We start from the raw sequence: 69,660 nt of genomic DNA on the forward strand, positions 1-69,660 counted from the left end.
GGGATCTGCGGTATGGAAAGTCGCGGCTGAAAAGTGAGCGTTAGACCCTTTCCTGACTGACTCCAAATACCGGCGGTAGCCTAAAACCAGCGTTAGGAGCCTCTAACGCTGGTTTTCACGGCTACCGCCAAACTCCAAATCTAGCCATTAGTCTCTTGTTTAGTCTCTTGTTTTGAGATAATTAGCATATAACTTTTTTCTTGTATTATATGCAGTTACAGACAGCTGCAAACTGAAACGCACCTAAAGATGTAATATAGGAGATAAAACATAAGCATTGTGACCCCGATAATAAAGTAGAGCTATGTGAGGGATAAAGGGTAAGCCAAGCTGTAACACAACATACAGTATATGGGCTGTTAGCACGGGTGTGATAATTCACAGTAGACAACTGACAAAATGAAAAGCAGGATTCAGACCGTGAAAGACTGCCTAAAAAAATCGCAAAAGAAAACTCAAGGCACCAGACAAAACCACATCCCCACCAAAACAAAGTAATTCTGCAGAGGTTACGTATGATGATAACTCTCAGATAGGGGATATCCCAAATAATGAGCTATTAAATCAAATCAAAACTTTCTTCCATGAAGAATTTAAAACAGCTTTACACAATCTTAAACAAGATATCAGAGAAATAGGTGGGAGAACAACAGAGCTCGAAAATAAATTGGATGATATCACGGAAGAAATTTCACAAATCTAACATACCCTGCTCGATCATTCCATTTATATCAAAAAGCTGGAAGACTTAGAAAATCGATCTCGATGGTCAAATCTTTGAATAAGAAACCTACCGGAAGATTATAAAAATCTTCAAGCAGATGTGACGGAGATATTCCAACAGCTATTACCTGACAAAGAGCCCAACATGTTACTGTTTGACAGAATTCAGAGAGCCCTCACTAAGCCCTCTCAATCTAAAATAAGGGACATAATAGTCAAGTTACATCACTTTCATATTAAAGAGCTGATTTTTCAATCAGCAAGACAAGCACCTACTGTAACATACGAGGGTCACAATATCCAAATATACACAGATCTATCTCCTATAACATTACGGAGAAGGCGAGAGATGAGACCAATAGTGACAGCATTAATAAGGGAAAAGCTGAAGTACAGATGGAACTTCCCATTCAAATTGATCTTCACTCACCAAAATACAAATTATGCCTGTTCAACAGTGGAAGAAGGACAACTAATACTCTCCAAACTAGAGATATTGATGGATGGCATAGAACCGCAGGCTTCCCAGAAGACAACGAGGAATTTGCCACAAAAAGACTGGACTCTTGTATCCAAGAATGGAAAATCAAAGAGTGCAAAGCCAAACTCATCAGCCGGCATAGAGAGCAACACCCTAGGTAGAGATGATCCACCAGTGCCATGAACCCGATGTCATCAGGACTTTTTCTCTGTCAAAGAGTCGTGTGTGGACTGATTACCTCATTCTGAGGCAAACAGATTGTATGATCCAATGACCATGGTCGCATTTCCTGTTGTTAAACTAAATAATGTTTTACAATGTTGTACCCCCCTTCCTAGTTCCCCCCTCTCCTACACCCCCTCCCATCATCCCCCCTTTTTCCCATCCCCCTCTTGCCCCCCCTCTCTCTCTCAGACCTCACCCAATCATCCTGGTGCTTGTCTCCTATGTTTTATACTTTCAGTTGACCGAGAATAGAAGAGGAAAGATAAAGCTCCAGAGCTCCTCAAGTTTTAAGGTTATATTGATTTTTTGTATGCTATGTTACTAAGTATTGAATGTTAACTTACAAATGCTGAACAGAGTATCCTCAGGTATTATCAACAAGTTGCTGATAGCAAGCAATACCACAGACCCACAACCCACATGGGATAGAGCCTTGTAGTGAAACTATTTACGCTATTCACAAGCATATTAGAATACAAACCCCAGAATGCCCAGATAGTGATGTTTCAAGAAACCAATCTTACGTCAGCCACGACTCCCAAATATTGGGACAAACTATTCCATGCAATTAATAATAAAAATAAATGTGGGGTATCCCTACTTATACATGCCTCCCTCAACTTCAAAGAGGAAGAGGTAATTAGAGACAAGGAGGGGAGATTCATCATAGTGAGAGGACTAATTCATAATACTCCTATCATGCTAGTAAACGTTTATGCTCCAAATGACCACCAAGGCCCCTTTTTGACTAAATTGAGCACAGAACTTTTAATTTGGAAACAATATAAATTGATAATTGGAGGAGATTTTAATTTGACACTGAATGATAAGTTAGACAGGACCTCTTCTAACACACACAAAAATAAAAGACTGGCCCCAGCTCAACAGATTCTAAGGGACTTCTTTTTAGATTTCAATCTGTTAGACAGCTGGAGAGCAATAAATAAAAGCTCTCGAGAATATACCTTCTACTCCAAGGTACATGGCACCAGATCCAGAATCAACTTAATCCTTATCAGTCAAATCCTTCTCCCCTTAGTGAGAGCAGCTAATTTATATAATTGCGCATGGTCTGACCATGATATGATGATGATAGACTTAAAAGGGGTGATCAATCCGAAAAGAGTCAAGTCGTGGTCCTTACACCTTAGCATACTCCACAATGATATCTTCGTGCAGACAATACAACAACACAGTAGAGAATTTATAACATTTAATGAAGGTACCACATCTAACCCAAATTTCATTTGGTGCGCACTCAAAGCCTCCATAAGCCTCCATTTGGTGCACACTCAGAGCCTCCATAAGAGGATTAATAATAGCCTAATCAAATAGAATTAAAAAACAAAACAGTATTAAAGTAAATAACAGACATTGCTTCCTTACATAATTGATAGGGAACTCCCAACACAAACTAGTGCAATTGCTCACAAATAAAAATGAGGAACTGAACCAGCTCTTAGACAAAAAAGCGATCTACTCAATAAAAGCACTAGATACCAGATATTAAATATACGGAAACAAGCCAGATAAGATGCTAGCAAACAAACTTAAGGCATTAACCAGAGCAACCACTATTCCACAAATCCAGCAATCTAATGGAAAAGTGACCAATGACCCCCTACAAATAGCTAATGAATTTTTCAACTATTATAATAATCTATATAATTTACCAAATACTAGACAAGAGGCCAATAAAATGGCAGAGTAAGACAAATAGATAACAGCACTCTAAAGATGGTATCAAAAGAGGAACTGAATTTGTTAAATGCCCCATAACACTACAAGAAGTCTCCTTGGCCATTAAGGAGCTAAAACGTAACAAAGCCCCAGGTCCTGATGGCTTTCTGGGATCCTTTTATAAGGATTTCACTAGCACCCAAATCGGTTATATTATTTAACAATATATTGCAAGGGACTGATATTCCCCCAGACCTCTTGACTGCGAGGGTGACAGTCATTTCTAAACCAGGCAAGAGTAAACAGTATTGTCAAAATTATAGGCCGATTTCCCTAATTAATCGAGACCTTAAACTGTTATATGTAGTAATGAATCTAAAAGGTGGAGCACCTACATGGTGTGCTCCTTGGTTGTTTTCAGATTAGAATAAATCATACTTTCTCTGTCTTTCTTGAACACTCTGTCCTTCACCTCAACTAGTGAGGCGAAGGACAGAGCGTTCAAGAAAGATTAGATTCATTACTACATATATCGATACCTATATATCTATAGAAATAGATAGCTAGATAGAGGTGTATATATATATATATATATATACTGTATATATATAAGTATTTAAAATAAAAAGAACATTTTCTTGTATCTGAAGAACATTGGAATTTGAAATACTAATAATTCCTGCCGGGTAAGGCTTTTTCCTCTGCACTCTCCTTTGAAGTCTAGGTCAAGAATAATTTAACACAGTTGTGATATCTGAAGTCCTTTGGTTAGTGCACATCGGGTTTCGCTCCCATGCAAAACTTTTACTTTTAACATTTAATACATGTGCTAACCAAAGCATGCAAAAATATTACTTCTGGTGGTGTTAGCACTTGAGCTAAAGCGCTTAAAAGCGCCACTTGTAATCTAATCAAAATATTTTATGCTTCTGGCAACTAGTAATTCTATCTCCACCGCTAACTTAGGGCCAGATTACAAGTGGGATGTTATTTAATGCTCCCACTCGATCGTTAACTGTGCTAGAAGTAAGCTTTTTGCACGCATCAGGTTGCACTCCTATAACAAGTTGAAAGTAAAAATATTTTTGCTCGTATGCTAACCCGACGAGCATAAAAAGCCGAACTTGGAATATTGTGTGTGTGATAACCTATTCAAGTCAATGGAGCGAAAAAAGTTGAAAAGAACCTAACACCCTACTTGCGCGCAAACCAACCTGATCACATATTCTCAAGTGCACTAACCCGACATGAAAATATGAATATTCCACATTCCAATGTTCTTCAATTAGCAGAATATGTTCTATGTATTCATAAATACATATGTTTACATATATCTGATGGTATTTTGGTACAATATATATCTATACCTATATTTCTATATGATTATATATAGGTATCTAAACAGATATCTGTTTAAAAATACTTAGAACATATTCTGCTATGTGCAGAACATTGGAATGTCAAATATTTACATTAAATACACAGTATAACACTTAATTAAATATGAATATTGCATACATATGCTTTAACATTTTTTAATCTACTTGACTGCAAAGGGCTCCAATACACTTTTACATATGTCTATATATGTGTACATATGTATTTATGTTTATATGTGTATATATGTCTTTAAATACATATATACACATATAAATACATAAATACATATGTACACACATTTATACATATACAAATTTAGACATGTATATGTATGGTATATCTATGTTAAAGCCCTTTGCGTGTCTTTTTTTCTAACACCTGAGACCTCATATCTTTGAGCCCTTATAACTTTTTTGTGCAATTTTTTTAAAATAATTTTTATTAGATGCTGGTATTATGAGTGTGTGTACTTTGTAATGTAGTTAACTACAGCTCAAGCAATTGCGTTTACTTTCAACTTGTAATACGAGCAATAAACCTGAAGCGAGCAAACATCTGCGATTAAACCCCTTTTCGCTTGCACATAACTGTTAGCGTTCCACTCGTAATCTAGCCTTTAATACATACTTACAAGGACATGCATATTAAAGAATAGCAGTTATTGGTTTTTCATTATTTGCTTGTTGTTTAATTATTGTTTAAAATGTAGTGTTAGAACGTTATACAAATCCTACATGAATTTATATTTGAACTCACATAAAATGAATGTGATCACACCTACAGTATAAATATCACTTTTGACAGATATTACAAATATATTCTTAACTACTGCACTTCCCCTTAAAAACCCCAATGAGCAATGATGTATTTTTGGCATCCAAGGGGTTAACTTTAGTTCGTAACCCCATCACTTATTATAGCCCTAACCACAGTCCCTAACCCTACTTTGACCTTAGATTGAGATCCTCAACCATAACATTCTCACACTGTTATGGTTGGCGAGTTCTCTGCTTGTAGTGTGCCAGCAGTTAGGCTGTTGCAATACTGCATCTAAATAACACGCTCAACTGCTTGCTGATCCAACATCAACCTAGTACTAGTTCTGAATGCACAGTAAGATTCTTGCTAAATAATGTATAATAAATTGTTTTCACTCTGCCTCGGTCTTAACTTCCCCCTGATCATCTTAACTCAACAATGCTTTGGTTACAAGACTGATAGTGAGTCTGTTTTGTTACTCTAGAGCTGACTTTAAAGGGACAGCCTACTCCAGAATGTTTATTGTTTAAAAAGATAGATAATCCCTTTATTACATATCCCCCAGTTTTGCACAGCCAACATGGTTATATTAATATACTTTTAACCTCTGTGATTAGCTTGTATCTAAGCTTCTTCTGACAGCCCCCGATCACATGGCTATTTATTTATTTATTTATTTATTATCTATTGACTTGCATTTTAGCCAATTAGTGCTGTGTCCTGCACAACTCCGTGGGAGAGAGCAGAATGTTATCTATATGGCCCACATGGATAAGCAGTCTCTTGTTGTGAAAAGCTAATAAAAAAGCATGTGATAAGAGGCTGTCTGTAGTGGCTTAGAAAGAGGCAGAGATTTAGAGGTTTAAATGTTATAAAGTGTATTAATATAACAATGTTGGTTGTGCAAAGCTGGGTAATGGGTAGTAAATGCGTAATCTATCTTATTAAACAATAACAATTTTGGTGTTGACTGTCCCTTTAACTTTATTTTTAACCCCAATGTAGGGGTGAAACACGTAATTATAAGCAATCACCAGGGCAATAAAAAAAAGCGCTAAAATATTACCGTGTTTTATTATTGCTCTTTCATGTTAAAATTGATGGGTTTGCCACATTTCTGATTTGCCAAATCTCCCTATTCATATCCCACTCTCTGCTTCTATTGCTCCACCAAGGAAGGAAATTATGCAAAATAATGATCCTGTCAAAGCTCGTTTAACCTAAACAAGCAAAATGGCAAGATGTATATCTAAACCATCACCTTCTTAGGTGCCTAAGAAATACCCAAAGCAATGAACATGTATCATTGTCTGGAAACCACAAGCTGTTAATAATTTTATTCAACCAGTTAGTATTCTGGAAGGAACATGAAATCCAAAATTGTTTTATTCATGATTCATAAAGACCATACATTATAAACAACTTTCCATTTTTCTTTTGTTGTCATTTTTACTTCTTTCTTTTGGTATTCTTTGTTGAAGAAGCAGCAATGTACTACTGAGAGCTAGCTGAATACATCAGTAAGGCAATGACAAGAGGCCATATGTGCAGCCACCAATCAACAGCTAGCTCCCACCTCCTGAGACTACTTAGTTAAACTTTTGAACAAAGGATACCCAGAAAACGAAACAAATTAGATAACAGAAGTAAATTGGAAAGTTGTTTAAAATTGGATGTTCTATCTGAATCATGAAGGAAAATATTTGATTTTCATGTCCCTTTAAGAGCTTCTGAGATCACTGCTGTAAATGGTGGTAGATAATTCAAGTAATTTATGAAATACATTTTGAGAATTAACCAGTGGGAGCCTTACCAGCTCAAACAATGAAAATAAAATGGCTGACATACAGAATACAATAAATCAACCAGGCAGCCCTTTTTGTGCAAACTATTCATTGTTTAAAAATGTCCTCTTTTAACCAGATCCATAAATATATTTAAAAACACACACACATCACCCAAATTAGTTGTGCTTTTTTTCACTGTGGAATCTGTAAAAATGAGAGACATAAAGTAATATTGACTCAATACACGCGCTTAGTGGAGTGACAAAAGTTTATTACTGCTTAATGTAGCGCACAAACTTCATGTTATATGTTGTCCTGGCTGATGAACGCACTCACCTTTCTTACCTTTTTTGGTATTCTTATCTTTCTTTTACTTCATTTATTTGTAATTACTTTTTTATCTTTCTTTTTAGTTCCCCCCCCCCCCAACAGTTCTTCCCGTCACCCTCCACTTGATCATGTCTCTCCTCACTGCTAATCTCGTTTCATTCATGCCACTGGGTTACAAGGGCACTTTAAGAAGAGATTGCTTACCAGTCACAGCTAGTTATTAATTTGTGCTTGCTACATACACAATTACTGTTCACATCTATACACAAAGGCCTAGATTATGAGTGGTATGCTAACTGGTGCGACGAGCGATAAGGGGTTCATTGCGGCTCTGTATACGCGTTGGAAATAGCACACGTATTGCACGTTTGCTTGAGCACAATTGACTTTAGTGAGTCAGGATAGCGCAACTTCAGAGCTCTGGTTAACTGTTACTCTTGACTAAAATTTGCACAAAACGCATCAAAATTCATAATAAAACTATCTAATAAAAATTATTTTTTTAAAATTGCATTAAAAAGTTATAAGGGCTAAAAGATATGAGCTCTCAGTTGTTATAAAAAGGCTGCAAAGGTCTTTAACATAGAGATCATAGAGATAGATACATACATACATATGTCTAAATATGAGTATGTATATGTCATGAGATGCAGGAGACAGCATTGAAGGTACAACACAATTTTATTGCAGAGCATAGAAGTTTACAGACTGTACAACACATCTCACTTAGTAACTGCAACATAGACTATAACGGCTATAGGCCACACCACCATCCGGTGATGTCACACTTCCACTTTCATAACATATTCCCCTTTTTCAAAGAATAAAGCATACATTTTTTTTAGAGTACAAAAAATAACAAGGTGTACAAGAAGCATACCAATTTTTTTTTCCAGTGTACAACAAATAACAAGGTATAAGAGAAGTCATATGAACAACAAGAAATACAATCCTGTCTTGGACATTGGGGTAGACTACCCTAGTCTACAGTGACCATGGGATTATTCTGCCCATTCTTCTGGTCACTGCTTTAACTACAGTGCTAATTCCGGTAGCGGACTGGAAGTTTCACCACTTGACGTCATTTGACATGAACTATCCTCTGATACAGAAGAAGGTGATTGAGAGTCTGCTGGAAGCACAGAAGTGTCCCCGCTGTGGTCTTGCTGTGGGGAAGTCACCCCTCTTAAAACAGGGGATCGCACTGGCTGTGGCTCTGAAGCATCCAGTCCCAAACTCTTAGGTACTGGCTGAAGATGTCTGCTATTTCAACGTGTGACTGCCCCTCCTCCAGTAAGGACTACATAAGAGCTTGGTTCTGGAGAGCTTCCTATTACAGTGGCTGGCATCTTCAATTTCTTCTCATCATCCAGTTAAACTCTAACATTCTGGCCCACATTCAGCTCCTGCAAGGGCCTCACATAGTGTTTTCTGTTGTAGAAGAATCGGTAGCCCCTTTTCGCCTCTTTATCCTTCCTAAGGACATCCTCCTGAAGAACAGGGGGAGCTGGCTGAAAGACACCCACAGAGGGGAGAGTGGTGCGGATCTGGTGTCCTAACATCAACTGTGCCTGGCTAAAATCCGTGGCTAGCATATAAGTCATCCTATAGGACAAGAGAGCTAGGTACGGCTCAAATTGCTTCAAAATGAACTCGGTTGTTTGGGGGTAATGCAGACTTGTCATAGAATGAATAAAACCATATTCACTGCTGAAAGAACTGAACTCCATGGAAGCAAACTGCATTTCGTTATCACTCACTAGCTCCATCGGTATGCCCTACTGGGTGAACCAGCTTTTGAGACTAGTAATGATGGTCAGACTGGTGGTTTCATTCAGGGGTGCAATCTCCAAATACCTGGAATAATAGTCAATCACAACCAGGTACTTCTTCCCATGGAGTTTGCACAAATCTGCAGCTATCTTCTGCCACGGGTCTGCAGGCAGTGTGGTAGAAATTAAGGGCTCTCTTCTCTGAGTAGGCCTGCATTTCTGGCAAAAGGCACATTTTGACACGTGGCTTGCAATGTCGGTACTGATCCCAGGCCACCATACTGCTGTAGCTGCCCTTTCTCTGCACTTTATAATGCCCAAGTGGCCATTGTGAATCCTGCTTAACATCTCCTGCCGCATGCTACCAGGAATAACAATGCAGTCTTGGAACAGAACTAAACCGTCCAGCTCCATGAGCTGTGACCTCTCAGACTGGTAAGAGCTCAGAGACATCAAGGCTGCCTGGCTCTCGGGCCAACCTTGCTTTATATACTTGATAACTTCTTGAAGATCTGTATCCAAACGTGTCTCTTTTCTTATTTGGATGCCAGAACTGAATCCATGTACACTTTCACATCTGTTTCAGTTGAAGATCCTTTAGCAGCAATCAGTGGAAGCCTGAAAAGTGTATCTGCCACTACCAGTTGTTTCCTCGGCACATGCACTGCCTGAACGTTGATCCTGAGTAGCCTCATCAGAAGTTTCTGGTATCTTAAGAGTGTCTTGTCAATATCATAGGAATTGTTTAGAGGAACTATTGGTTTATGGTCAGTTTCAATACTAAATTTCTCCAAACCGACAAGGTAATGCTGAAAGCGCTCACAGGCCCAAACTGCAGCCAGGCTCTTTTTCTCAATTTGGTCGTATTTCGATTCTGCAGCCGTCTGTACGGGAACAGTAGGCGATGGGCTGTAGTTTGTTCTCATTCAGCTGCAAGAGAGCGCCCCCTAACCCATAACTGCTTGCATCAGCACTAACCACAGTCTTTTTAAAAGGGTCGTAGAACTCCAACACTGGGGCAGCCCCCAGCAGGGACTTGACCTGCATAAAGCTTTTTCTTGTGGATGTCCCCAGACCCAGGCAACATCTTTCTTCAACAACCCAGTGATAGGGTGTAATACTGTGGATAAATCTGGTAGAAACCTGCCCACATAATTCACAAGACCCAATATTTGTCTCAGCTCGTGTACATCAGAACGACTTTTCATCTGTTCAATAGCAAGGATTTTATCAGGGTCCAGCTTGATGCCATCTTTATTGATGATATGCCCAAAATAACATAACTCAGATTTTCTAAAATGGCATTCTGCTTTATTTAATTTCAGCCTGGACTCTCTAATGGTCTGCAGCACAAAGCTCAATCGCTGATCATGTTCTTCCAGTGTAGACCCATACACTAAAATGTCATCCATGACGACTCCTGTGCCCTCATTGTCCCTTAGGAGGGAAGTCATCTCTCTTTGAAAGATTTCAGGAGCAGAGGATATCTCGAAGGGGAGTCTGCAGAAGCAAAACTGACCAACCAGTGTAATGAAGGTAGTCAGTTTGCTGCACTTTGGGTCTAAAGGAATCTGCCAAAAGCCACTGGAAGCACCCAGTGTAGAGAAGAACTTCGCCCCAGCCAGTTTTGGAGCTATGTCTTCAAGCGTCGGCAGCATGTATCTCTATCTTTTCACCACCTCATTCAGCCATTTCAAGTCTACGCAGATGCGTACCTTCCCGTTCTTCTTCGCAATGGGCACAATGGGGGCACAGTTGCTTCAACAACCTCTTCAATAACTCCCATATTCTTCCTACGCAGAAGTTCCTTCTCCACTTGAGGCATGAGCGGGAATGGAATTCTACGAGGAGTAGTAATGCTGTTACATGTACCCACATGGTGAATTTCCTCTGTTTGTACTCGCAGCTAGCAAGACATTTCCTCGCACAATCGATGGGGCCCTCTAGGACTATGAACGTTCGCTGTAACTTTCACCAACTGAGGCTGTCGAGGCAGTTTTATGAATGTTGCAAGGGACATAACAGTGATGTGTGCTCCTGTGTCAATCTTGAAGGCAACCTTGGCTCCCATTACAGTAAGGGTAACCCGTCAATCTTCGTTTGAACCAGACTGTTCAATAACAGACCCTACAAAGGACACTTCCTAAGCCTCCTGGTCACTATCTGCATCTCTTTAATCGACTCAGTTTTACACACCACTTTAAAATTGCCCATTTGTTGCACTTTCTACATCTTTTATCTTTAGCTGGGCATATGACATTCTGATCATGTGTACGGTTATACTGCGTGCAGCGAGCCTGCTGCACCCATCCACTTCTAGGCCTATCTGCTGCCCTTGCTCTACCGTTTACACTCTGCCTATCACCTGCAGCTCTCCTGAACTGCTGCACTTCATCCACAATACTCTCAAACCTTGTGTCACCAGTTCACTCTGGCGGGCCATCCTAATAGCCCCATCTAAAGTCAATTCATCCTTCAACTGTAGCTTCAGTGAGACCTCAGCATCTGCAATTCCTATAACTATTTTGTCTCTGATTTGCTCTTCTTTAGCAACACCAAACTCACAGAATTCAGCTAGTTCATACAGGCTGCGCACAAATGACTCCACAGATTCTCCCACACGCTGGGCGCGTTTATGGAAACAGGCCCTCTCATGAATCACATTATGTTTGGTTACAAAGTGAGCCCTGAGTTTGTTCATGACTATTTCAAAGTCAAACTCTTCCCCTTCTTGAATGTAAAGGCATTAAACACTGGCTCCACATCCTTCCGCATAGAGTATAAAAGATAATTAACTTCAACACTCTCCTTGTCCAGCTTGAAAGCAATCCTGAAGCATTGAAACCACTAACGCAATATGGGCCTAGCTGCAGGCTAAGAGAAATCAAAAGGCTCAGGTGGAGTAAATTTCTACATTGTCAATCATCAGGAAACAGAAGCGCAGGCAAGTACTTCTGAAACCATGTCATGAGATGCAGGACACAGCATAGAAGGTACAACACAATTTTATTGCAGAGCATAGAAGTTTACAGACTGCACAACACATCTCACTTAGTAACTGCGACATAGACTATAATGGCTATAGGCCATGCCCCCATCTGGTGACATCACATTCCCACTCTCATCGTGTATATATATATATATATATATATATATATATATATATAAATTTGAATGTATGTATTGGGAACTTGTAAAGCGCGGCTAATCACCCGTAAGGGTCTCAAGGCGCTGCTCATTTTATCGACCTCGCCGGGGATCGAACCTGCAACCCTTGGGTTGCTACAGTGCTCAGCCACAGTGCCTTAGCATGCTGAGCTATCTGTCCGATGTCTGATGTCATATTGAAGCCACACCCCAAGCCATGCCCTGTGACACACCCTCTCCACCACCATTTTAAAAAGTGTCCAGGAATCTTCTGGGCAAAAGGTGGCAACCCTAATTGGAGCCCTTGTTTCTTACATATATGGATTTGGCTGTGTTAACACTTTTCTGGTTAACGTGCTTTACCATGGACTTGTACAATCAATATTGCTTGCTAATGGTAGTGCGGTCAAGCAAAACTTGCTATTGCGTTTGCTATCATTAGCGTGCCACTTGTAATCTAGACCTTTGTCATCCAAAAAGCAAATGCACAGAGTTTAGGGCATTTTTTGTGTTAAGTGTTTACATCGTAGGTTGAAGGCCCTTGACTGATCCCTTTACAAGGTGTGTATTGATACTAATATGTGACCTTTGCAATCAACCTGTGTGTTCAAAACCACAGAGATATGTGTATATGTCTCTCTAAGGGACAGGGGCATTATCAGTATCATCAGTATAGTGGGCATGGGTGCTTGTTTGGTTACTGATTTTGCTATTTTTTATTAGTGTAATTTAACTGTAATTGATTGAACAAGTAGCATTTTTATCTGTCTGATGACATGTCTTCCTAATATATGCCAGTATGGCAGTGGTTAATTTCATGGTGTTTTGCATATGACCAAAACCAATATTAACATTTATGTTTAAATTCAATTATATCCAATTAGCTGTTGCCCTTTTTTTTGCCTTTCCTATTTATGCCACCAAGCACATGAGAGGATGTGGTCAATGCCCTTCACCAACTTAGCTGGTGCTTCCATTAAGCTGATAGAAACAAAATTTAATATAAAATAAAGGGCTAAAATGGAAATGGAGTGCAAAAATATTAGGGCTCTTTTTTAATTAACATCTCTTGAGCGCATCATGACTGATTCTAAGGGCTCCATTTATTAAGCAGCGGATAATTCGGAGGCCCATCGTTTTAGGCTCGCCTTAAATGGAAGTTAAAGGGACAGTCAACACCAGAATTATTATTGTTTTAAAAGATAGATAATCCCTTTATTACCCATTCCCCAGTTTTGCACAACCAACACAGTTATATTAATATACTTTTACCTCTGTGATTACCTTGTATCTAAGCCTCTGCAGACTGCCCCCTTATCTCAGTGCTTTTGACAGACATGCAGTTTAGCCAATCAGTACAGACTCCTAAATAACTCCACGGGAGTGAGCACAATGTTATCTATATGACACACATGATCTAGTACTGTCTAAGTGTAAAAAACTTTCAAAATACTCTGAGCTAAGAGGCGGTTTTCAACGGTTTATAAATCAGTTTGAGCCTACCTAGGTTTAGCTTTTCAAAACTACCACCAAGGTAACAAAGCAAATTTAATGATAAAAGTCAATTGGAAAGTGGTTTAAAATTGCAGGTCCTATCTGAATCATGAAAGTTTAATAAGACCGCTGCTTCTTAAACTGTCCGCCACCAATTTGGTGGCGGATTAAAATCATCCCAATCCGATCCGGATGAGTCACAGCCCCTGCTAGCGGCCAATTGGCCGCCAGTGAGCAGGGGGCGGCATTAAACAATCGTTTCACCAGAAATGCTTGTGCAATGATAAATGAAGACAGCGTATGCTGTCTGCATTTAGCGATATTGAGCAGACATGATTTGCTAAAGCGAATCATGTCCCCTCAACACTTAATGGCTTCTAGTTATCAAGCCGTCAACCGCAAATACGCTGGAATTCCGCAGCGTATTTGTGGCAAGGCTGATTCGCCGTAGTTATCAAGCCCTACAGCCCGGCAAAAGTAGAATTTAGTGACGTAACATACGATCCGCCGGACTCAGTCCGACACAGATCGATGGTTACGTCACTACAGATGTTCCGAACGCAAGTTCGGCACAATCTGACTACTTTTGGAAGTTATCAAAGAAGAACCAGGTACGCTCGCCACTATTCCGGGCCAGCGTACCTGGTTTTCAATCAATGCGAGTCTGACAGCAGCGAAAGCTCATGTTCGCTGCTGTCCGATACCCCATTGATTTCTATGGGAAGTGTCTGCACCTAACACCCTAACTTCAATCCGATTGGCTGATTACAATAGGATTTTATCCTACCCTAATTCCGATTCGCTGATAGAATCCTATCATCTTGGATGACGTCATTTAAAGGAACCGTCATTCGTCGTTAGTCCGTCGTGCTGGAAGGAGGCTCCGCGCCGGAGGTCTTCAAGATGGAGCCGATCATCGCCGGAAGGATGAAGATAGAAGATTCCGCTTGGATGAAGACTTCTGCTGGATGGAGGACCTCTTCTGCCCCGATCGGTTCAAGACTTCTGCCAGGCTGGAGGACCACTTGTGCCCGGATCGGATGAAGAGTTCGGCCCGGCTGGGTGAAGACGGCTCAAGGTAGGGAGATCTTCAAGGGGGTAGTGTTAGGTTTATTTAAGGGGGGATCGGGTGGGTTTTAGAGTAGGGGTGTGTGGGTGGTGGGTTGTAATGTTGGGGGGTATTGTATTTCTTTTTTTACAGGTAAAAGAGCTGATTACTTTGGGGCAATGCCCCGCAAAAAGCACTTTTAAGGGCTGGTAAAAGAGCTGATTACTTTGTAATTTAGTTTAGGATAGGGAATTTTATTATTTTGGGGGGCTTTTTTATTTTATTAGGGGGCTTAGATTAGGTGTAATTAGATTAAACTTCTTGTAATATTTTTTTATTTTTTGTAATTTAGTTTTTGTTTTTGTAATATAGTTTAGTTTATTTAATTGTATTTTAATTTAGATCATTGTAGTTAATTGATTTAATTAATTTATTGATAGTGTAGTGTTGGGTGTATTTGTAACTTAGGTTAGGATTTATTTTACAGGTAAATTTGTAGTTATTTTAACTAGGTAGCTATTAAATAGTTATTAACTATTTAATAGCTATTGTACCTAGTTAAAATAAATACAAAATTGCCTGTAAAATAAAAATAAACCCTAAAGTAGCTACAATGTAATTATTAATTATATTGTAGCTATCTTATGGTTTATTTTATAGGTAAGTATTTCGTTTTAAATAGGATTAATTTATTTAATTATAGGAATATTTATTTAGATTAATTTAAATAATATTTAAGTTAGGGGGGTGTTAGGGTTAGGGTTAGACTTAGTTTTTGGGGTTAATTCATTTAATAGAGTGGCGGCGGTGTAGGGGGGATATATTGGGGGGGTTAATCAATGTACTTTAGGTGGCGGCGGTGTAGGGGGGCAGGATAGGGGTTAATAAATGTAATGTAGGTGGTGGAGGACTCCGGGTGCGGCGGTTTAGGGGTTAAACTATTAATTTATTTGCGGCGGGGTCCGGGATCGGCAGGATAGGGGTTAATAACTTTATGTAGGTGGTGGCAGTATAGGGGGCGGCAGATTAAGGGTTAATAGGTATAATGTAGGTGGCGGCGGGGTCCGGGAGCGGCTGTTTAGGGGTTCATATATTTATTATAGTGGCGGCGGGGTCCGGGAGCAGCGGTTTAGGGGTTAATATATTTATTATAGTTGCGGCGGAGTCTTGGAGCGGCGGTTTTGGGGGTAATAAGTTTATTTAGGTGCGGGGGGCTCCGGGAGCGGCGGTTTATGGGGTATATTACATAAAACTATATTAAATTAATAATTAATCTAACATAACTTTTATACTAAAATTACATAAAACTACAAATTAAAATAACTATATTATATATTTAAACACCTAACCCTACTCAAATTATTTAAATCTACACTAAAATATTACAAAGTTATAAAAAAATAACAAACACTAAGTTACACAAAAAAATTAAACACTGTTTCAAAAAATAAAAAACAAATTAGATATTAAACTAATTACACCTAATCTAAGGGCCCTATGAAAATAAAAAAACTCACCCAAAATAAAAAAAACCTAGCCTACAATAAACTACAAATAGCCTTTAAAAGAGCCTTTTGCGGGGGAATTGCCCCAAAGTAATCTGCTCTTTTACCTGTAAAAAAAAATACAAATACCCCCCCAGCAGTAAAACCCACCACCCACACAACCAACCCCCCAAATAAAAAGCTGGCTAAAAAACCTAAGCTCCCCATTGCCCTGAAAAGGGCATTTGGATGGGAATTGCCCTTAAACGGGCATTTAGCTCTATTGCAGCCCAAGTCCTAATTTAAAACTAAAACTCACCCAATAAACCCTTAAAAATTCCTAACACTAACCCCAAAAGATTCACTTACAGTTTTGAAGATCCAACATCCATCCTCCAAGAAGCTGGGAGAAGTCCTCAAAGAAAGGGCTGAAGTCTTCATCCAAGCCCGCAGAAGTCTTCATCCAGACGGCATCTTCTATCTTCATCCATCCGGTGCAGAACAGCTCCATCTTCAAGACATCCGACGCGGAGCATCATCTGACAACGACGACTACCAACGAATTAAGGTTCCTTTAAATGACGTCATCCAAGATGGAGTCCCTTAGATTCCGATTGGCTGATAGAATTCTATCAGCCAATCGGAATTAAGGTTGAAAAAATCCTATTGGCTGTTGAAATCAGCCAATAGGATTGAGCTTTCATCCTATTGGCTGATCCAATCAGCCAATAGAATGCGAGCTCAATCCTATTGGCTGATTGGATCAGCCAATAGGATGAAAGCTCAATCCTATTGGATGAAAGCTCAATCCTATTGGCTGATTTCAACAGCCAATAGGATTTTTTGAACCTTAATTCCGATTCTATCAGCCAATCGGAATTAAGGTTGAAAAAATCCTATTGGCTGTTGAAATTACCCAATAGGATTGAGCTTTCATCCTATTGGCTGATCCAATCAGCCAATAGAATGCGAGCTCAATCCTATTGGCTGATTGGATCAGCCAATAGGATGAAAGCTCAATCCTATTGGATGAAAGCTCAATCCTATTGGCTGATTTCAACAGCCAATAGGATTTTTTCAACCTTAATTCCGATTGGCTGATAAAATCGGAATTAAGGTTGAAAAAATCCTATTGGCTGTTGAAATCAGCCAATAGGAATCTAAGGGACGCCATCTTGGATGACGTCATTTAAAGGAACCTTCATTCGTCGGAAGTCGTCGTCAGAAGAGGATGTTCCACGTCGGATGTCTTGAAGATGGAGCAGCTCCGCGCCGGATGGATGAAGATAGAAGATGCCGTCTGGATCAAGACTTCTGCGGGCTTGGATGAAGACTACGGCCCTTTCTTTGAGGACTTCTCCCGGCTTCTTGGAGGATAAATGTCGGATCTTCAGAACTGTAAGTGAATCTTTTGGGGTTAGTATTAGGATTTTTTTAAGGGTTTATTGGGTGGGTTTTAGTTTTAGATTAGGACTTGGGCTGCAATAGAGCTAAATGCCCTTTTAAGGGCAATGCCCATCCAAATGCCCTTTTCAGGGCAATGGGGAGCTTAGGTTTTTTAGTTAGCTTTTTATTTGGGGGGTTGGTTGTGTGGGTGGTGGGTTTTACTGTTGGGGGGTATTTGTATTTTTTTTTACAGGTAAAAGAGCTGATTACTTTGGGGCAATGCCCCGCAAAAGGCCCTTTTTTTATTTTCATAGGGCCCTTAGATTAGGTGTAATTAGTTTAAATATCTAATAATTTGTTTTTTATTTTTTGTAATTTATTGTTTTTGTGTAACTTAGTGTATGTTATTTTTTGTAACTTAGTTAGTTTTTTGTAACTTTGTAATTTTTTAGTGTAGATTTAAATAATTTGAGTAGGGTTAGGTGTTTAAATATATAATATAGTTATTTTAATTTGTAGTTTTATGTAATTTTAGTATAAAAGTTAGGTTAGATTAATTTTTATTTTAATATAGTTTTATGTAATTTTAGTATAAAAGTTAGGTTAGATTAATTATTAATTTAATATAGTTTAATGTAATTTTATTATAATAGGGTAGGTTAATTATTAGTTTAATATAGTTTAATGTAATTTTATTATAATAGTTAGGGTAGGTTAATTATTAGTTTAAAATAGTTTAATTTAAGTCTAAAGGTAAGTTTAAATTTATTATAAGATAGGGATGAGTTAATATTTAATATAAAGATAGCGGTCACCCAGAATCTTCAGAAACTCTCCCCTCTAGATATAAGTTGGAACAAGGGTGTAATGGAATCTCCCCTTGAGATTTGATGAAATTTGAAAGTCCAACTAATAAGCGTCCATCACGACAGCTAGAGACCTAACCTCCAAATTTATCTCCCCCACAGCTCTCTGTAAAGCCCCCAGAAATTTGGGATATCCACTAAATTACAGTGTTGCAGCACAGGACCAAACCAATCTACCTATAGGTGAAAGCCTACATACTGAATACTCCTAGTAGCCTATCCAGAGAACACCTGCTACATTTTTATCTTCACTTTAATTTTAAAAAGCACCCATAAGGAGACGAGAAAGCAAGCATAGATAACGCAAACGCTGTACAATTCAAAGATAGACAATCTGAAATATGACGATCATCTATAAATAAATAAGAAATGGAGGGATTCACCCTTCCCAGTAATGTTAAGATCAATAGTAGAAGTATCCATACAGCCCGAATATAGATATTAAAAAATCCATCCTATTTTGAGGAAAAGAAAAGAAGTAAGCTCATCTTCATATAAGCACAGGATTCTTGATCACACTTTATCCAGATAAAGATAAAGATGTCAGATTAAAAAGCCAGAATCTGGCTGACTGTCTCTTAAAATAGAACATGATCAGCACTTAGAATGACCACCCCTCCCCCGGCACCCACCCTAATAGTAATGGAAAAGATGACAAAACCACTGTCAACCTATAGTTGAGAAAATAAGAAATTTTATACTATGAAGGAAAACAATTAGAAACTTTTGGAAAACTACTCATTGTATACAGTAAGGGATAAGTGTATATATATTCTTTAATAATATTTTTAATAATATTTTTATCCTAAGCAAATATAACATGAAATGCCCACCCTCTGTTATAAGTCATCAACACTTTTATATTTTCAACAGCACAAAAAGATTTTGAAAAGTAACAAAAATCAAATAGCTTTATTTAAATGTTGTAAGATTCATAAAGTCATCAACACTTTTATATTTTCAACAGCACAAAAAGATTTTGAAAAGTAACAAAAATCAAATATCTTTATTTAAATATTCCTCAAAAATATAAAGTTTCTAAAAAAACTTTGTATTTTTTCCAAACTATATAGATATAGATTGAGCGAATATAAAAGCAACTAACATTCCCCCTTCAACAACAATAGGAACATATACAAATCAATGTAAAATATAATAACTCTCCCGCAAACAGCGATGGAGTTATAAGAAGACTTAGCACTATATACACAAATAGACACCCAATCAGAGCATAGGGTACTGACACACCCTTACTATTCACAAATGAAATAGTGTTAAAAATTGGACACCGCCAACCAATACCGCCAACCAATGACGTCATGACCAATCAGAGCATAGGGTCCTGACACACCCTTACTATTCACAAATGAAATCATGTTAAGAATCGGACACCGCCAACCAATACCGCCAACCAATGACGTCATGACCAATGGGATCCTTAGAAAACCGGAACACAGTAAATCGTGTATTCCTATCATTAAAAATACGCCTTACCAAATTCCAACACAATAAAATAACACTCCCGGTAACTAACAAGAGGGCAATCCATAGTAGTGGAACTAATAGCCAAATTGTTAAAACAAAGTAAATTACGGACCCAAACCGGAAGTGACGTCATTTGGTGCACGGAGGCTAAGGATTAAAAGTAAGATTACAAGTAAGAAGCAAGAGTTAATGTTAACGAATATCTTGCAAGAGGATATTATACCATATAGAATAAGACCCATTAACAATATAAATGTGAAATAGAATTTATAATGACAACGAAAACCGGAAGTTACCAACTAGTTCCATTTCCGGTTACAAAACTAAAGGCCCTATAAAAGGCCAACATCAACAGCTTACCATTCAGTCTTGATAAAGGCCTAGGAGAGGCCGAAACGCGTAGACCTGGTAAGCTCTATTTCATTAGGAGGATATTTCTGTAAAGTTTTTACACATTGTGTCTCATTTTCCTCGCAGGTTTTTTTCTGTTTAATTTTATTTTTGTTATTATTATTTTTTGCTATTTTTTTGCTATATTTTTTTGCTATTTTTGTTATATTCTTGTGCACTGAACGACATTTCACACCGGACAAGCACAGAGCAAATTGACTTTTATTTTACTTTGGACACTCATAGGACCTCTGCAAATCATTTAGGACATATTTAAGACACTTCACAGAATTGTTTTGGATTTCTTGGTATTTTTTGGAATTTTTTTTTGGAATTTTTTTGGAATTTTTTTGGAACTTTTTAGACTTTCAGCACCCCTTTTTTCAAGGACACCGCACACACAGTCACATTTTTTAACAACATTTTTTCACATTTGGATTGTTTAAAATAATTTAACACAATGTTTCAAATAATTTAACACATTATTTTTACAAGGTCACTCACCAATCACTATGTAACTACCACTGTTTTTATTTAGTCCTTTTAGTAACTCTTAGGGACATATTGTACCGCATTGGGACACACCTAACAGTTTGTTCCTCACTTCTAAGATTGATTGATTTTAGATTTATATTTTTAGACCAGCATTTTTAGACCAATTTTTAGACCAATTTTAGCGTGGATCCATGCAGTTGTATATGTATATGTATATTATGTGAGTAAATTATATGTAATAAATCCTCATTTTAACCTTAGCCTCAGTATTGTTGGCGCCTGAGTACACTTTTCACACATCTAATTTAGTTTATGGCGATGTGGGGGGCTGGCGGTTTAGGGGTTAATACATTTATTTAGTTGCGGTGGGCTCCGGAAGCGGCAGGATAGGGGTTAATAACTTTATGTAGGTGGCGGGGGTATAGGGGGCGGCAAATTAGGGGTTAATAAGTATAATGTAGGTGGCGGCAGAGTAGGGGGTGACAGATTAGGGGTTGATAAGTATAATGTAGGTGGCATGGGCTCCGGGAGCGGAGAAATAGGGGTTAATAAGTTTATTAGAGTGGCGGTGGACTCCGAGAGCAGCGGTTTAGGGGTTAATAACTTTATTTAGTTGCGGCAGGGTCTGGGAGCGGCGGGATAGGGGTTAAACAGTTTAGTATAGTGTGGGTGTTTAGTGACAGTATACAAATAATGCTGGGAAAAAGCCGAAGAGCAGCGAGATCGATGACTGTTAGTTAACAACAGTCCGCTGCTCATCGCCCCATACTTGGTGCGCGGCTTTTTGACAGCTTTTTTGTTAAATATGGAGAGCGTATTCAGGTCCGCGGCAGCGATGTTAGACGATGTTAGGCGAGCGTATTGGTGCCGGCGAATGCAAGAAAGTTGAGGCTTTGATAAATAGGCCCCAATATCTTAATAAGAACTAATTTTATGTCAGTATTTTGGATTGTAAAACATGCACATTGCTCATGCTTATAGCGCACTCTGTACTATCTGGTAAAATGATAGGGCATAGTAAAAAAAACATTTTGGTTGCATTAAGATGCTTTGGTTAAAATATTTAACCATCCACTTGTAATACCAGAGATACAAGATAAAGCACTATTGATTGTAATCCCTTTTTCATCTAGACCAAAGTCTTTAAAATGCAATAATCCATTACATTTAGAATTGTATTTTGTATAAATGGCAAATGCCAAAATAAATGGTATAATAGAAAGATATTTAGATAAATATTTTTGACCTACAATTTTACTATTCCTATAGCATGATATACATTCCTATTGTAAATAAGGTAAGATTTGGTTCCAAAGTTCTTTGCTATTTGTATGTAGACAATTTGTATATAAGGAAGATTTTTTTCTTTGGTTTCCCAGCAATAATCTTAAAATAGTCATCAGTAGCTATAGTCCAAGGATAAAAAATATGCAAACATATTCCAAAAAACAAATGTGTTTGTCTAGAGTGTAACACCAGGCTAATCATTGACAGCATCTGATCAATATTTGGCAAATATGTGTGTTTGCTGTCTAAAAGGTAGAGTTCAAATAAAAACCACCAATAAAGTGACATATTTCATGTTTCTTTTAATCATTGTCTGTTGTGAGACAGGTTTTGAAATGCTATATAAGAAGCTGATAGATAAAGAGAGTTTAGATTATCATAAGAACTCATCACAACTTTTTAAACCAGTGTTAGAGAAGACCTTGTTTAATGGAGCTGGCCATGGATACCCTCCATGCAACTGAAATCAATATAATTAAATATCTTCAAGATAATTTCATGAGCTTCCAAGACTGGTTTGTCTTTGTCTCTTTTGCTGCTGACCTCAGAAACACTTTCTTTTTCTTCTTTCCCATCTGGTTCCACCTGTGTGAATCAGTGGGTATCAAACTTATCTGGGTAGCTGTGATCGGGGATTGGCTTAATCTGGTCTTCAAGTGGTGAGTAGTAATTAATCATTTCATGATTTATCATCTATTTTCACCACTTTCTATAAAATATGTAAAAAAACAAAAAACAATATTTAATTTTGCTTGTTGTTAAGTTTCCAGTTCATATTAATTCAAAAAGACATTTTAAAGAGAACAGTAAGGTGACCCAAATGTGTGAGTTTGGTAGACTGACAAAACGTTTTGTCCGGGGCAGAAGGGCATTACAGCCATTTATTTAAATGATATGTGACTTAGTTACTTGAGGAAAGATATATAGCTCACACTGCTTTAAAGGACCACTCAATGCAGTAGAATTGCATAATTAACAAGTGAATAATAAAAATACAATTATTTAACACCTACTCTGAATTTCCAAAAACCAGTAGATTTGTTTCTGACAAATTTATTTTTTCCTCCCATATTCCGGCCCCTGGTATCATATGACAGACATCAGCCAACCACAGTCTAGTATACATATACCCTGTGAGAATGTGCATATGCTCAGTAGGATCTTGTTCCCCGGAAAGTGTGAATATAAAAAGACTGTGCAAAATTTCATAATGGAAGTAAATTGGAAAGTGTCTTAAAACTGCATGCTCTTTCTGAATCATAAAAGTTTATTTTGACTTGAGTGTCCCTTTAATAGCTAATGAGCTCCACTGTGGTTTATACTTTGAATTATTAACTATGGGGTTGATCACAATCCTTTAATAAAAGTTTATCTAATGATTTTTCTACGAAAGTCCCCATGAAGCTCTATAGGACTTTTTTGTACATAATTCTTTTGATAAGCTTTATATATGTGATTTGGAGAGACAAAAAAAAAATTACATTTGGTGGGCGGGGCTTAAAAAATCATAAGACCAAAGTAATATAAATAAAATTCTAAATAAAGTCATATATTTTAATATACTTAGGCAGCAAATCAAACACAAGCTAAAACCACTGGTATTGCTATGTGAGCTATATATTTAATTAGCCTTTGCAAAGACATTGCTAAATATTTTTATCTTAATTGGACATTTAATAATAAATTCTTTAAAACTGCATTCACCATTAATATTCTATATTCTGTCCTTTAAAGTCAGCAAAAATGCACAGTAGCACACTACATAGCATATACTTACACATGCAGATACACACACAGTACATAGCATACACTTATACAGGCAGATACACAGACACTACATAGTATACACTTATACATGCAGATACACACACACTACATAGCATACACCTATACATGCAGATACACACACACTACATAGCATACACTTATACATGCAGATACACACACACACTACATAGCATACACTTATACATGCAGATACACAGACACTACATTGCATACACTTATACATGCAGATACACACACACACTACATAGCATACACTTATACATGCAGATACACACACACACTACATAGCATACACTTATACATGCAGATACACAGACACTACATTGCATACACTTATACATGCAGATACACACACACTACATAGCATGCACGTATACATGCAGATACATACACACTACATAGCATACACTTATACATGCAGATACACACACACACTACATAGCATACACTTATACATGCAGATACACAGACACACTACATAGCACACACTTATACATGCAGATACACACACACTACATAGCATACACTTACACATGCAGATACACACACACTACATAGCATACACTTATACAGGCAGATATACAGACACTACATAGTATACACTTATACATGCAGATACACACACACATTACATAGCATACACTTATACATGCAGATACATAGACACTACATAGTATACACTTATACATGCAGACACACACACACTACATAGCATACACTTATACATGCAGATACACACTTATACATACAGATACACACACAGTTATGGATACAGATAGACACACACACTACATCATATATGGGTATCTGTAATTCATTGTATGGGGTCCTGGGGTTGGCAAGCACATTAGCTGGCAGTCTGCTGTTCGTTACCCTGGTATTAGCACTGCTAATTGTATAAAACTGAAGGCATGCTAGTATTATCACCAGGGGTTAGACATCATCACTACCAGAGGTAGGTTAGAGAGGTCACCATTACCCGTGGTCAGAGTGTATACAGCATTCTTACTCCTGCTTAACCCACACACCATTCCTTTTCCACAGGGAATCTAACAGGTATCTAACCCTGTGAGAGCAAAGCCAGCTGCTTCTGAGTATGGGCCCAATAGAATTAAAAAAAAAAAATAATAATAATTTTTTAATGCCTGGGGCAAATCGGGACAGATGGCTAGCAACCCGGGACAGGGGGATAGACCCCTAAAATCGGGACTGTCCCGCGAAAATCGGAGCAGTTGGGGGGTATGCTTTAAGACTTTATTGAATTGTTTAGAATAAAACAGGCCAACAGGCTGTTTGTGCAAGTCGTATTATAAGTTGAAAGTAAATGTGAACTCATGAGCGCAATCAATATTTACGCTAGAATGATTAACACAACCTCAGAGCTCTGGTTAACTGTTAGATAAAAAAACGTTTTACAAAATACATCAAAAATACATTGAAAAGTACAGTTACACGTAATATGTTTATATGTGTGTGTATATGTATGTATTTATCTATTTATGTGTGTATATATATTTATTTACAGACATATATATACATAAATATATATGTATGCATATATAGACATATATACATATAAGTGCATTGCCCTTTGCAATCAAGTAGACGAAAACATGTTACAGCATATTTATAAAATATTCATTTTCAATACTATTATACTGTGTATTTACTGTAAAATCAATATTCCTATATATATCTATAACTATATATAATCAACTATATATAAATAGGTATATATCACTGGGTTTTAAACCTGTCCTCAAGCCTCCCAAATAGGCCAGGTTTTCAGGATTACCTTGGATGAGAGCAGGTAAAATAACGATATTTACTAATTAGCTGATTTTACCTGTGCTCCAGTTCAGATATCCTCAAAATGTGGCCTATTAGGGAGGCCCGAGTACAGGTTTGAAAACCAGAGGTCTATATAAATATAAGATTTATATAGAAATGTGTATTTATAAACAAATAGAACATATTTTTCTTTGTGAAGAACATTGCAATGTAAAATATATTCATATTGTCATGTCGGGTTAGTGCACTTGAGAAAATGCGACCAGGTTTGTGCAAGAGTAGTATGGTATTAGGTTTTTTTCACTTTTCTTGCTCCATTGCCCTCTATTGGGGAAAACATTAACGAGGTTTCGATACTATTCTAACTTCGCCTTTTTGCATATGTGGGGTTAGTGCTCGTGCAAAAAATGTTTACTTTAATTTTGTAATACGCGCGCTACCCGCAGCATAGAAAAAAAATTACTTCTAGCGCAGTTAACGCACGAGCGGGAGCGATAAATACTACTCCACTCATAAACCCTTAGGCAACATACAAACTTCTCTATCAATATTGTTAATTGTATTTATTATTCTGTCTTTTTATTGCAGAGAGAAATAGAATAGAATACAAAGTAAGCCTGCATAGGGAATCAAACAACAAATTTCACAAAATCTTATTGTTTATACAAAGTGTCAGTCTTCAACTAAAACCTGAACTGGAATTACTTAATTGTAAGTAAATAAAAGTTAACAGGCATAAGCTAGTTGTTTGTTTGGCCCATGCCTGCTTAGCAGAGTTCCAAGCCTGGATTGAGAAGATTTCGAAGCCTTAACAGCTTTTGAATATTTTTTCACTGATTTAAATTTGTTCCCCCTAGTACTTTGCACTCTAATTTAAGGTTGGCACCAAAAAGGAGCCAAGCACTGTAAATAAGGGAAAACATTATACACAAATTGACCGCAAGATGAATTTCTGCCTCTCCTTGGCACTCCAGATGTTTCAGAACTACATTTCCCAGGATCCTTAAGCACTCTTAAGTCCAGTCAAGTATCTTGGGAAATGTAGTTCTGAAAAAAAAAAAAGGCCTGCAATTGCGGAAACAAAAGCTCTGTAACACAAAAAAAAACTAATGTTGAAACCTAACACCCTAACATAAACCTCACGTCTAAACAACCCTAATCTGCTGCCCCTGACATCGCCTGACACCTGCCTACAGTTATTAACCGCTAATCTGCCCCTCCCGATCTTACCACCACCTAAATAAAACTATTAACCCCTAATCTGCCGCCACTGTACTAAAGTTATTAACCCCTATTCCGCCGCACCCCAACATCGCCACAACTTTATTAAAGCTATAAACCCCTAAATCTCTGGCCTCCCACATCACTACCACTAAATAAACCTATTAACCCCTAAACCGCCAGCCCCCCACATCGCAACAACCTAAATTAAACTATTAACCCCTAACCCTATGGTAACCCTAATCCTAACACCCCCTAACTTTAAGATAATTAAACTAGATCCTAATTAAACTTACAATTATTAACTAAATAAACCTATTAACCCCTAAACCTCCAGCCACCCAGATCGCAACAACCTAAATTAAACTATTAACCCCTAACCCTAAACCTAACCCTTACCCTAACACCCCCTAAAATAATTAAAATAGATCTAAATTAAATTTACAATTATTAACTAAATAATAACTAGTTAAAACTAAATACTTACCTGTGAAATAAAACCTAAGCTAGCTACAATATATTTAATAGTTATATTGTAGCTAGCTTAGCTTTTATTTTTATTTCACAGGTAAATTTGTATTTATTTTAACTAGGTAGACTAGTTAATAAATAGTTAAAATAAATACAAACGTACCTGTCAAATAAAACCTAACCTGGGGGCGGAGCCAACAGCCGAGGTAGGCAGATGTACATCTGCTGAGCTCCTAGGCCTAAACTGGAAAAAAAGTATATATTCTAAGTAAAGATGGAGCTAATTCTACATACAGACAGCTACTAATCAGTCCTTGACCGAAGGATATTCTGCCGGAGTCAGTATATGTGCCCAATTCGGTGATTTACAATTTTTGCCTGGGGAAGCTATCTGGGCCTACTTTCCCTACTACCGACTCTAGTCGTAACCTGAGGCTTCTTGCAAAATGGAGGATAATCGTGAGCTTTTGTACATCCTGCTGCAAGACCTAGATAGGCAGATGACACACTGCTTTTTTGATATATCAGCAACGCTGTGATCATTGATGAGGGGACCATCCAGAAACGTCCTACCTAACAAGAGACCTGAAGGCGCACAGACAGTGATACTGCGGGAGTGTCCGACTGCGATGCCTCACCCATCTCCTCAGTTGAGCATCTGCGCCACAGATATGAGAGGCATACCGCTAACCTGCTGTGACCCGTTCCTATCTGACCACACTACAGTAGCAGTGAACATCCCTACTGCGACGGATTGGTCCTTGCCTGAACAGCGCAGCTCAACTAGAGGCACCCCAGCTGCAGAGAAAAGGAATGGTCTGGACAAGCTACCTGAAAACCGCAGCCCACACTCTCATTAACAAGGTGGAGTATGTTTTACTCAGCGGCCCTCTCTCAATCCCGAAGGCCCCGTCTATTGAGACACTGGAAGTCGAGATCCGGTTATGGATACGCCCTAAGCAGCAGTCCCTACCGCTACACTCTGGGAGCCACTCATACTTCACCAGACAGGGACGTGCTGATATCCGATCCGGAATTGGATAAGGTCTCTAACGCTGCAGGACAGATCCAAGGGCTTAACTGGACGTTTTTTCGGCAAGCCCCAAATGTGTTTATGACATGAACTGCCTTCGATACTTTTAATACATGCTTTGCTTTTCTTGGGGCAACCTGTAGATTCCCAGTTATTCAGCTACAGATCATTCCTGTATATCCCTTATGAGACCTACAATGCATAAGGCTAACTTATACCTAGCGTTAGCTTATTGTATAAAGACTGATGTTCATACTCTCTACTCAGCTAAAATCTGGGTATGCCTTGTTTGGGATATGTTCACTGCCGTTTAATACTGTAATCTGGGTGTTGTCTGTTTGAGGGCTTCTAGATAGCCTATGAAGGTCCTGTATCATGTGCCATTCACGGTATACCTCAGTGATATATGTGTAATTTTATATTTATATCTTTCAGCATTTTGGAAATCAGAGTTATCTAGATGATAGCAGATATCTACATTTACATTTATGCTACATGTATACTCATATCATGGCCCGCACACAGGCGCAGTTATTCAGTTACAGATCACTCCCTAAATGTGCTGCAAGAGTCATATCCCATAAGGCTATCCTATATCTTTTACTAGTTTACACTCTATAGACCAGCGTTTGCCAACCAGTGGTCCATGGACCACTGGTGGTCCACGAGAAGATGTTGGTGGTCCTTGACACCAAGCAGGAATATCCTCTGATGGTGTCACCCCTGTTGCACCGCAACTCCCTACAGTGCCTGGCTGGACATCAGTGAAAACTGATGAAGGAGTTAAATTATAATCTCTTTATGCACGTTGCATAGTACTGCGAAACTTGCATAGCTAGATTGTATTTTTAACTCCTCCTGTCCGGCGTGCTGCTCAGAGGAAGATGCTTCCATTCTAAAGCCAGCAGAGGTTGGTATTGTCTTGGCTTGAAATAGTGGAATTAAAGTATATAAAAAAGAAAATATTAAAAAAACAATTTCTCTCTTATATTTCATTTATTTTCTCCCCTTTACCTGTCTCTTTATAGTAGTTTTCCTAATTCCTTCAGATGGACTTACATTACTATTTGTCTTCCTTCCCTCTACTTTTTTTTTTATTAAATATTTTTCATTCTAATAATTTTCCCACTCACAAAGCCATTCCACCTGAATTCCAGTAATTGTGAAAGGTTTGTACCTTTTTAAAAAAAATCATGTTAGTGGTCCACGGGATTCAAAATTGTGAGTTTAGTGGTGACCCCTGCTATAGACTATAGGTTATGCTTGATTAGCCATCTGGAGTTTGGATTATGTTTTTTTCTAACATAATATGTTCATGGTCAATTAATGCAGTACTCTGGATACTAGACTGAGAGCCTTCAGATAACCTATAAATGCCCTACATTGCATGCCACTCATTATATGGCACATGCCTCACACTTTAGATCTGGCTTCTAAATGTATGCTAAGTGTCTAGCCTGTCCTTCCTATACCCATTCTTAGTCAGCCTAGATCCACATTTTAGCAAAGCTTTTCTATAGTTTCAAACTCTTGCTCAAAAACATTAGAAAGCAGATATTAGAATCAGACTTGACTACACCTAAATAAAAGTAGCGCACCCATAGCTCCCATGCTCCACCTCTCAGGTTAAATGATCTAGTTTTTGGCTGTCACCACTTTGTGTGAGGCTTATGTTTGTGTCCCAGTAAGCCTATTTGCATCTACTGCTCCAAATACTATTGATTATCAAATGGATGTCCTATGAGACTCACTTCATCTAGCATGAGATTCTGTTTATCAAATATGTGAGAACCTTTACTTATAGCATAGATGTTTGTAATAGCCCTTTAGATGCCCTTGGCACTAGATCTACATACATATGCTTTTTTAAGGGCCATCCTCAGCTTTTGTTACAAACTACTACTCACTATGCTCTTTATTCCCAGTGGAGTTACTGTCCTGTTATTAAGTAGTTGTCATGCAGTAATTCTCTTCTCTTTATGTCAATTAGCTAATCCTATATGTTACTCACTATCATTATTAGTGACTGTAGGACTGTCATCACTAGTTTCTTTATAGTTTTGTCCACATTATCAACATATATTATTTGTCCATGTTAAACCTCTCTCCTCCCTTTCCCGCCGGTGCTTACTGCCTGCGGGTCATATCCCTACTCCTTTTTCCAGCATCGCCTATAGATGGCACTCCCCTAGGAGAGGGGCTCACCCAGAGATTCCTTATGCTCCAAACATTCTAATGTCCCCCTGTCCACATAATACTGTAGAGTGACTATTGAGGCCCATTATGCTCTTTATGACAATGTGGAGAATATACTCTATCTTCCCCCTCCCCCTACCCCCATAAAACCAACCCCCCCTTGTCGCTATATTTCTTAAATACATTTTTTATGGTGTATTTATCTATCACAAGGTGGGGTCACTTCTAGTCTACATATCATATAAAATATAAAATTGAGGTCTTAATCTTGATAGTCCAAACTCTTTGCTAATGCCTTTAATAAATGGGATTTATATGCCCCTTCTATTTAGCTCTACTGCCTAGTAAACTTCCAAGCTTTTTCATAACACTAACCAACTATAGCTTCTCCATCCTTTTACTATTCATCATCGAGTATCACTCTTTAAACTCACGCATGTATATTATGTTGGCATAACCTGTGTTGTTTACTTGGCAAGTTCATGGTACTAGCACTGTACTTTTCTTCTCTGTTACTATTGTTGGATGTGTCATTATTGTTACATTTGTTTATGACTTCAATAAAAAAACTATTTAAAAAAATAAATAAAAATAAATAAAATAAAACCTAACCTGCCTTACACTAAAAACATTGCAAAAAATAAAAAAAAACTACTATTACAAAAAAGAAAAAAAACTACCATTACAAAAAAACAAACGAAATTATTCAAAAAAATAAAGATTATTCCTATTCTAATACCCTTAAAAAAAAGCCTAATCTAGAATAAACTACCAAGGGCCCTTAAAAGGGCCTTTTGTAGGGCATTGCCCTAAGTTAAACAGCTCTTTTGCTACAAAAAATAAAACACACCCTAAAAATATAAATTACACAAAAAAAAAAACGAAATCATCCAAAACAAAAAAGAATTACACGTAATCTAACAGCCCAATCAAAATAAAAAAGCCCACCCAAAATAAATAAAAAACCCTAGCCTATAATAAACTACCAATGGCCATTAAAAGATATCAGCTCTTTTACCTGTAAAGAAAACACAAAGACCCCCAACAGTAAAACCCACCACCCAACCGACCCTCCAAAATAAAGAAACCTAATTCTATAAAAACCTAAGCTACCCATTGCCCTAAAAAAGGACATTTGTATGGGCATTACCCTTGAAAGGGCATTTAGCTCTTTTACTGCCCAGATCCTAAACTAAAAAAAATAAAACCCACCCAATAAACCCTTAAAAAAGCCTAACACTTACCCCCTGACAATCCACTTACAGTTTTTGAAGTCCCGATTAAACGATCTTCATCCCGGAGTTGAAGTTCTAATCCATGCGGCGAGAAGTCTTTATCCAGACGGCCTCTTCAATCATCATCCCGGCGGTGACGTCCTGATCCAAACGGAGAGAAGTCTTTATCCAGGCGGCCTCTTCAATCTTCATCCAGGCAGCATCTTCTATCTTGATCCCGGAGGCACGGAGCGGGTCCATCCTGAAGACATGCGGTGCAGAGCATCCTCTTCATATGGTTGCTGCCGTACACTGAATCTTCAATGCAAGGGACACAATCCAAGATGGCATCCCTTGCATTACTATTGGCTGAAAAATTTGAATCAGACAATAGGAATTAGAGCTACTAAAATCCTATTGGCTGTTCAAATCAGCCAATAGGATTTAAGCAGCTCCAATTCTATTGGATGATGAATCAGCCAATTGAATGAGAGCTGCTTAAATCCTATTGGCTGTTACTGACTTTAGATGGCGGTACAGATCTTGTAATTTTAGGATGTAACGCAAGCTTTTTAGCCTCACGGCAAAACTCGTAATACCGGCGCTATGGGAATCCCATAAAAAACGTAATTTTTAGGAGTACGGGACTGACGTTGTGGTACAGGCTAAAAGGCTTGCGGTACACCTATACCGACAAGACTTGTAATGAAAATGATGCGTTATGGGCCACAACGCTGCTATTTGACTCATAACGCAAAACTCGTAATCTAGGTGAAAGTCAATAAAAGATGTTTTTCTAAGAGAAAAGTCAGCTTTACTCATTAGATAACCTAGGAAAATAATTGTAAATGAAAAACATGAAAAATAGAATTCCATAATTTTTTTTTAGTAAAGAGTTTTATTTACAATTCCACATACACACTCAATTACATTACTATTGGCAAGCATCAATAGAAATATAGTTATGTAAATTTATAAATGGTAAATTGAGTAGTAACATATATCATTTGTACTTATTGGTTGTTGTGGTGCTGTGTATCAATTTTAATCTGAACTTAGGGTAAAAGAGTTTTCCACAGGATACATATGGCACTCTATGGAATAAAAATATATGGTGTTTGCCTGAAACTTTGGGGGTAGATTGCAGCATTCGCTGCTTGTTAAATCTCCCCATAATCTCTATACACATTTTAAAACTGTGTAAATAATGTTATACATGTGGTGATTTCTCCTCAGCGGTAACCCAATTCACACTGCGCTGATACTCAGGTAATATATTTGTCTGTATTGATCCATGTACTGTAAGTAAAAGCAATGCTTCCTTCTAAAACTGACAATTTACTGTCCCTTTAACAGGTTCAGATTGTGGACTAGATTACAAGTGGATTGATAATTTATCGCACGCCTGTAAACGGGCAAATTTGCCAGTTTATGGGCGTGTGATAAATAGCCAGCCATTACAAGAAGCTTATTATTGCTACCGCATGCTCGCGGTGGCAATTAATGCTCTGGAAATTAACTAGAGATCAGATCTCTGGTTAATTTTCTAAATGTCCCCCAATTGCCCCCAAATTTCAGTGTAGTGTGCTTTATTAAAAAAATAAAAATAGTAGCATCTTTATTTATTAATAAAGTAACTGCATAAAGCAGTCATAAGGGACTAAAGTTAGCGGGTAAAGTGCCTTTACATTGAGGTCTATGAAAAACTGTGTGTTCCCTGTAAATATATATGTATATGCTTATTTACATATATATTTATGTGTTAATATGTGTATATACACATGTAAACATAAATATACACTCATATGGATATTTTCTCCTTTTCAGGTCATTCTCTGTAAACCATAGAGATGGTTGTGCATGAAAATCCCAGTAGATCAGCATTTTTTTTAATATTCAGACCAGCCCGCCTGGCACCAACAACCATGCCACATTCAAAGTCATTTAAATCCCCTTTCTTCCCCATTCTGATGCTTGGTTTGAACTTCAGCAAGTCGTCCTCACCACGTCTAGATGCCTAAACAGTGGCGTAGCGTGGGGGGGGGCACAGGCTCGGTTGCACCAGGCGCATAATTCTTAGGGGCGCATGAGGTGCGCTCGGCTGCTCCACCACCGCTCTCAGTTTGTCTCATATCCATGACAGCGGCGCTTCGGCGAAGGCTAAGAAATCTGATAGGCTGCTCAGCTGTTAAATCGGATTCTACGTCCCGGCATCACGTGGTGTGTGCTCATGAATGTGGTGATGTCACGGTCGCACATTCCAATCGCCGATCAGCTCAGCATCATGTCTCATCGAGAGGAGGAAGTGATCATCCTGGTGGTACGTCACTTTGTCTCAGCGCGCAGGTCAGGAGGGAAGAAGAGCGCTAGAGCAGAGCACCGACAATAATAAGGTAAGGGGTGTGGGAAGAGCCAAAGGGGAGTCCCGATTCAAAGCAGTGGTAACAAGAATTTGGGGAGAGCTTTACATTGATTCCAATGGCCCAGGCATTGATCTCCACAAGCTGAAAGAAGGCAAAGTTAAAATATCTACTCTTTAAAATGTATACATTATGAAGTACTGCTGCAAGGCCTGAAAGAAATTACACTGTAATGTATGAATCACATCTATATCTCTTTAAAGGGACACTGAACTCAATTTTTTTCTTTTGTGATTCAGATAGAGCATTACATTTTAAGCAACTTTCTAATTTACTCCTATTATCAAATTTTCTTCATTCTCTTGGTATCTTTATTTGAAAAGCAAAAATGTAAGTTTAGATGCCAGCCCATTTTTGGTGAACAACCTGGGTTGTCCTTGCTGATTGGACAGCACCAATAAACAAGTGTTGTCCATGGTACTGAACCAAAAATTTGCTTGCTCCTTAGCTTAGATGGCTTATTTTTTAAATAAAGATAGCAAGAGAATGAAGAAAAATTGATAATAGAAGTAAGTTAGAAAGTTGCTTAAAATTGCATGTTCTATCTGAATCATGAAAGAAAAAAATTGGGTTCAGTATCCCTTTAACCCTTTGAGTGCTAATAACGGCTCTGAGCCGTCACAGAGTTTCCCACTCTGGTGCTAATGACGGCTCAGAGCCATCACTAGCATTCTCCCACCTTGAGGGCTCCTACCCCGGCGAACGTGCCTGTAGAGTGACAGGCATCGCCGGGGCATCCCGTTTTGTTTGGTGACATCACTGAACTCAATTTTTTTCTTTTGTGATTCAGATAGAGCATTACATTTTAAGCAACTTTCTAATTTACTCCTATTATCAAATTTTCTTCATTCTCTTGGTATCTTTATTTGAAAAGCAAAAATGTAAGTTTAGATGCCAGCCCATTTTTGGTGAACAACCTGGGTTGTCCTTGCTGATTGGACAGCACCAATAAACAAGTGTTGTCCATGGTACTGAACCAAAAATTTGCTTGCTCCTTAGCTTAGATGGCTTATTTTTTAAATAAAGATAGCAAGAGAATGAAGAAAAATTGATAATAGAAGTAAGTTAGAAAGTTGCTTAAAATTGCATGTTCTATCTGAATCATGAAAGAAAAAAATTGGGTTCAGTATCCCTTTAACCCTTTGAGTGCTAATAACGGCTCTGAGCCGTCACAGAGTTTCCCACTCTGGTGCTAATGACGGCTCAGAGCCATCACTAGCATTCTCCCACCTTGAGGGCTCCTACCCCGGCGAACGTGCCTGTAGAGTGACAGGCATCGCCGGGGCATCCCGTTTTGTTTGGTGACATCACGCGCAATAACGTGATGATGTCACCACGCAACTTTATTTATACTTAACAATGTTAAGTATAGGAGCAGGGGTCATACTGCTTAGAAGCCTGTATCTCAGGTATCTGAGCAGCTACAGACCCCCAAGACCCACCTTTGGAAAGGTAATCGCCTAACCTTTCCCACAGTGTAAATCTTGGGGGTCTGAAGAAAAAAGAAAAAAGTAAAAACTAAAATTGTTAAAAAAATAAAAAAACATTAAAAAATCTTAGCACCCAGGTGGGAAAGGGCTAAAAATGTATTAGCAGATAATTAACATGATGGAGACTGGATAAAAAGCACAGCTGGCAAGGAATGTTCTCTATGAATTTCAGAATATTAGAAACTTTTTCCCTCCTGACATGCCCCATTTTATTTTAACAGGTTTATATTATACAATAAAAAACACAGTTAATGTTAACTTCAAATCAAAATGTAATTGAGCATAAAATGTATCACTCTAAATCTAAATTAGTAATTAGACTTTTATGATTCAGTGTGCAAAAAAAAAAAAAATATGAGCTGAGCACTAGGGGCCCAATCCGATATGCAAATATTGCTCTGGTTGGTATCCTATATACGGCGTAACATAGAAGTTACGCTCGTATATTTCTGCCTTCGGCCGTAGTTTTTTGGCCCATAGACAGGTATACCAAACCCGCGCAGTTTGGTATCCAATATACAGCGTAAGGACTTATGTGGTGAAAATGGAGAAATCTTACTCCATTTTCACCTCGCCACAAATTGCAGGCGTAGTAAGCCTTACGCTGAGTATTGGAGCCCCGTAACTCCCTAAATTGCCTGCAAAATAAAACCTAACACCTAACGCATGCGCAATGTCTATCTACCTGTCAACCGCAATCCCCCACCGCAATCCCTAATAAAGTGTTTAACCCCTAAACCACCGCTCCCGGACCCCGCCGCCACCTACATTAAATGTCTAACCCCCTAATGTGATCCCCCTACACCGCCGCCACCTACATTAAAATTATTACCCCCTAATGTAATCCCCCTACACCGCCGCCCTCTATATTAAAATTATTACCCCCTAATGTGAGCCCCCTACCCCGCCGCCACCTATATTAAAATGATTAACACCTAATCTAATGATCTAAATGATTAACCCCTAATCTAATCCCCCTACCCCGCTGCCACTTTTTTAAAATGATTAACCCCTAATCTAATCCCCCTACACCGTCGCCACCTATAATAAATGTATTACCCCCTAAAATACTAAAATGTCCCTACCATAAACTAAATTACAAATAGCCCTGAAAAGGGCCTTTTGCGTGGCATTGCCCCAAAGTAACCAGCTCTATTACAACCCTTAAAAGGGCCTTTTGCGGGGCATTGTCACAAAGTAATCAGCTCTTTTACCTGTAATCTAACCCCCCTACATCGCCGCCACCTATATTAAATATATTAACCCCTAATCTAATCCCCCTGCACCGTCGCCACCTATATTAAATATATTAACCCCTAATCTTGTAATCTGACCCCCCTACACCGTCGCCACCTATATTAACTATATTAACCCTAATTATATTAGGGTTAATATAGTTAATATAGTTATTATATTATAAATATTAACTATATTAACCCTATCTAACCCTAACACCCCTAACTTAATTATTATTGCAATAAATATAAATAAAATAAATTTTATTAACTAAAATATTCCTATTTAAAACTAAATACTTACCTATAAAATAAACCTTAAGATAGCTACAATATAATTAATAATTACATTGTAGCTATTTTAGGGTTTATATTTATTTTACAGGTAACTTGGTATTTATTTTAACTAGGTACAATAGCTATTAAATAGTTAATAACTATTTAATAGCTACCTAGTTAAAATAATTACCAATTTACCTGTAAAATAAATCCTAACCTAAGTTACAAATACACCTACACTATCAATAAATTAATTAAACAAACTACAATTATCTAAACTAAAATTTAATTAAATACACTAAACTAAATTACAAAACAAAACAAAACACTAAATTACAAAAAATAAAAAAGAGTACAAGAATTTTAAGCTAATTACACCTAATCTAAGCCCCCTATTAAAATAACAAAGCCCCCAAAATAAAAAAATGTCCCTACCCTAAACTAAATTACAAAAAGTAATCAGCTATATTACCAGCCCTTAAAAGGGCCTTTTGTGGGGCATTGAACCAAAGTAATCAGCTCTTTTACCTGTGAAAAAAAGAACAACCCACACACCCCTACTCTAAAACCCACCCTATCCCCCCTTAAAAAAAACTAAGTCTAACCCCCAAGTGCTCCTTACCTGTCCTGAAGACCGGTGGAGAAGGTCCTGTTCCAGGCAGAGAAGTCTTCTTCCAGGCGGCAACCTCTTCTTCTTCCAGGAACCAGCCGGCGCGGAGCGGAGGAGTTGAAGACCGATGACCGCGGAGCTGAAGAACGTCCTCCCTGGAACTGAAGACCGGCGATGCAGGAACTGAAGATCGGCGACGCTGGAACTGAAGACCAGAGCCATGGAGCGTGGAGATCCTCTTCATACGATCACCGCCGTACACTGAATCTGAATTCAAGGTACGCGATTAAAAATGGCGTCCCTTGAATTCCTATTGGCTGATTTGAGCCTTCAAATTCAAATCAGCCAATCGGATGAAAGCTACTTTAATTCTATTGGCTGATTTGAATAGCCAATAGAATAAGAGCTACTGTAATTGTATTGGCTGATTCGAATAGCCAATAGAATTGGTAATTATTTTAACTAGGTAGCTATTAAATAGTTATTAACTATTTAATAGCTATTGTACCTAGTTAAAATAAATACCAAGTTACCTGTAAAATAAATATAAACCCTAAAATAGGAATATTTTAGTTAATAAGATTAATATTATTTAGATTTATTGCAATAATAAAGTTAGGGGTGTTAGGGTTAGATAGGGTTAATATAGTTAATATATATAATATAATAACTATATTAACTATATTAACCCTAATATAATTAGAGTTAATATAGTTAATATAGGTGGCGGCGGTGTAGGGCGTCAGATTACAAGATTAGGGGTTAATATATTTAATATAGGTGGCGGCGGTGTAGGGGGATTAGATTAGGGGTTAATATATTTAATATAGGTGGCGGCGGTGTAGGGGGGTCAGATTACAAGATTAGGGGTTAATATATATAATATAGGTGGCGGCGGCCTCTGATGAAGCGCATGTGCGCATGCGCAAAACGCGTCAGGTGTTTTTGCTATGGCTTCACCTTTTGTACCTGCACTCTGCCAATAAACTGGTTTTGAACTGACTTTGGATGTAGCTTCGGTCTCAATCCTTCCCGTCTTTGGGGATTTCTTGCCTGTTTAATATATTTAATATAGGTGGCGGCGGTGTAGGGGGGTCAGATTACAGGTAAAAGAGCTGATTACTTTGTGACAATGCCCCGCAAAAGGCTCTTTTAAGGGCTGGTAATAGAGCTGGTTACTTTGGGGCAATGCCCCGCAAAAGGCCCTTTTAAGGGCTGGTAATAGAGCTGGTTACTTTGGGGCAATGCCACGCAAAAGGCCCTTTTCAGGGCTATTTGTAATTTAGTTTAGGGTAGGGACATTTTAGTATTTTAGGGAGTAATACATTTATTATAGGTGTCGGCAGTGTAGGGGGATTAGATTAGGGGTTAATCATTTTAAAATAGGTGGCGGCGGGGTAGGGGGCTCACATTAGGGGGTAATAATTTTAATATAGATGGCGGCGGTGTAGGGGGATTACATTAGGGGTTAATAATTTTAATGTAGGTGGCGGCGGTGTAGGGGGCTCACATTAGGGGGTTAGACATTTGATATAGGTGGTGGCGGTGTAGGGGGATTAGATTAGGGGCTAATAATTTTAATATAGGTGGCAGCGGTGTAAGGGGGTCAGATTTGGGGGTAGTACATATAATGTAGGTGGCAGCGGGGTAGGGGGCTCACATTAGGGGGTAATATAGTTAAAATAGGTGGCGGAGGTGTAGGGGGATCATATTAGGGGGTAATATAGTTAATGTAGCGGCGGTTTAGGGGTTAATACATTTATTGTTAGGAGTGAGAGGGGGTATTGCGGATAGAGGGGTATACGTGTCGGGCTATGTTTGGGAGGCGTGTTAGACAGTTACGGTTGATTTTATAATTTAGTCAGTTTTTGTAGGCGGCGGCAGTTTGTAAAGTGCCGTAAGTCACTGGCGACTCCAGAAATTTGTACTTACGCAGATTTCTGGACATCGCTAGTTTGTCAGACTTACGGCACTTTAGCAATTGCCGGTGCCGTATATGAGATAGCTCGCTGTGCAAGCTGAAACTACGGGCGGCGCAGGTTTCCATGTTTGCGACAAAACCTGCGCCGTATATCGGATCGCGCCCCAGATGCATAACATTATTACAAACTCACTGTGTAGATACCTTTGAGATCAGGTTCCTAATGCTTAAATGACAGGCATTCAAAGAATGCTGTAATTGCAAAGTGAAAAGCTAATTTTCCTACTGGTAAGCTGTAGTTAAAGAGGTGCCAGGTAATCCAGTTTTCTAGCAACTGTATTTTATGTAGAGGAAGAGCTACAATACATTCAAGTTGAATGTAGCTCTTCCTCCACATAAAATACAGTTAGGAAAATTAGCTTTTTAACTTCGCAATTAAAGCATTCTTTGAATGTCTGTCATTTAAGCAATAGGAACCTGATATTGGCAAATTTGCTTTGAATCTAGGAGCTAGCTAAACATCTTAGGAGACAGGTGAGTCACAATTATTCCAATTTAAAGATTAATTTTATTTTTGTACTGTATTTATTCAGGTTATATTATTTGTTGAATGATTCAACAAATATTATAACCTGAATAAAAACAGTACAAAAATAAAATTAATCTTTAAATTGGAATAATTGTGACTCACCTGTCTCCCAAGTTGTTTAGCTAGCTCCTAGATTCAAAGCAAATTTGCCAATCCCTACTGTACTGGTGGAAGAGACACAGTCAGTGCTGACAACCCACGGTACGCCACTGTGCCTAAATGCATTGAATTGCTGCCATGTGATTGGCTGATTAGCAATTTGTGTTACCAAGCAATTGAACAGGTGTACCTAATAAAGGGGCCGGTGAGTGTATATGTATATAAGTATATACTGTACATGTATATTTAAAATCTGCTGCCCATCGCTGCACAACTTACTCCCTTTACTGTGCTAGTTTGAGGCTCCCATTACATACATCATAACCCTTTCCATTCAAATACTTTGTCATATACCATATACCTTTTAACATTTATAAAAAAAAAATAATCAGAAAAAGTATATATATGTATATATATATATATATATATATATATATATTGGTGTAACATTTTATTTTAATGTATTTATGTTGTGTTTGTTACACTTTTTCTAAGCTGTACCCTTCGGTCGCACTAACCCAAAGAGCGCAAATTCCATTTGCGTTTGAGCGAATTAGTCTATTTAGAACTTATAAAACATGCACAGGTTGCTTAGACCTGCGCTAACTTTAGTGCACCACTTGCTATCTAGCCCATAATGTTTCCTCTATCACAAAGCCTTCTAATTAATCAACATTATAGGATCACTTCCAATCTTTCCAGTTTGTTTAGATGCTGGAAAAACTTGAAAGATCCTTTTTTTTGTTTGCAAAGTGATCACAATCTTTCAGAGTCAAACACAGCTAAGATTGTTAACTCACATGAGATCTGAACTCCATTTCCCCACAATTGTACTTGCAACTGCCAATAATGGATGGAGATCACTAAAATAAAAAATGGGTTAAAGGGGTTAATGGAGTCTATGGCCTCTAGTTATTTAGGTCTGTCGGACCTGATCCGACAGTGCGGATCAGGTCCGACAGACCTCGCTGAATACGGCGAGCAATACGCTTGCCGTATTCAGCATTGCACCAGCAGCTCACAAGAGCTGCTGGTGCAACGCCGCCCCCTGCAGACTCGCAGCCAATAGGCCGCCAGCAGGCGGACAGGTTATGGAGCAGCGGTCTTTGTGACCGCTGCTTCATAACTGCTGTTTCTGGCGAGTCTGAAGAAACAGGGGCCATCAAGCTCCATCCGGAGCTTGATAACTAGAGGCCTATGTATGTTTAGCAGTTTGATAGAGTGGTAGTTATGATAAGTGTTAAACAATCTAAATGGCATTTAATATGTTGAAAATATATATATATATATATATATATATATATATATATATATATATATATATTTATTTTTTATTTATTTTTTTAAATAAATTTTAAAATCCGTGTTTTTGGTTTTGCTGAGATTTTCATCCAACATTAAAAAGAATACTGCGGGATATAAATGTCCATAAAAAGAAAGTGGCCACAACTTATCTCATCTTCTAAAATGAAATAGTACAGTTCTCACACGGTAAATCATGTAACTGCTAAGTTTTAATGATACAGAGCTGTAGAACTCACTGTACAGACCATATTTTCAAAAAACCCACTGTACAGTTTCTCTTTGCCAAGTTTCTATAACTGTAAGACAATAGCTGTTTTAAACAAACAAGACTGAATGGCAAAACACTTCAGGTTTAGTGCAGTTGATCTAACGTGGTGTCGGGTTAGCACGTGAGCGATAACTGTTAGGTTTTTTTACAGCGCACCCTACTGGGAGAAAAAGTTAGGACAGTCATGTTATCTAAAGTCCTGAAGTTAGCGTGCTATGTTCTTTCGCTTGCACTATAACTTTTTACTTTTAACTTTTAATGCACACAATAACCTGGACACGATAAATATATATGGGCAGTGAGCGCACAAGCAAAAAAGTAATTTAGGGGGCGTGTCCGGGCTGTGGCCATGTTAGGTTGCATTCTCTGTGGCTCCTAACGTGATCTCCACTAATCTCCTGATTACTGAAATAACTCTGCAGCATAAGCTGAAATACAACCTAATTTCAGACAGATGAAGTAGCGCTGAATCGACATATATCCATATTGCAGAATTTATGATCATCAGGTCCACACCAGGACCACTGAAATCCTAGGCGGAGGCCTAGTGCCGAGATCTCTAGCACCCCTCCCCGTGAATCGAGTACAACAGTTTCTACTAGACTACTTACTTACACATGTCAGTAAACATCTAATATGGAGGAGCCTTATAAGCTTATAAAGGCTTTATTGCTACAGCTTGAAGCGAAGCTGGATGGATGTGTTGATCTCATCACAACAGTGAGGAGCGCAGATAGGGAAGCGGAGACTGATCAAGGGGCAGATCCAGATACAGAGACTACGCCACCGCAAAGGCTTGTGGGGCCCTACCCTGAGATACCTCTCACATTTGAATCAGACGACCGCAAAGCCTTGGATATATCATTGGTGTCATACGATACTGAAACTTTTCCAACCGACAATACAGAAGCCTGGGACCTCAATTATTCAGAGTCTGACATGAAAATACCTATGGAGCCACCCTCAAGCCTACAAAACATAACGCTGCATCTTATACCCAGCTCCAACTCCTATCATGAGGGAAATATGAGCACACATCACACATGTAAGAGTGTGTAAGAGCGGCCGGCTTCCGCAATAGGGTGCAGGAATCCATAGAGTACAGATTTCCCCACAAGGATTAGGAGGCTGTACAGCTACCTAACCTGGCTTCTTACTTTGCTTTACACCGGATACAGAAGAATAAATCCACTACCAGAGATATCACATGGACTCGAATTATAACGGCACCTTCCCTCAGAAAGGGCATTGGGTGAGTCTTGGTGTCATACCGGATCATGAACTGCGGAATGGTCTCTCTATACCTCTAGCCAGACGTATTGTCCTGGAGAGCTACTAAGACAACCTAAGTTTCAATATCCCCAGCTCCTACATGAGCTGCTTGCAAGACACGCTTAATACAGACACTTAAATGGAGCCCTCTATATACACTACATGGAGTCTGTAATGTTATGCTTAAATATATGTTAGTACGAAGCTAGAGACTTTTTTCATTATGAGTTTATCATTAATGTCATAACACTTTTAATAGTTAACATGCCAAAATATATCTGTACAAATACCCATAGTGGCCCTCTCCTACAGTCCTATATCTCATTACATCACAATTATATAGACAGATAAGGGCTCTTATATTTGTGTCGATAAGCTCTGAGACCCTCTTACTTTCTTTCCTTTTTATTGTGCTTTTATTTTACTCTTGCTAGGTAACTTATTTGCTAAACATAGATTATAGGACTATCACTGGAGTAATTTATGCCCTTATAGGTACCTAACCTCTCGTATTACTTGCTTCTCCATAAATCATATTGCCTGCTTTAATACTATATACTACTATGACAGCCACTAGTTTCCTCTGACGCTCGCCAAAGCTTCAGCAACTGCAGCTTGCATTATCTGCCACCAAAGCTTTAGAATGCCTATATTTGTTATAGCAAGATATCCCAATCACAAACCCTCTACTAAGTTTCATAGATTCTAGGAGCGATCGTCTACATTATAACATAAGTAATAGGCGAGAGCATCACCTCACACGTTATTTAGTTGTATGCTATTTTAACAGCTACTAGTTTCACTTCATTATACAATAGGACAAAAGCGACAATTGACTACGCCTTCCATACTCTGATGCAATACAAGACCCAGATTGACAATGCACCTAAAAAGCCTTATGTTATTGCTATTCCATTGGACAACTATACGCATACTATTGTAGTGTCTTCTCATTAAGCCTGTTACATTCACTCTGGGTTTTTGTCTATCAGTAGGATATACATTAGCGTCCCTAGCTCTAAGTTGCATTTATTTATTTAGCTATATTTCTCATTAGCAACAGTAGTCTACAGTATATGACATTAAAATATTTTTTTACAACTATATTACATTACTACAAGCGGTTGAATATGGAACTATGATTTCATACCTATATGCTCATTACATCTATTATTAGGTGTACGTGCCATTGTACTGGTAACCTGCCATTTGTATTATTTAATGTATGCCTATTCCTCTTGATGGCTTGGTTAAAACCTGCACATTTGTATCGTATTTTTTATTGTGCATGAATATATATACTATGTTGTTACTCCTAAAAATCTCAATAAAAAAATTATTTAAAAAAAAAAAAAAGTAATTTAGCACCACTTGTAAACTGCCCCTGATAGTGTATCACACATGCACTTTATCAAATGTTGCTATCGATTGGATTATGATCATTCAGAATTTGAAAAACAAGGATTGTGAGCTGAAAAAATGCAGATAAATGGGATAAGAAAGATTGGAGACACCCTTATATCTTTGTGGGAGAATTATTCTTCATTTAAAGATTATTTTCCAAATCCTGCATGGTTAAGCATTGAACCAAACACTGTTAAAAGATGCCAAGCTGACTTGCAACACTGAGGCCTCCTCCTTTGAATGACCTTTTAGCCATCAGGTGATGATAAAGCATGATAATTATTTTGCGTTTACAAAAACAAAAGATTGCTATAGGGTTGTTTCATAGCCTAAAACTAAGGGATACATTTATTAAGCAGAGGATGCTGCTTATTCTGCGCAAGCCTTTCGGCTCGCAGGAAAAAGACCACTGCTCCTAAACTCGTACACCACTCTGAGGTGGCGGACTACAATCTCCAGTTAATTTTTTTTAAAAGTACCCCAAATACTCTCAAAATAGGGCATTATATTTTTTTATTTAAATAAAATTGCATTTTTTTAAATTAAAAAAAAAAACTGCAATAGGCAGTTTTAGGGCTCTAAAGTTGGTGGGAGTGGCGTGAAAAATAACGGCACTGAAAAGTGCCTTTACATTGCGGTCTATGGGCATAGACCACAATGTAAATATATATGTACTGTATATGACTACATGCATATATATTTAAGTGTTAATATGTGTATATATACATATTAACACATATATTTGTATATAGTCATATACACATATATTTACTAAGTGCTGCCCATCGCTGCGCTACTTACCTCTTCGCTGCATGAACAGCAGAATGAGGCTCCCATTGGAGCCTATGGAAGCATGCTCTCATAGGAGCAATGCTTTCCAGCTATGCGAACGTGAGCTCACGATTGCATTGTTGTAAACTTGTAATACCAGCGCACATTAGCGTGCGCTGGTATTACAAATTGAAGCGCAAATATTGCTTAAACTAAAGCGATATTTTGCGCTCCACTTGTAATCTACCCCTAAGATGGGCAAAATTAGACTAGAATGCAAAACCTATTCCAAATAGAATTGTATTTTAAAAATAGAATCTTCACCAGTCTTCACCTGGCCTTCATTCCCAGTCTGTATGCCTTAGCTAGTGGTCTATCATCCAGGGTAAACTCTTGGGTTTGTGCTTTCCTTTTAAGTATAGGAACAGAAATACAAGGAGTTAGAGCTGCCGATAATGTTATACAAGGAAACCTAGTAGTTGTGCCTAAACACTTTCACTATATCCATTTATATATCCTCAACTATATAAAAACAAAATACGCTGCTATTTGGAGCATAGCCCAATGTTCCCAAACTATATTAAAAGTCAGTCTTCAGCTAAAACCTACATTTTCTTGCATGGAGTAGAAGGCTGAATCCATTTTCATACCAAGTAATCCGCTTTTCCTATTCTCTGAGTTTTTGTGACATCAGAAGATTAATTTTGGTTCCATTAGGGCCTTGATCCATTTGTCTAGCAGGTGATCATGCTTGATTGCTACTCTGTTGTTATAATTGTTAGTTATTTTAAAGTTAAAGTTATATGATCATCATCTATATTAAAAATGTATAGCAATAAAATATTTAAAACATTAGGATAGCAATATATTATATTACCTTAGGTGCAATAGTACCTTTGCAACATTTTATTTACCATTAATCAATAAAAGGCATATGAAAGCAAAGAATTTATTTTGTGATTTAGACAGAGCATATCATTTTAAAAAAAACTTTCCAATTTACTTCTATTATAAAATTTGTTTAGTTCCCATGATATTCTGTGTTGAAGTGATACCTAGGTAGGCCTCTGGAGAACTACATGACAGGAAATAGTGCTGCCATTTAGTGCTCTTGCAAATGGATAAAATGGATACAAATTTTGCAAAAACTGTTGCCATATAGTGCTCCAAAAATGGGCTGGCTCTTAAGCATATGCCCTTGCTTTTCAACAAAAGTTACCAAGAGAACAAATATTATATAAATATATTAGAAAGATGCTTACAATTGCATACTCCAGCTAAATCGTGAAAGATATATTTTGGGTTTCACATCCCTTTAATTTCAAATCTCATGACTCCATTAAAATCAAATGTCCATAGTAAATGATCCAGATGACAGACCCCAGATGATATAAATAGACTGACAGATAAGGATATGAGCTTCTAGTCCATTGCACTCTGCTAATGACGCATAAAGAATATTGCTGGGCATTCTCAGAAATAGACTGGGACACTTAGCATGAGTCTGTGCTTTCCACAATGTCATCAAAGTTCCACATATTCTGCTTATCTAGACCTCGGAAACACAGAAAAATGCTAAAAATAAAAGAGATTAGTTATGTTTTTTTATAAATACTTTCTGGCTTTAAACAATACGATTCATTTTCATTTTTAACTCAAATCTAGAAGGCAATGTGTATATTTTAAAGGGAAAATGTGTTGTAATTAAGACATTATTAAACAAACTTTCTTGAAATGTTTAATGAACAATGCTTGATTTGAAGATAAGCTCATACATTTTTATTTATGAAATGTAACATATAAATTCAATTATATATAAATTAAATTCAACAAACACAGGCGTTTTCTAGTTTTCTAAGTCTAGAAGGAACAACAGAAGCACATAATTTGCCACTATGCAGAGCTAACAAATTTGCACGATTCACAAAAGATCAGAACAGCTTAAAGTAACACTAAAGTGAAAATTCAACTTTAATGATTCAGATAGAGCACACAATTTTAACCAAATTTCCAGTTAATTTTCATTATCTAAATGTGCATAATCTTTCTATATGTTTTTTTATGCACACTTACTGAGGCACCAGTTCCTACTGAGCATGTGCAAGGACTAAATATATGTATATGCATTTTCTGATTGGCTGATGGCTGTCAGAGGGGGGAAGGAAAATTACTAACTTTGAAATCTGTCAGAAAAAAATCCACTACTTATTCGAAATTCAAACTAAGGGCCTAATGATTATTATTATCATTTATTCGTATAGCGCCGCCAAATTCAGTAGCTCCGCCTCTGATGATCTAAACCTCTCGGTTCTGGTGAGATGATCTAATACGTCTCGTCAGTACCGTGAGGTGCCTCAAAGAATTTTTTAAAAATTATATTTTTTTCTTGAGAGTTATCTCTTCTGGATGTGAAGTAGAGACACCTACAATGCAAAATAATGCTCAAAAAAAGTCCCCAGCAATTTGGTGAGATTTCTCTCTATGCAGGCTAGTTTTTGATCTTAAGGCTCTTGCATTGTCAGTTTATTATGCATTTATTGGTTATGGAATTCTACTGTGATTAGTGGTCCTTTAAGCCTAGATCCCTAAATTTACCACTTTGAACAGTTGTCTCACCTACAGGATGCCAAGACTCTGCCCTCAGGCTCCTGGTGTCAGATTATATATTTCAAATGTTAGCACTAAGGAACCTGTTGGCGCTCTACAAATAACTGATAATAAATGTTAGGAGGTATGATATATAAGAAGTGGTGCTTATATACATAAATACTATTAATATCTCCCAATAAAGCATATACAATTGCCACAACTTATCCATTGTTAAGAAATATGTTTGCATATTACTTATTTTACTAAATATGCTCATATAGATCCCTCAACCAGCTCCCAATATACCATAAAGTACTATAACATGCAATGGAACTATTGTATGTATTGATATGATACGTTTACCTAAAATATAGTAGTATAAAAAAAATGTATTTAATGTACTCCAAAGAAAATTCCTATCTTTTATCATGCTCCATTCACAATTTGTGATAGATTGTTACCCCAATTAATTAGTCATATATGATAAATCCTAAAGAAATTAACATCTATTTTTCTTAGTGAACCCCAAACCCTGTGTGATCTAAATGTTTTACATTCTTTATAGGATTCTTTTTGGACAGCGTCCATACTGGTGGGTCCATGAGACTTCTTTCTATGGTAATTTCTCAGCTCCTGTAATCCAGCAGTTCCCTGTTACCTGTGAGACTGGCCCAGGTAAGACTCGAATGCGTAACCAAAATGCTTACCTTCCGCATCTGAGTTCTGTAAAGAAACATTTCTATGAGGCCATTTCTATGAGGCTTACATTAGAGAAAACTCACAGGGGAACATTAATTTTCAACACAAAGATTAGCAAATCTGTATATATATTACTCGGTAATAGATCTCTTCACATTGTATAATAAATGCAAGTAGATTGTAATACTGTCAAAACAAATCATCAACTAAAACTTATTCATTGATGAGGTATAGAGCTTTTCTAAACATAAAGATTGTTTAACCAAGTGTCTTACTGAAGATATTTTGGGTATTCGAATATCAATTTGTCCCTCTTAAATGTTCAACCAAAAGGTTTGGTACTGTAAATCTGTATCCACCCTTAAAACCAATGATAATTACACTGTGTAGTAAATATGGAACACAACTGTACTGAAAAAAATGTTGTATCATAATGACCATAGATGAGGCACAGAGTACCATGGACTGATACTATAGATCTGGTGAGGTCTTTCATTAATTACCAAACAGCAATTATGAGCAAAAGAAACTGGACCAATAGAACACATTTTGGTTAGAGGGAACTATTTTATTCCCATTCTTATTACATTAACCCCTTAATGACAACAGTACTTTTCCATTTTCTGTCCTTTTGTGACAAAGGCTATTTTTACATTTCTGCGGTGTTTGTGTTTAGCTGTAATTTTCCTCTTACTCATTTACTGTACCCACACATATTATATACCGTTTTTCTCGCCATTAAATGGACTTTCTAAAGATACCATTATTTTCATCATATATTATAATTTATTATAAAAAAAATTATAAAATATGAGGAAAAAATGGAAAAAAACACATTTTTTCTAACTTTTAGCCCCAAAATCTGTTACACATCTGCAACCACCAAAAAACACCCATACTAAATAGTTTCTAAATTGTGTCCTGAGTTTAGAAATACCCAATGTTTACATGTTCTTTGCTTTTTTTTGCAAGTTATAGGGCCATAAATACAACTAGCACTTTGCTATTTCCAAACCACTTTTTTTTTAAATGAGCGCTAGTTACATTGGGACACTGATATCTTTCAGGAATTCCTGAATATCCCTTGACATGTATATATTTTTTTTTAGAAGACATCCCAAAGTATGGATCTAGGCCCATTTTGGTATATTTCATGCCACCATTTCACCGCCAAATGCGATCAAATACAAAAAATCATTCCCTTTTTCACAAATTTTTTCACAAACTTTCGGTTTCCCACTGAAATTATTTACAAACAGCTTGTGCAATTATGGCATAAATGGTTGTAAATGCTTCTCTGGGATCCCCTTTGTTCAGAAATAGCAGACATATATGGCTTTGGCATTGCTTTTTGGTAATTAGAAGGCTATTAAATGCCGCTGCGCACCACACGTGTATTATGTCCAGCAGTGCAGGGGTTAATCAGGGAGCTTGTAGGGAATGTGTAGGGTTAATTTTAGCTTTAGTGTAGTGTAGTAGACAACCCAAAGTATTGATCTAGGCCCATTTTGGTATATTTCATGCCACCATTTCAGCGCCAAATGCGATCAAATAAAAATAAATTGTTTCCTTTTTCACAAACTTTAGGTTTCTCACTGAAATTATTTACAAACAGCTTGTGCAATTATGGCACAAATGGTTGTAAATGCTTCTCTGGGATCCCCTTTGTTCAGAAATAGCAGACATATGTGGCTTTGGTGTTGCTTTTGATAATTAGAAGGCTGCTAAATGCCGCTGTGCATCACGCGTGTATTATGGCTAACAGTGAAGGGGTTAATTAGGTAGCTTGTAGGGAGTTTGCAGGGTTAATTTTAGCTTTAGTGTAGAGATCAGCCTCCCACCTGAAACATCAGACCCCCTGATCCCTCCCAAACAGCTCTCTTCCCTCCCCCACCCTACAATTGTTCCCGCCATCTTAAGTACTGGCAGAAAGTCTGCCAGTACTAATATAAAAAGGTATATTTTTTTTTGGGGGGGGGGGTTTAATAGCATATTTGCATATGCTGCTGTGTAGAATCCCCCCTTAGCCTCCAATATCATGGATCCCCCATCAAACAGTTCTCTAACCCTCCCCCTCTAGCCTAATGGGCGCCATCTTGGGTACTGGCAAGTAAAAAAAAAAAGATTCTTTAATTTTGAGCTACTTTCTGTAGTGTAGCTACACCACCCCACCCCACCCCACCCCTCCCAGAACCCTTCGATTACTTTATAAATAAAATTTCCCCCCCCTTTTCTCCCAATGTATTACAGTATTTTATTTTTCTGTAGGGTAGCGGTTCCCACCCGCTCCTGCCCCGTGCACGCGCCCGCCCGCCGCCCCCGTGCACGTGCGCGCGTCCGTGCGCGCCCCCGAGTACTTCCGCCTCCGATCCCGCCCCCCTTCACATGATCATGGGCCATTGTTAGCTGCCCACCCGCCTCCCTGTTGCGCTCCCACCCACCAACGATGCTCCGGTGCAGAGAGGGCCACAGAGTGGCTCTCTCTGCATCGGAGGCTTGTAAAGGGGTATTGCAGGATGCCTCCATATCGAGGCATCACTGCAATACCCTCAGAGCTGCTGGAAGCGATCGCGATCGCTTCCAGCACTCTGTTAGACAACTGACGTACCAGGTACGTCTATTGTCATTAACTGCTTGTTAATGCATGACGTACCTGGTACGTCAGTTGTCATTAAGGGGTTAAAAAAAAATTCTTTCGTGATTCAGATAGAGCATGACATTTTAAGCAACTTTCTAATTTACTCCTATTATCAAATGTTCTTCATTATCTTGGTATCTGTATTTGAAATGCAAGAATGTAAGTTTAGATGCCGGCCCATTTTTGGTGATCAACCTGGGCTGTTCTTGCTGATTGGTGGATAAATTCATCCACCAATAAAAAAGTGCTATCCAGAGTCTGAACCAAAAAAAAACTTAGATGTCTTCTTTTTCAAATAAAGATAGCAAGAGAATGAAGAAGAATTGACAATAGGAGTAAATTAGAAAGTTCCTCAAAATTGCATGCTCCATCTGAATCCCGAAAGAAAAAAATTGGGTTCATTGTCCCTTTAAGCGAGTAAGCTGGAACTGAAAACATCTCATGGACTACTTATATCTTCCTCCTTGAAGAATACCTACTAAACCAAGATGTATTGCGCCAGGTCTAAGGGGCTACAACAAACTAGGATTCAGAATTAATTTGTGTTGGCTTGGTTAATTTAAACATATTTTGTATGATTAAGTGTTCTCAAATAAATTATTTTAAAAATATATAGTCTGTATGGGGACCTCAAGGATGGCTGTGGACACACCTTCCTAAAACATGAAAGGTCACTTGCTTGGCTTTGTGTAATAATCCAGGAATAAATTAAGTTCCTCATATGGAATAAGACACACAGACAGAAAGATAGATAGCTCTTTACATTTAAGAAACCACACTTTTCTATTTCTATTTCGAGCATATATTTTCTCTTTAAAGAATTGTTGAAAGTTGTGCCTTGTATCATGATGCCTTCTATGTTGACCTGTCTCGTTGGTCTGTTTGTTCTAAACACATCAGTAAGTTTCCTGTAAAATGTGAAAGTATATTTACATTATATAATACATTTCCTGTTTTTTCCCTTCTTATAGGAAGTCCCTCAGGGCATGCTATGGGTTCGTCTTCCGTGTACTATGTGATGGCTTGTGCAGTATTCAGTCTACTAATTCAAAACCAAACTCACTTTAAGAGCCGGTGAGTGATAGATAGTGCAGCAATAAATGAATAAAAAATAATAAAATGTCCCTTTAATGGGGGTTTCAGATATTGCCTGTTCGTCCAGATTTGGAGTAATTTCCTATGATACTTATTTTAAAGGTAAAGCAACTTCAGTTGTCAAGTGCCAATAAAAAGTTTTCAATGATCTCTCTGCCATAGTGAGATTATCTTTGAACTGTCTTCAGTTCTATAAGCTCCTTTAAGGAATTTTATAAAGGCAACTTTTAGCTTGAGAGCTGTATTTGCTCTGCAGGGTTCTGGGTGTGAAGGAGAGACACATTCATTACAATACAATGCTCAATAATGCCATGTTTAATTTCTCACCATGCAGGAGAGTTTCTGATTCTGAAGCCCTAAGTAAGCCTTGTAACGGATTCATTTGTGGCCAGAGGAATACATTCTGGCCTTGCACGCTGGATTTGCCTATTGCCATAAAGATGAAGCAATAAAAATATTTTTTTTAAATTAGTTGCATCTCTGAAAACTGTATTGTTGCTGAGTTTAAAAGCACTAAATTAGTTTCCACATCAAATCATGTTCAAATTAAGGGCTAGATTAGAAGTGAGGCAGAAAGGCATTCCCTAGCGTTATTGGAATAGTTTGCGCCCCTTTTCCATTGCGCTTGTATTACAAGTTGAGCAAAATCAGAGCTGTGGTTAACTGTTTTCCGAAACAAAAAAAATGCACAAAACACTTCAAAAATACATTACAAAATACACTTACACTTACATTAACAATGTCTAATAAAAATTATTTTAAAAAATATTGCACACAAAAGTTATAAGGGATCAAAGACATGAGATCTCGGGTGTAAGAAAAAAAAATCCACAAAAGGAATTTAACATTGAGATACATACATATCTAAAAATGTATATGTATATATATATATATATATATATATATATATATATATATATATATATATATATATATATATATATATATACAGTATATATATATATATATATGTGTGTGTACATATATATTAATGTATTTATATGTGTATGTATTTACAGACATATATACACAAATAAACACATAAATATACTGTATACGTACACATATATAGACATATATATTAGTGCATTAGAGCCCTTTGCCATTGAAGGGACATGAAACCCAAAATATTTATTTCATGATTAAAACAGAGAATACAATTTTAAACAACATTCCAATTTACTTCTATTATTTAATTTGCTTCATTCTTCAGATATCGTTTGTTGAAGAAATAGCAATGCACTTGGGTGAGCCAATCAATTGAGGCATCTATGTGCAGTCACCGATCAGCAGCTAATTAAGCCTATTTAAATATGCTTTTCAACAAAGCATATCAAGAGAATGAAGCAAATTAGATAATAGAAGTAAATTGGAAAGTTGTTTAAAATTGTATGCTCTTTCTAAATCATGAAAGAAAGAAAAAATTGGGTTTAATGTACCTTTAAAGATTCAGATTGAGCATGCAATTTTAAGCAAATTTCTAATTTACTCCTATTATCAAATTTTCTTCATTCTCTTGGTATCTTTATTTGAAATGTAAGAATATAAGTTTAGATGCCGGCCCATTTTTGGTGAACAACCTGGGTTGTCCTTGCTGCTTGGTGGATAAATTCATCCACCAATAAAAAAGTGCTGTCCAGAGTACTGAAACCAAAAAAAAGCTTAGATGCCTTCTTTTTCAAATAATGATAGCAAGAGAACGAAGAAAAATTGATAATAGAAGTAAATTAGAAAGTTGCTTAAAATTGCATGCTCTTTCTGAATTACAAAAGAAAAAATTTGGGTTCAGTGTCCCTTTAAGTAGATGAAAACATGATAAAACATAGTTATGCAATATTCATATTTAATAAAGATTTTGACTGTATTTACTGTAAATCTTATACATTTTCTAATACGAATATGCTATGTTGTTTTTGTGATTGGTGTTTAGTTTTTTTCAACATTTTTTTTCTCCATTTTTTCTCCATTGATTACTGTGGGGGAATACATGCACGCGCACACAATAATCGTAGTTAGAATTTTTGCTCTAGTCGGGTTACCGCTTGCAAAATACGTTTTTTTGTTGTTTTTTTTGCAACCTGACTAGCACAAAAAGCTTAACTCTAGGAAAGCTTACACAATAACGCATTTTACCGCGCCACTTGTAATCTAGCCCTAAAACTCCTATAACAGCTCTTGATTTACATCAAGCCAGATTGGAATTTCTACCCTTGACTACAGTTGGCTGAGCCACTGATTGGTGCAGAGAAGCAGAGACTCACCATGGTTTTCATTCCAGGTGCCAACGATGGATCCTGTGGGCAGTATTCTGGGGAGTGCAGATAAATGTTTGCCTGTCTCGCGTATTTGTGGCAGCACATTTCCCTCATCAGGTGATTGCTGGCGTCATTTCAGGTACAAACACAGATATATTTTAGCTCAACAAAAATGCTATTAAGGGAAACCTTTGTCAGGATTATCAGTTTAGGATATTTACATTGTATCACCACCAAGAAAACAGAACATTACAACATTGTGCATTTATTTCAATTTTTTGTAGCTTTTTTTTTTTTAATAGCTATTAGGTAAAGTTATTAAATTATTATTATTTTTGTGTGATTCAGACCGTTGTATCGTTCCCATGGTATTCTTTGTGAGATATATCTAAGTGGGTGTCTGGATCACTACATGGCAGGAAATAGTGCTGCCATCTACTGATTTTGCAAATGGATAACATTCTAGCAAAACTGTTGCCATATAGTGCTCCAGAAATGTGCACGCTCCTGAGCTATTTTCAACAAAAGATACCAAGATAACAAAGAAAATTTGATAATAGAAATAAATTAGAAAGTTGTTTAAAGGGACAGTCTAGTTCAAGTACATTTTCATGATTCAGATAGGGCATGCAATTTTAAACAACTTCCCAGTTTGCTTACTTTTACTTATCATCAAATTTGCTTTGTTCTCTTGGTATTCTTTGTTTAAAGTCAAACCTAGGTAGGTTCATATGCTAATTTCTAAGCCCCTGAAGGCCATGCATTTTGACAATGTTTTAAAGCTAGACAGCACTAGTTCCTGTGTGCCACATAGTTAATATTGTGCTCTCTCCTGTGGAGTTATTTATGAGTTAACACTGACTAAAATGCAAGTTTGTCAAAATAACTGAAATAAGGGGCAGTCAGTAGAGGCTTAGATACAAGGCAATAATGGAGGTAAAACATATATTAATATAACAGAGGTGGTTATGCAAAACTGAGGAATGGGTAATAAAGGGATTATCTATCTTTTTGAACAATAACAATTCTGGAGTAGACTGTCCCTTTAAAATTGTATGCTCTATCTGAATCTTGAAAGAAATATTTTAGGTTTCATGACCCTTTAAAGGACCAGTCAACATTGTAGATTTGCATAATTAACAAATGCATGATAAGAAGACAATGCAATAGCACTTAGTCTGAACTTCACATGAGTAGTAGATTTTTGTTAAATAAATGGCAAAGTTATGTCTATTTCCACTCCTCCTGTATCATGTGACAAACATCAGCCAATCACAAATGCATATACGTATATGCTGTGAATTCTTGCACATGCTCAGTAGGAGCTGGTGACTCAAAAAGTGAAAATATAAAAAGACTGTGCACATTTTGTTAATGGAAGTAAATTGGAAATTGAAAATTTGCATGCTCCATCTGAATAATGAAGTTTAATTTTGACTTGAGTGTCCCTTTAAGGAATTAATATTTATTCCTATTGTGATAAACTGTTTGCATTTCAAATCTAGAACTATATCATATTGACTATAGATTTTTTGGCCAGGAATAATTGGGCACATTTACTTAGTTAAAGTGACAGTGAAGTCAAAATTAAACTGTCATGATCCAGATAAAGCACACTTTTAAACAGGTCTGCAGTGTTTGTTAACAGTTTATAACATTGCTACAAACATTGTTGTAAATATAATACTGCTACCATAAAATGCTAAAGACACCTGCACACTCCTGAGTCCCTATTAGCTTACCTACGTTTAATGTTACACAAAGGATACCAAGAGAATGAAGCACCTTTAGTGATAGAAGTAAACTGATATTTTTAGAAAATTGTGTACTCTATCCAAATAATGAGTCAAGTTTAATTTTGACTTTACTGCCCCTTTATGTTAGTATTTGAACAGACAATTCCTAAGATTGCTAACTGTTAAATATCTTTTTTTACCAGGCATTTTAGTGGCTGAAATATTTAACCATGTCCAGTCTATCTACAAGGCCAGTCTGAGAACGTACATCTACACCACCTGTTTCCTATTCTTTTTTGCTCTGGGATTCTATTTAATTCTTAAAGCTGTGGATGTGGATCTGTTATGGACAATGGAAAAAGCCAAGAGGTGGTGCGCCAAGCCTGAATGGATTCACATTGAAACCACTCCATTTGCAGGCCTCATCAGGAACCTGGGTATTTTCTTGGGCTTGGGGCTTGCCCTAAACTCTCAGATGTATAAGGAAAGCTGCCAAGGGAAGCAGGGAGGAGTCGTCACATTCCGCCTGTCCTGCATTATGTCCTCTCTGCTTATTATCCATATATTTGACTCCTTTGAAATTCCTACCCAGGAGGAAAGTCTCTACTACTTTTTATCCTTTTGCAAAAGCATTGCTGTCCCCCTGACTGCTGTCAGTCTAGTTCCTTATTCCGTGTCACAGGTTTTGAAGTATCAAGACAAGAAAATGGTATAAAGATTATTTTTTGTTTTTTTTTGTTTTATGCAATTGGTCGTTCATGTGTTTAAACCATCTGAAGAGCAAATTAGACAGGATTCTGCAAATACATTACTTGATTTCTATATGTCAAAGTTCTGTAAAATATATGTATGAGGTTTATAATGCATTTTAGAGCTGTCTTGCAGGACATACACTTTTCTAGGTTGTAGAAGTAAAATTCCAGGGTAATTGGATTATTAAAATGTAATTGGGCTTATGCAACCATATTGATAAAGTAGCACTGCACTACTGATGCAGTACCTAAAACAGCCAGGTAGCCAATTAGGAACAGCATATGTGCAGAGTCGCCAGTCATTGGCCTTGCTCAGCTAAAGATCAGAAGTGTATTGTTGCCTTAACATCAATGTCCTAGTCAGCAATCTGCTCAATGGCAAAAAGCTGTACATTTTTGTTATTTAAAAAATATATATATAAAGTGGTTTTGTGTTTCGGGATGAAATCTTCAATTACTATATCACTCATTTTCAAACATTTCTTGTATTTAAAACATGATCTTGTAAAATACGGCATAGTTGTGGTCAATGACAAAAAATATATTTCTTAATGTTTCTTAGAAAACAAAATGAATATGAGAGAAATTAACCAGCTTCTTATGTTTTTCTTAAATATTCATAACTTGTTCTTTAAGAATTATTACATTCATTTTATGTTATTTATGTCAATGTTGGGCTAAATTCAATCAGTTTGTTTACGTAGATAAACATATGTCATCTTACTGATAACTATAAAAATATGTATATACATTGATTTTTATTCTTTTATACAAACACAGTACTTTTTTGTATATTAAAGGGACAGTCTGGTCAAAATTTAAATGCACCTAGATGCATTACTTTTTTGAATAGAAACATATTGGCAATATAAATGTATTGGCAAAAATGATTCTAGTAAAAGTTATCACTGTTTTAGTGTTAACATTTTTCTCTGCACGTGCATGTGGAGAATTGATAGATATTCTCAGTGCACCAGCATTTTAAATACTGCAGCTGCTGAGAGTGCCAGTGGGGCTTGTATCATGTCAGCAATTAACAAACTGAGTCATTAACACATGGCACAAGCACCTTTGGCTCTTTGAGTAAGTGCTGAGTTTAAAATGCTGGTGCACGGTGGATACTTAAATACACATTTGAAACAGCTATAGCTTTTATTAGAAGCATTTTTGCTAATGCATATATATTACAAAAAGGCTTCTATTCAAAACCAAAATGTATCCATGTGTATTCCAGTTTTGGCAGGAATATCCCTTTAACTATTTCTAGCAAGGTTAACAAAAGGTTAATGATAGACATAAAAGGAGGATATATATGAATAAAGTAAGGTGAATGGAAAAAAATGAGATACAAATAATGGGAAAAATGTTTACTGCTGAAATTATTATGTTGAAATTGTTTTTATTGTATTTTTTACAGAGTTAATATACAGAAAAAGAAAACAGTTCAATAATCCATTAAAGTACAGATGGTACATTGTCTATACATGTTATATTATTTGTTACATATAAACGATTCTGTCAAATAAAGAATTTTTCAAAAATGTCAATGTTGTTGTTACATCATTGTCGGTGCCATGTTTTATTATAAGGAAATTCCATCTCGACCCAGAGGGCCACATAGTTTATAATATGTGGGAGCTGATTTTCCCGTCTTCCAAATCTAGTTGGGTGAAGATACCACTTAAATGCTACCTTTATGTAATTTTCTTTAAGAGCGGCATTATATGAGAACGATAGACCATAAGTTAAGGTATCAATCCATATCTTAAGAGGCCAAGTCTTACCTAAGTCCTGCTCCCATTTTAACATAATTTGTGATTTACCTAGATTAGAGTTACTGTTAAGTATTAGATAAAGGATCGATATCACACCTCTAACATATTCCTTAGTGACGTACAGGGATTCGAAAGTGTTATTTATAGGGAATTTGAAGTTACCTAATATTTCTTGTACCCTGGATTTTAATTGTAAGTAATGAAACCATATATTCCTGTCATTGGGGTTAAGCTCTTTGTACTGCTCATATGAGATCAACTTATCTTCTGTTATTACAGGAGCTATTCTATAGAGACTCTTGTTAGCCCATTTCTGTTGTACTAACATATTGATTGTAGATTGTGGCACCACCAAGGGTGTAACCCTAGATCCAGCCTGGATTAAAGTGTGTTTTGCATTTAGCTTATGCCATAGGGATATAGTGTGGTAGATCGCTAAGTATTTGCTCTGTAAGGGGTGTTTAGAGTTTTTCTGGGGCCTCTGATTCAATTTGTACCCATTGAGTACAATGGTCATTTTTAAACCAATGTAAGGTCTGGGCTCATCTTGCTGAGTGATAATATGTAACTAAGGCCTAGATTTAGAGTTCGGCGGTAGCCGTGAAAACCAGCGTTAGAGGCTCCTAACGCTGGTTTTGGGCGCCCGCTGGTATTTGGAGTCAGTGATTAAAGGGTCTAACGCTCACTTTTCAGCCGCGACTTTTCCATACCGCAGATCCCCCTACGCCATTTGCGTATCCTATCTTTTCAATGGGATCTTCCTAACGCCGGAATTTAGAGTCGTTTCTGAAGTGAGCGTTAGAGCTCTAACGACAAAACTCCAGCCGCCTGAAAATAGCAGGAGTTAAGAGCTTTCTGGGCTAACGCCGGTTCATAAAGCTCTTAACTACTGTACCCTAAAGTACACTAACACCCATAAACTACCTATGTACCCCTAAACCGAGCTCCCCCCACATCGCCGCCACTCGATTCAAATATTTTAACCCCTAATCTGCCGACCGCCACCTACGTTATACTTATGTACCCCTAATCTGCTGCCCCTAACCCCGCCGACCCCTGTATTACATTTATTAACCCCTAACCTGCCCCCCACAACGTCGCCGCCAGCTACTTAAAATAATTAACCCCTAATCTTCCGACCGCAAAGCGCCGCCACCTACGTTATCCCTATGTACCCCTAATTTGCTGCCCCTAACACCGCCGACCCCTATATTTATTAACCCCTAATCTGCCCCCCTCAACGTCGCCGACACCTGCCTACACTTATTAACCCCTAATCTGCCGAGCGGACCTGAGCGCTACTATAATAAAGTTATTAACCCCTTATCCGCCTCACTAACCCTATCATAAATAGTATTAACCCCTAATCTGCCCTCCCTAACATCGCCGACACCTACCTTCAATTATTAACCCCTAATCTGCCGACCGGAGCTCATCGCTACTATAATAAATGTATTAACCCCTAAAGCTAAGTCTAACCCTAACACTAAAACCCCCCTAAGTTAAATATAATTTAAATCTAACGAAATAAATTAACTCTTATTAAATAAATGATTCCTATTTAAAGCTAAATACTTACCTGTAAAATAAATCCTAATATAGCTACAATATAAATAATAATTATATTATAGCTATTTTAGGATTAATATTTATTTTACAGGCAACTTTGTAATTATTTTAACCAGGTACAATAGCTATTAAATAGTTAAGAACTATTTAATAGTTACCTAGTTAAAATAATAACAAATTTACCTGTAAAATAAATCCTAACCTAAGATATAATTAAACCTAACACTACCCTATCAATAAATTAATTAAATAAACTACCTACAATTACCTACAATTAACCTAACACTACACTATCAATAAATTAATTAAACACAATTCCTACAAATAAATACAATTAAATAAACTAGCTAAAGTACAAAAAATAAAAAGAACTAAGTTACAAAAAATAAAAAAATATTTACAAACATAAGAAAAATATTACAACAATTTTAAACTAATTACACCTACTCTAAGCCCCCTAATAAAATAACAAAGCCCCCCAAAATAAAAAATTCCCTACCCTATTCTAAATTAAAAAAGTTAAAAGCTCTTTTACCTTACCAGCCCTGAACAGGGCCCTTTGCGGGGCATGCCCCAAGAATTTCAGCTCTTTTGCCTGTAAAAGAATAAATACAATACCCCCCCCCCCCCAACATTACAACCCACCACCCACATACCCCTAATCTAACCCAAACCCCCCTTAAATAAACCTAACACTAAGCCCCTGAAGATCTTCCTACCTTGTCTTCACCATCCAGGTTCACCGATCCGTCCTGAAGAGCTCCTCCGATGTCCTGATCCAAGCCCAAGCGGGGGGCTGAAGAGGTCCATGATCCGGTCAAAGTCTTCATCCAAGCGGGGCAGAAGAGGATCTTCCATCCGATTGAAGTCATCATCCAGGCGGCATCTTCTATGGTCTTCCATCCGGAGCGAAGCGGCAGGATCCTGAAGACCTCCAGCGCGGAACATCCATCCGGACCGACGACTGAACGACGAATGACTGTTCCTTTAAGGGACGTCATCCAAGATGGCGTCCCTCGAATTCCGATTGGCTGATAGGATTCTATCAGCCAATCGGAATTAAGGTAGGAATTTTCTGATTGGCTGATGGAATCAGCCAATCAGAATCAAGTTCAATCCGATTGGCTGATCCAATCAGCCAATCAGATTGAGCTCGCATTCTATTGGCTGATCGGAACAGCCAATAGAATGCGAGCTCAATCTGATTGGCTGATCAGCCAATCAGAAAATTCCTACCTTAATTCCGATTGGCTGATAGAATCCTAATAATAATTATATTATAGCTATTTTAGGATTCCAATCAGCCAATCAGATTGAGCTCGCATTCTATTGGCTGTTCCGATCAGCCAATCGGAATTCGAGGGACGCCATCTTGGATGACGTCCCTTAAAGGAACAGTCATTCGTCGTTCAGTCGTCGGTCCGGATGGATGTTCCGCGCTGGAGGTCTTCAGGATCCTGCCGCTTCGCTCCGGATGGAAGACCATAGAAGATGCCACCTGGATGATGACTTCAATCGGATGGAAGATCCTCTTCTGCCCCGCTTGGATGAAGACTTTGACCGGATCATGGACCTCTTCAGCCCCCCGCTTGGGCTTGGATCAGGACATCGGAGGAGCTCTTCAGGACGGATCGGTGAACCTGGATGGTGAAGACAAGGTAGGAAGATCTTCAGGGGCTTAGTGTTAGGTTTATTTAAGGGGGGTTTGGGTTAGATTAGGGGTATGTGGGTGGTGGGTTGTAATGTTGGGGGGGGGTATTGTATTTATTCTTTTACAGGCAAAAGAGCTGAAATTCTTGGGGCATGCCCCGCAAAGGGCCCTGTTCAGGGCTGGTAAGGTAAAAGAGCTTTTAACTTTTTTAATTTAGAATAGGGTAGGGAATTTTTTATTTTGGGGGGCTTTGTTATTTTATTAGGGGGCTTAGAGTAGGTGTAATTAGTTTAAAATTGTTGTAATATTTTTCTTATGTTTGTAAATATTTTTTTATTTTTTGTAACTTAGTTCTTTTTTATTTTTTGTACTTTAGCTAGTTTATTTAATTGTATTTATTTGTAGGAATTGTGTTTAATTAATTTATTGATAGTGTAGTGTTAGGTTAATTGTAGGTAATTGTAGGTAGTTTATTTAATTAATTTATTGATAGGGTAGTGTTAGGTTTAATTATATCTTAGGTTAGGATTTATTTTACAGGTAAATTTGTTATTATTTTAACTAGGTAACTATTAAATAGTTCTTAACTATTTAATAGCTATTGTACCTGGTTAAAATAATTACAAAGTTGCCTGTAAAATAAATATTAATCCTAAAATAGCTATAATATAATTATTATTTATATTGTAGCTATATTAGGATTTATTTTACAGGTATTTAGCTTTAAATAGGAATCATTTATTTAATAAGAGTTAATTTATTTCGTTAGATTTAAATTATATTTAACTTAGGGGGGTGTTAGTGTTAGGGTTAGACTTAGCTTTAGGGGTTAATCCATTTATTATAGTAGCGGTGAGCTCCGGTCGTCAGATTAGGGGTTAATAATTGAAGTTAGGTGTCGGCGATGTTAGGGAGGGCAGATTAGGGGTTAATACTATTTATTATAGGGTTAGTGATGCGGATTAGAGGTTAATAACTTTATTATAGTAGCGCTCAGGTCCGCTCGGCAGATTAGGGGTTAATAAGTGTAGGCAGGTGGAGGCGACGTTGTGGGGGGCAGATTAGGGATTAATAAATATAATATAGGGGTCGGCGGTGTTAGGGGCAGCAGATTAGGGGTACATAGGGATAATGTAAGTAGCGGCGGTTTACGGAGCGGCAGATTAGGGGTTAATAATAATATGCAGGGGTCAGCGATAGCGGGGGCGGCAGAATAGGGGTTAATAAGTGTAAGGTTAGGGGTGTTTAGACTCGGGGTACATGTTAGAGTGTTAGGTGCAGACGTAGGAAGAGTTTCCCCATAGGAAACAATGGGGCTGCATTAGGAGCTGAACGCTGCTTTTTTGCAGGTGTTAGGTTTTTTTTCAGCTCAAACAGCCCCATTGTTTCCTATGGGGGAATCGTGCACGAGCACGTTTTTGAGGCTGGCCGCGTCCGTAAGCAACTCTGGTATCGAGAGTTGCATTTGCGGTAAAAATGCTCTACGCTCCTTTTTTGGAGCCTAACGCAGCATTTGTTTGAACTCTCGATACCAGAGTTAATTTTATGGTGCGGCCAGAAAAAAGCCCGCGGAGCGTTAACAGCCCTTCTACCGCAAAACTCCAAATCTAGGCCTAAATTAGGCATTCCAACTCCCCCATTCTTTCTATGAGTACACATAATGTTCTTGTTAATTCTGGCTTTTTCCCCATGCCACACCAAAACGCAAGGTATCATTCTGTAAAGCGTTGAGATCCGATATCAGTATCAATTGTATTCTAATTGTTTGTGTGAAGGTAAAAAGATCTGCGATATGAAGTAAGAACATGGGAGTGAAATTTCAGGTCATGCTTGACTAATGTGTCAGGAAAGAGTTTGGACAAAGTATACTGGAACTTCATTTTTATATTATATAAAGAAGAAAAAAATGTTCTCCACCTTGCCAAAAAGACAATTCTTGGAGCTATCTAGTCTAGTATCTAGTCTAGTAAAGTTAGGGCAAGGGGAGTTAGCATTTTGTTTTGGTCACTCTTGGACCAAGTTATATAGGGAAGGGGGGTGGAGTCAGTGGACAAAAGCCGCTCTGAGTGAAGTAAGGGAGGAGAGGAGGGGCGGAGCCTTCCAAGATGACAGGGAGATGTAGTGGAGGGAGCAAGAAGCATGTGTACAGGAGAGGGATAATATGATGGTCTAATAAGTGAGATATATATAATCTCAGAGAGAGAACCAAGACAGATGACCCCTGATTGTGAGCAAAGCAGTGTGTGCCTATCATATCCACCTTAATCAACGCATATCAATAGAATGGAAAACCTGCTGACAAGACAATTAATTTAGTGTGACTGATATAAATCCAGCTTGAGAAATGTTACATTATAGGTAGATGTGCCTTAGAGTAATCAGAGTGGTATTTAGGGGTACACTTACAACCATTTGTATGATGTCAGGTAGTATTTATAAAGAGTGAAAATATATAAATCTTAGGTGCTGGGAGTCATAGGTAAATTGTGGGTGTGCTATAGTGGAGCTGCATACTAAGAGGTTATAATATGCTTACATAGATGAACATGTTATATTAATTAATAGTTAACCCGATAGTTCAATTTTATATAAATATAATACTAAGCAGTATGCCATATGGGTAGAAATTAATCATAGGGTATGTACAAGTCAGTTTCAGTAGCCTAGGGAGTGACCTTATAAGGGGGGGATGTTACCTATTTCTCTAGATTGATATTTTAAGGGAAGAATAGAGGGGTATAGTTATATTTCTCCCTAGGTTCTAGGTTTATATTGAAAAGTTAAGTCACTCTAATGATAAAGCTCAAGATGTAGGACATATAAAGAAAAGGTGTTAGTAAGTGCCTTTATAGTATATTGCTTGGCTATAGTTACTGGCAAGGCTGAAGCAAACTGCCTCGTCCGCAGACATTACGCTTGTACAATGTAGTGAGTAAAAATAGGTTAACCCATAAGGTGTATTGGTAGCGTTAAATGTATAGCAAGCTAGTTGCCCAGGAGGAATAAGTCAATTTTATAACTTATATGAGCATGTAGAACTGCAAAATAACCCTATCTGGAGATATACACACTCATCAGATAAGTAATATTGTTTAGACACTATCACATGTGGAAGCATACATACATGACCTTTCAATAAGTAGTATAAGTATAATAAAGAATGTGTAATATGAAAATATCAGTAGCCCCACATATAAACAGATAGGAGGTGCTATATACCTGTGTATTTTAAATAACATTATTTCAGTTATATGCTAAATGAAATAGTACAAGCTCTCAAATCTAATACCCGGCACAGATGGATTGTTCCGATATAGGTCTTGACATACAAGAGGACACCTCTAAACACTTTATATCATAGGCTGATTCACTTTCTCAGTTATTAAAAAAACCTCTACTCTTATAATGCGCTAGCACTCGCAGTATCCACTTAAAAAGTAAAGACCATAGTAATTTTCATATTTCTACTAAGTGGCATAGAGGATGAATTCTCTTAGTTAGTACCTATAGATTGTTCTTATGTAAATCTGAAAAATGCTTGCTCGAAACAGTCCTGTAACCTAAATATAATAGGATGTTGCACTGTGTATGTCCTCTAGTATGTTAGGGAGAACAAGGGAAACCAACTTTCAGCAAATAATATAGCATACAAAGATAACATCAAACTGAACTATGCACTTATGTGATTTAAGTCTGGTCATACGAAGGCAGAGTATATTCAGATATAGATAACGATATAACCAAAATATAATGAATAATGTGTTATAAACTTACAGCCTGATTTAAACTAGGTAAAGTCCCAGATGCTTTTATTATTTCTTGGCCTTAGCCTATTCCCTTATTCCGAGGCGTGATCCGTTCATTCCAGAGTGCATAGGGCAGCTCAAATTGGATCTGGGAACTGCTGACAAGGTGGGTTATAGCATAGTTCTGATTAATATGAAAACCAGCAAAACCAACGGCTATGCATTTAATGTCTCCTGGTAGTTGTTCTGGGCTGGTAGGTTGAATTTTTGGGGTTGTTGAGATTGCCTTCTACAGAGACTTCAGATCGGTATTACAGGCTCCCTGTATGAACCTGATTGCGATGGGCAGCAGCCGCCAAGTATTAACCATCTCCGTCAGATGCTGTTAGCATCGGCAGTAGATTCCATAGTAGCCGAGATCAGTTCACAGGCAGCAATCCGGCTCTCCGTATGAGGATGTAAATTACTAGCGGTAAGGTGATAGCGAATTGATGCTGTATTTTGTCCCTAAACCTTAGATCTTTTTCAAACAGAGCTAGTGAAATAGAGCTCCTCTCCATTGCTAAACTCGTATCATGTGGAGAGGACTTTGTGTGGGTCTGTGGTGTGTTCACTCTCCACCCCGAAGGGATGACCACATCTTCTTCATCTGTAAAGGAGAGTTCCAAGTTAAGTTTCTTGTTCTCTGAAGAATCTTGCTCCAGATATTCAGTTTCTAGCACATAAATTAGTGCTATTGCGTTAAGCTGGGAGGTCTCGTCATTCTCATTGGGATCTATATCAGCCGCCATTTTAGGTATTGAGTTGACCTCCTCTACATACTGATCTCTGATTATAAGTATTAGGTCATGGAAGCTGCAATACATCTTCTCCTCCAATTTGTCAAGTGATGCTTGCACCTGTTTGTAGAAGTATGCCATATTTGATTGAGTAGCAGAGGATTCTTTATGTAAAACAAGCAATCACTTCTGCCTCGTGGTCATTCCAGTCGGCGTAGATCCAAACAAATGTTGTAGTAGATGTTCAAAGCTTTGTTAGATTAGGCTTTAAAAAGGTTGCTTTCCCCCTTCATGAGTATAGATCATGGACTTAGTTAGGAAATGTGAATTATGCTCTCTATTAAGCTATATGTTTGTTAATTTTGCAGGAGCTCATGAGCTGTGCCTCTTGTCTCCTCTGTAGTTAGCTCCGCCCCTGTGTATCTATAATTTTAATAGATCTGGCTGCTTCTTTGTCTAATAATTGGTCTATTTCGTTATTTTTGGCTCTTAGTTTTTTCATAATTTTCTTATTTGTGTTATGAGTCATTTGGGATCTAAATAAGTTGAATGAGGCTGTATACCCCTGTTTCCGCATGAGCCTTCAGGCTCGCCGGAAACAGGAGTTAAGAAGCAGTGGTCTTAAGACCACTGGTCCTTAACTCCTACGCCACCTCTGAAGCGGCGTACAGCAATCTGCCCTATGGAATACGATTGGGTTGATTGACACCCCCTGCTAGCGGCCAATCTGCAGGGGGCGGCATTGCACAAGCAGTTCACCAGAACAGCTTGTGCAATGATAAATGCCAACAGCGTATGCTGTCTGCATTTATCGATGTCTGGCCGACATGATCCGCTACACCGGTTAATGTCCGCCAGACATTTAATAAATCGGCTCTAAAGTGTAAAGTATAGCTTTGCACTCATGGAAGCACGCTTCCATAGGCTCAAATGTGTGCCTCATTCTCATGCCCATAGTCACAGCAGAAAACCTAACACAGCGAGGGGGAGCAATGTTTAAATATATATGTATATATACATATATATGTATGTGTTTATATGTGTATACAAGGAGTGCAGAATTATTAGGCAAGTTGTGTTTTTGAGGATTAATTTTATACAACCATGTTCTCAATGAACCCAAAAAACTCATTAATATCAAAGCTGAATAGTTTTGGAAGTAGTTTTTAGTTTGTTTTTAGTTATAGCTATTTTAGGGGGATATCTGTGTGTGCAGGTGACTATTACTGTGCTTAATTATTAGGCAACTTAACAAAAAACAAATATATACCCATTTCAATTATTTATTTTTACCAGTGAAACCAATATAACATCTCAACATTCACAAATATACATTTCTGACATTCAAAAACAAAACAAAAACAAATCAGTGACCAATATAGCCACCTTTCTTTGCAAGGACACTCAAAAGCCTGCCATCCATGGATTCTGTCAGTGTTTTGATCTGTTCACCATCAACATTGCGTGCAGCAGCAACCACAGCCTCCCAGACACTGTTCAGAGAGGTGTACTGTTTTCCCTCCTTGTAAATCTCACATTTGATGATGGACTACAGGTTCTCAATGGGGTTCAGATCAGGTGAACAAGGAGGCCATGTCATTAGATTTTCTTCTTTTATACCCTTTCTTGCCAGCCACGCTGTGGAGTACTTGGACGCGTGTGATGGAGCATTGTCCTGCATGAAAATCATGTTTTTCTTGAAGGATGCAGACTTCTTCCTGTACCACTGCTTGAAGAAGGTGTCTTCCAGAAACTGGCAGTAGGACTGGGAGTTGAGCTTGACTCCATCCTCAACCCAAAAAGGCCCCACAAGCTCATCTTTGATGATACCAGCCCAAACCAGTACTCCACCTCCACCTTGCTGGCGTCTGAGTCGGACTGGAGCTCTCTGCCCTTTACCAATCCAGCCACGGGCCCATCCATCTGGCCCATCAAGACTCACTCTCATTTCATCAGTCCATAAAACCTTAGAAAAATCAGTCTTGAGATATTTCTTGGCCCAGTCTTGACGTTTCAGCTTGTGTGTCTTGTTCAGTGGTGGTCGTCTTTCAGCCTTTCTTACCTTGGCCATGTCTCTGAGTATTGCACACCTTGTGCTTTTGGGCACTCCAGTGATGTTGCAGCTCTGAAATATGGCCAAACTGGTGGCAAGTGGCATCTTGGCAGCTGCACGCTTGACTTTTCTCAGTTCATGGGCAGTTATTTTGCGCCTTGGTTTTTCCACACGCTTCTTGCGACCCTGTTGACTATTTTGAATGAAATGCTTGATTGTTCAATGATCACGCTTCAGAAGCTTTGCAATTTTAAGAGTGCTGCATCCCTCTGCAAGATATCTCACTATTTTTGACTTTTCTGAGCCTGTCAAGTCCTTCTTTTGACCCATTTTGCCAAAGGAAAGGAAGTTGCCTAATAATTATGCACACCTGATATAGGGTGTTGATGTCATTAGACCACACCCCTTCTCATTACAGAGATGCACATCACCTAAAATGCTTAATTGGTAGAAGGCTTTCGAGCCTATACAGCTTGGAGTAAGACAACATGCATAAAGAGGATGATGTGGTCAAAATACTCATTTGCCTAATAATTCTGCACTCCCTGTATACACATATTAACACATAAATATATATGTACATAAGCATATACATATATATTTACAGTATAATCACAGTTGTTTTAATAAAAATAAAGATGGTCATATTTTTTATTTTAAGAGAGGAACACTACACTTTATTTGGGGGCCAATTGTGGGACATTTTTTAATTAACCAGAGGTTAATT

At 37.7% G+C, this 69,660-nt stretch overlaps 1 protein-coding gene across 1 annotated transcript; it reads left to right on the forward strand.

The window, feature by feature from the left end:
* Positions 1–22,568: 22,568 nt before the first annotated feature.
* On the forward strand, positions 22,569–58,907 carry LOC128646107 (glucose-6-phosphatase catalytic subunit 1). Its single transcript, XM_053699560.1, has 5 exons — positions 22,569–22,878; positions 48,751–48,860; positions 52,494–52,596; positions 54,896–55,011; positions 56,812–58,907. Exons 1-5 carry the CDS (start codon positions 22,649–22,651, stop codon positions 57,321–57,323), a joined length of 1,071 nt encoding a protein of 356 aa, XP_053555535.1. The 5' UTR covers positions 22,569–22,648; the 3' UTR covers positions 57,324–58,907.
* Positions 58,908–69,660: the final 10,753 nt, after the last annotated feature.

The sequence above is a fragment of the Bombina bombina genome, chromosome 1 (assembly GCF_027579735.1).
Source record: "Bombina bombina isolate aBomBom1 chromosome 1, aBomBom1.pri, whole genome shotgun sequence".
NCBI lineage: Eukaryota > Metazoa > Chordata > Amphibia > Anura > Bombinatoridae > Bombina > Bombina bombina.

Excerpts from the sequence above, each read along its gene's own strand:
- LOC128646107 (XM_053699560.1), top strand. The coding sequence starts at position 22,649 with ATGGAGCTGGCCATGGATACCCTCCATGCAACTGAAATCAATATAATT. Across the intron at positions 52,597-54,895 it reads CAAACTCACTTTAAGAGCCG|GTGCCAACGATGGATCCTGT; the intron begins GTGAGTGATAGA and ends TTTTCATTCCAG. Across the intron at positions 55,012-56,811 it reads GATTGCTGGCGTCATTTCAG|GCATTTTAGTGGCTGAAATA; the intron begins GTACAAACACAG and ends TTTTTTTACCAG.